This window comes from Mytilus trossulus, chromosome 7, assembly GCF_036588685.1.
Source record: "Mytilus trossulus isolate FHL-02 chromosome 7, PNRI_Mtr1.1.1.hap1, whole genome shotgun sequence".
Classification (NCBI taxonomy): Eukaryota; Metazoa; Mollusca; class Bivalvia; order Mytilida; family Mytilidae; genus Mytilus; species Mytilus trossulus.
In genome coordinates this window covers 25216378-25268834 of record NC_086379.1, presented here as the reverse complement: position 1 = coordinate 25268834, position 52457 = coordinate 25216378, and the positions used below count along the sequence as shown (strand labels likewise).

Genomic DNA, 52457 nt, shown 5'->3' with positions numbered 1-52457 from the left:
ATGCCACGGTCTCTTAATTTCATGAGTCTTTACTGAGACTACTATGTGTTATAGTAGTCTCAGGTCTTTAGGATAAAAAAGATCTTTACAAGTCATTTTTATATCAAATATATTATCACACCTTTTTATGCTCGATTTAAGATCTAAATTTTATTGTTAAAAAAGGCTAGCTGTTGTCAAATAAATTTTGTGAGCAGTTTTAATACCGAGGGTGTGTCTTATTTTGTGAGTTTTCATTGGTTTGGAGTTTTTAGACCCTTCATTGTTGACCAGTGGAAAACTTCCCGCCGAAGTGTTTCAAATAGCACTTTGTCTTCAAACGAACAAGATGGACACATGCAGTTTACAGAAGCAAAAGATTTGATTTGAACTGTTCGTGAAACCACACATACTCAAGGTAGATATTAACCCCTTGGTATTTTCCCAGATTATTTTCATTATTAAAAATATGGATCAAAATACGACTTTTGAAATCTTTTTCGAAAAATTAAGATATGATATAGAAGACTATCTGATGAAATTTAATAAGTTGGCTCGTGTTCATTGATCGTCCTGAATATGCATGAAATATTTGCCACTGGACACCAAGTAACCAACAATCAATCGTGTTCATTGACATCGGAATAAATAAAAAAAATTAAACTAGAGCATGCACTGGTTACTACAAAACAAGTGCCTGAGTCCATCTACCTGAGTCGATGCTGTAGCAAGTATCGTGATGTTTGAAAAGGTTGCACCAACTGAAAATGCAGATGGCATATTTTTGCTCAACTATCGATAGCAAAGATTTGAAAATATTTATTTTACTTTTTCGTATTTTACTGATACATGGAATTATATTTCAAGTTTACAGTTTTCAAGTTTATAGTAGATGCAGTCTATTTGTATTTTATAAAGATGATAAAGCCATAATTCAAAAAGTAGAAGACTTGATTCTCCATTATATTGTCCTTGATCCTCGATTTACTTACAGCCGTTTTGGTGGTAATAAATATTATGTACATGGTTTAATCTCAATTGATTTAACACTTTTTTCACGTTTTTGTTATTGATCTGAGTAAAGTTCAGTTACATAATTTATTTGCAGTATGTCCTTTGTCAGTAGATATTTTTCTGCACAGCCAGTTACTAAAGTGTGAAATGAGTAGATTGTTGTGTAACACCTATATGGTCATGTGATCAAAAGGTTAGAATTTGAACCGATATATGGTCGTGTGATCAATAGGTTAGAATTAGAAGCCAAATCAGTTTAAATTGATTTTTACTTGGACAAAGACCTAGGTATTTTTATGCCCCACCTACGATGGTCCACTGAATATAGAAAATGAAAGTGCAAAGTTCAGGTTAAAGTTTTTGGTCAAGGTAGTTTTTGATGAAGTTAAAGTCACATCTACTTGAAACTATGATATGATCTTATTAATTTTAATTTCAAATTAAAGTTTTGACCCCAATTACACGGTCCACTGAACATGGAAAATTATAGTGTGAGTGGGGCATCCGTGTACTATGGACACATTCTTGTTTCATTAGAATATTAGGGGACATGAAATATGTTTGAAAGAATTTTAAGGCAATTAATTGATTCAATGTGATCTGTGTTGGATTTTAGATTTTAAAAGTTCCAGAAATTACTTTTGGAGAATTGAATGATTTCACTAATTTTTCATGTTGCATGTGAAATTACAATATGATGACTTTACCCCATTTCTTTAAGTTTATTGATTTATTAGAGTTGTTATGTTTTCAACCTTTTACTCTTGTATAAACATCATCGAACTGTAACTATAAGTTCTGTAACCATGGTAAAATTCATGATTGATTGTGGGTGCATAACCCCCTGTGGCAAATATATCATGCATTTCAAGTTGAAAGATCCATGTAACTTGACCAGGTATTGCTTCCAAATAGTATCTACCTACAACAACAGGAATAGGGGACACATTCATGTATATGTCTAGGAGACTGACAGTGTACCAACTGAATTTGTTGGCAATACCTTCTGAATACATTTTTTTATATAAAAGTTAATTACATTTGGTTTTTCAGAGAATTTACAAGACTATTATCCACAAAATGCAACAGTCTTATTTTGATGAATTGTTGAACCAGAGAAATGTGAAGACTTACAGACACCTAGACTGTATAGTCAACATAACAATGATTAGAGAATCAGACTACAGTGAACATTACAATGATTAGAAAATCAGACTAGAGTCAACATTACAATGATTAGAGAATCAGACTATAGTCAACATTACAATGATTAGAAAATCAGCCAGCTGCATTTCATCAATCAGTTTATGATGAAGCTTTACAGCATTGGAAATGATTACTCAGGTATGTATTGGTTAAATTTTTTTGGTTTGTTTTATAGGATAATAGTGGTGTTTAATTTTATCTTTCTTGAAATAAATATATTAGAAATGAGGTGAAATATGGCATTGATTAAAGGAGATGTACCAAGGAAAACATGTGACTGAATAAACATTTTATTAAAAAAGGATGAACAATACAGTTTTGAGTTTCAATCCTTTCATATATTAAAATAAAATGATATTTTGTAGGGACCAAACAACTGAGCAGAAAGAAGAACTGTATGACCTTGAAGAGTAAGCAATGTATTAAGTATATTTGGGGTTACCAAAGAGTATGGTAAGAACCTCATCTTAAATTATACTTGGTGAGTATTCTTATTGTTGGTTAAATATTAAGCATCATTATGGAAAATGGGGGATCAAGGGTATACACCAACAAGACAGTGACCAAAGGAAAATAAATAACCAAAACCATCTAGAGGTTTCAACTATAGTCTGATGTTTATACAATACGTGAACTTGTAAATCATCCAAAGTCTAAAATATTTGTGAATAAAATTAACAGACTGACAAATAACTTACATACACACAAATATCTGACCTAAGCACATGAGCATGTTGCAGGGTGAAATTTTTTTATTAAATAAAGCTTGAGCCTGTTTTGTGCAATGCCTAACCATTTAACGACAAAATTTCATACAGAAAACTTTTCAAATTGAGGGGTTTCAAATTTTAAATAAGCCAATTTATGGTTTAAAAAAATAATGGAAATCTTGACTCCCCAACAAGAGAAAAATGTCACTCTTATCATTGAGGAAAATGGCCACTACCTGAATGGTCTTTAGAATTAATTCAGTTGCTCTGGTCATTTTTCAAAATTTAACAATGTAATTAAATATGGAGTTGTTTGATCAATGGGAGATAACTCTGACCACATGGAATAATTCTGAAAACTTAAAGAGGGGTCCTGATCCCGAAATTCCGGGCTTAAAAACACAAAATCCTGAGCTCACGAAATTTAAATAAATTTAGATCCTGACATCAAGAAATTAAAAAAAAACCAACTTTATCCTGAAGGGGTAAATCCCTAAATCCTGTGCTTTAAAATACCAGATTCCTGAGTCCCAATATAGGTCCTATCCCCCTCACATATATAATTGATAACTAAGATAAAAGAAATACAGAAATTGTTTTGCCTTTTGCCATGCTTACAATCAACAAAAGATTTTTTTCTTCATTTTTCAAAATAAATTCCAAGACTAAGATGTAGGATGCCATTCTTCTAACAAAATACCACAGCATGGAGACCCTAATCAGCACACTAAAATGTCCAAACGTGTGTCCTACATCTTGAAATAAATATAATTTTATAAATGTTCAAGTATCTTCAAAAACATTTTTTACTCATTTCTACTCTGTTGAGACAATTTCACTAGCACTGCACTTTGACTTTGACTAAGACAAACACAATGTTGATTGAAGTTGAATGGTACTAGTGACAACTTTGTTGGAGACATGGAAAGCATTTCGTCATTGTTGGTAGTTTTATGGGCTTTCACCTCTTGAGTCACAAAGAACCTTATGTACGTTAGTTCCATTGAAATGTTATATGCATTGTCAATGCTAAACATTTGATTGACTTTGACTGATTTTTTTTTTAGTTTCGTCAGAGTGTAAATGAGTTTGAACAAAAGGCAATATAACCTTTTTTTAGTGATAAGAAGATTTGACTTTCATTTTTGATCAAGTTTTCACCAAATTTATTGTTGATAGCAAGGCTTATGGTTTGCACAATAGAATATGCCTTTTACACAATGAGCTCAGTGGTGAATCCAGGGGGGGGGGGTCTGGAATTTGAAACCCCCCTTTTTTTGGGCCCATCAATGCATTTGAATGGGAGCATATAGTTGGACACCCCCCTTTTAATCTGGGTTGGGAACCCCCCTTTTTTGGGGCCTATCAATGCATTTGAATGGGAGCATATAGTTTGACTCCCCTTTACTCTGGGTTGGGAACCCCCCTTTTTAAAATGGCTGGATCCTCCCCTGGAGCTTGTCACTTTCACTCAAAAAACATTAAAAAAACCATCAAATTCCTAAGCTTAGGTAGGAGCTTCAAATTGTTATAAAAATTACTTAATTATCATTATCTTGTGTATTTTAGCCACCTTCTGCTTAAAAAAAATACATTTAGATAATTTATCACTTAAAGAGGCATTTGCAATGATTTAGATAAACAATAACAGCACTTTAGTTTTTTTATAAATATTAATAAAAGTGGAATAATGAAGAAATGACTTGTAATTATTAACAGTCATTTTTATAGTTAAATTGGTAAAAATGATCTGAAAAGCATTGCTGATTTCATATTTTTTTCCAAAACCACAATTCAACCTCATTTTGGTCTGCATGCATACAACATTTAATAAGAACCATTGTAGTAGATGGTTGCTCAGCTTGGTCAGATAATAAAAAGAACAGAATGTCAAAATAAAACGGTTTTGCCAACAAAAAATATTATTTCAGTGGTAAAACTCAAATGTTTTTGCTTCAATTTTTTACTCACTTGAGTGCAATTATTTGCAAAGTACAAATCTTATACAAAAGAATTATGTCTGAGACAACAACCCAACCAAAGAGCAAAAAACAGCCGAATTAACTAATGACTCTTCAACTCAGCAAGAAAATCCAGCATCTGGAGGCAGGCTTCAGCTGACCCCTACACAAAAATGTTCACTAGGTCAGTGAAAGTGGATGTCATACTAAACTCAAACATATATTAAAATGAACTGAAATTAAAAAACCTACGAGACTAACAAGGTCCAGAGGCTTCTAACAAGGGACAGGTGCAAAAATGCAGTGGGTTAAACATGTTTTGAGAGATCTCAACCCACACTTATACCTCTATGAGCCAATGTAGAAAAAACAAACACAGCAATTTGCACCGTAAAACTCATTAAAAAGAAGTCTGTGTCCAACTTCAGAAAAGGTAACAAAAGAAACAGACTAATAATTTGTGTATTTTTACAACATTTACAAAGCTAAATTTTGTGGGAAAATAAAGTAAAAGTTAAATTAAAAAAGAAATATTTAATTTTGAAATTTACTTCAAAGGAAAGAAAATAAAGTTTAATTGATTTTATTCTTATATGTGTAATGTTGTATATGTATTTATATTTCATTTCAGAGTTCAACAACAGATCATTAATTCTATAATTTTGATTTTTGCAGATTGCAGCAGTGGGATGTTACAGTCATAGACGTTGGATAGACTCCGTTGTACTAGGCCAGGGAGGGTAGCGCAGAGTTTCCGCAGCACTATACAATAGTAGCAAGATCACTCTACCATGAGCTTGTTAAAGGGCCTGTTTGATGAAAGTGACACCAACGTTCTCCACAACACTACAGATTTGTTTTTGCAGATGCAGCTGAGAGGATGTTTCAGTCATGGACTCATTTGATGGAAGTGGCACCAACATTCTCAAACACTAATAATTTACAAATTTGTTTTTGTTGTAGATGCAACCTCAGTCATACACCCTAGAGTTTGGCTATGTTGTGACAGAAGAAGAGTGGCATATAGACTTCTGTATGTCCATTTTTATGGAAGTGACAAATTACTAATCTTTCTTCTTATATCCATTTCAGAGTTCTTACAAAGATGCATAGGTATAAAATATTTATTATTTTTTGTCTTTTGGTGTATTTTTGTCAATGAGTTAAAACCCAAAGAACAGTACATCGATCAGAAGTAACAAGTTTGACTAGTGTAATTTGAGAGAGAACACTCTGGAACACAAAAAATATCCTACCTCATAAAAATTTAACACGACATCTTATTTTCACCTTTTTTCATTGAAGCAGCACACAGTGTAGTCAAGAATGTATGCATGTCCTTGAACTTCTAGAAATACAATACCTCTAATAGTTAAAACAGTCTGGTATAATGGTCAACAAGAGCTACATAAAAAAAAGGAAGATACCAAAGTTAAATTAAAAAAATATGTATTTAATTTTTGAAATTTACCTCAAAGAAAATAAAATAAAGTTTAATTGATTTTTTTCTTATATGTGTAATGTTGTATATGTATTTTTATTTCATTCCAGAGTTCAACAACAGATTATTAATTCTATTATTTTGTTTTTCGCAGATTGCAGCAGTGGGATGTTACAGTCATAGACGTTGGATAGACTCCGTTGTACTAGGCCAGGGAGGGTAGCACAGAGTTTCCGCAGCACTATACAATAGTAACAAGATCACTCTACCATGAGCTTGTTAAAGGGCCCGTTTGATGAAAGTGACACCAACGTTCTCCACAACACTACAGATTTGTTTTTGCAGATGCAGCTGAGAGGATGTTTCAGTCATGGACTCATTTGATGGAAGTGACACCAACATTCTCAAACACTAATAATTTACAAATTTGTTTTTGTTGTAGATGCAACCTCAGTCATACACCCTAGAGTTTGGCTATGTTGTGACAGAAGAAGAGTGGCATGTAGATTTCTTTTATGGAAGTGCAAATAACTAATCTTTCTTCTTCATATCTATTTCAGAGTTCTTACGAAGATGTATAGGTATGCAGTATTTATTATTTTTGTCTCTGTGTATTTTTGTCAATGAGGTAAAACCACAGAACAAATCAATCAGAAGTATTAACTGGTGTAATTTGAGAACACCCTGGAACACGAGAAATATCCTACCTCACAAAATTTAACATGAGACATCTTGTTTTCACCTTTTTTCAAGGAAGCAGCACACACAGTGTAATTATGAAGGTATCCATGTCCTGGAACATCTGGGAATAGCATATCTCTAATAGTATTTTTACTACTATCCTCAAAATTCAAACAAAACAGTCAGATATTTTGATCAACAAGAGGTACAATCTCAAACCATGTGGTGAAAAAAGACAACACATAACCAAAAAAAGTGACGGAAAATTGTCTACACTGACAACAAAATATTATACAGCAACAACCCATTCAAAGACCTGAGAGATTCTCAAGCACCAATTCAACCAAAGACCAGGGATGATCTCCAGCACTGAGCACCAACCAAAACAAAGAACAGACATGAACTAGGGCAAAAAGCACCAACCCAACCAAAGACCTAAGAGGTTTTCAGGCACCATGCAACCAACTAAACTAAATAGCCAGGGATGATCTCAGACACCATGCACCAACCTTTCCAAAGATCAGGGATGCTTTCAGGCACAACAACCTTACCAAAGACCAGGAATGATCTGACAACAAGCACCAACCAAAAAAAAAAAAAGGGTGATCTCAGACACCACAGAATGTTAGCAAGTATTTGATATGTTAACTTATCTACTACTTGTGTAAGTAAAATGTTTTTTTTTCATTCTGTGCTGCATTTATTCTATCAAAAATTGTCAAAATGCAACATGAAATTTTTATGTGTTTTTCATCTCTTTCTTCAAAATGTTTTACATATTGAAATTTTTTGAAAATTCCATTGGACTATCAAAAATAATTAGTAAATAATTTCTTGAATAATTTTTTTTTTATTGGAAATGTTAATTTACTTTAATCAACGAATATGAAAATAAATGTTCAAACCTTTTTCATGCATAACCAAATTAATAAATGTGTTAAATAAAAGATTACAAATAAAAAATTTCTATATTTTTTTTTAGAAAATTAAGATATGCTTCTAAGAGTTTTTACAATTGAACTGTTCCAGAATATAATAATGTATTGTTTTTTACAGAAAATATAAGGTAAAATGACAAATTATGATTCGGGTTTACATGAAAACACTGATATCTTGAATGACAGTAGCATAGGTGGATCCAGGGAGCCTTGCCCCCCCTTTTGTGGGTAAAGGAGTAAGTTCGGTAAAAGCCATATTTGGCCCCAATTATAAAGTTCATAGTAACAAGACAATAACTGTTTCAAGTTGCCTTAAAGACATGTTAGAAAGTTACTGTCCCTTTGGTGTCTTTCGTCCCCCTTCTTTTACACAGAACTGTTTTTGTCAAAGTTTACTTCTAACACGTTAATTTTTACATCCCAAAAGGTCAAAATAAGGGATTTTGGTGAAATTTGTCAAAATAAGCCAGATTGCAACCAAATGAAGGACCAGGAAACATAGAGCGCAGGCGTCGACAAGCTTAAGATTCAAATAAGACGTGTGAAATGTCTTCACAAACATTATTTTAAAATATCTTTGTTGTCGACGTATGCGCTCTATATTTCCTGTCCAATAATCTATGGAAATTTACCCATTTTCATTGATTTTTTCGTGAAAATCAATACGAGTTCAACTTGTGACGTCATAATGAAACGCAGAAACGTAAAATTTCCGCCAAAATGGTGTATATCCTAGCTAGTCAATGGATTAGCTGTAATTTATCGTGATATTGGTCGATTAATCTGAATTTGAAATTTACGCTAAAAAGGGGGTCATTTTAGGACCTTATCGAACATACTCCTTTTGGTTGATTATATAAGGAATCACTGTAGTATGACTAGAGGGGGCCCCCTCATGAAAAGTTCTGGATTCTGCCACTGAGCAGCGAAATAAAAATTCACTAAATTAGAAGGGGAGGCAAGTTGTATAAAATAAGGGTATCAATACGATATGGTATTTCAACAAATGATGCAATTTTGCTCTAAATTTGTGAAGTTAAATTCAGGTACACTATGCCAAGATCAAATTCATGTATATTTTACCCTTGGGAAGTGGTAAAAAACTGCTTGAAAATTAAGATATGTCTGCAAAGTATTTAGTAATTGGGGAAAATATGGTTTGGTTCAGATTAATTGAATAAGATTTTGAATTTCTGAAATTAGTTAAAAAAAAATATTTATGATTATCCCAAACATTCACCATCAACGATTCTGGAAGATTATGTCGAGCAATTTTTTTTTGTTGTAAAAGTTTTCATCCAATAATTTATAACTGGAGCCAAATAATAATTTGATTAATTAAAGCCATGGACACCTTCTCATAATTTAAAAATATTGAGATAAATATGCCGATATAAATACAAGTGGTATACTTATTTGATTCTTGTCGGTGGATTCTGGAATAATTTTCATTTCATATTTAAAAATTACCAAAAAGTTTTTTTTGAGAACATATTCAGCTTGAATACATAAATGACAGAGATTTTTATTAAGCATTTCATGTGAACAACCAAGTTAGAAATTTGACCGAAAAAAACTCAAAAAAAGATTCAGGCATACAAATTATAATATACATTAAAAACTGGATATTAAATGATAAAACCGTGGAAGAAGATTGATTTAATTTGATTACAACACTATTTAACCATTGAACAAGATTTTCTTCTGAAATGCAGCAAAATGGTTTGCCCATCAATTTCAATAGTTAAATTGATATATATAGGAAGATGTGGTATGAGTGCCAATGTGACAAATCTCCATACTTATATATGCAACAACATTTGAAGCTAAAAAAGAGGTTGGAGATTAACCCAGAGTGGAACGCCCATTTATTTAATTTCTTTATCAAATTGATCAATGCAGAAAGGGTGATAGTTGAAATAACTTAGGATGAGGTTTATTAGGTTGTAAAACAGTTTAAGGTCCTTGGATGAAATGATCAACAGATATTTATAAAACATTTTTAAACATTGTCTTGTTTGCATTGTTAGTGCTTTCGGGTGGTTGAAATTTTCAAAACAATTCATGCAGTTTTTGGTGATGCACTCGTTTAAATGATAAAACTGAAATTTCAGTTTTGTAATTTAACAACTTCCCTAAATATTTTACTGTTTTCAATACATCTTGATTGTCAAATTGGAGAATAACAGTACATTTGTACTTGAAACTAAATTAAAGTTTGTCATCTGCATTTAAAGTTTCATAGCTGAACATTAATGTTCATCTTGATTATTTTTTTGAAGACTAAGCAAATATCAAATGACCATTTCAGAAATACATTGAGCTCAGAGCGCTGCGTTTCTTATCTATTACTAACATAGTTTCTCTTTGGAGTAGCTTGCAGTTGCTAGGGTCTGGTTGTTTCTTTTGTTTTTTCATTGGTTCTTTGAATGGTGTCATGGTTTTCAAGTGTTCAGGATATGGTGTTCTGCTTTTGAGGGAATCTTTATATGTAATTCTGAAATGAAAATATTTGATATTTGTTTGGTAATTTAAGTATTAAAAAAATTATAATTTTGAGCTTAAATCTGTAAAAAAGTTTTATAATTTTCGAAACAATGTCAAAAACAAAGGTCTTTAATCAAATTCTAAATTATATTTGACATATTATGATGTATTGGAAACCAAAATATTAAAAATATATTTGTATCTTAGATTGAATTCAAATACCTTATTGTGAAAAATTACCCAAAATGTTATATACTTAAGCGTCATCAAAATTGTTTCAGGGTATCTGTTTCTTAAAAGCACTGATTGCTAACAAGATAATGGTGAAGTAAAAGTAACATTTCAAAATTATAATCTACCTTTTAAATTAAATTCACTTAATGCTTTGACCAAGTGGGAAGAACAAGTATTTAAATCATTTCAAATACCCCCCTTAAACCTTCATTCTTATTTATCTGAAACTATCATCATTTCCCAGAGTTATTTAGATAAAAATCCCTAGTATTAAACAGAAGTATCTAATTATTTTGCTTCAAATATATCATTCTTGGGTTCATTTTTAACTCTAACCCCCAATAATATGCTTTCATTCAGACATTTTACAAATTCTCCATACAAATCCCCCAAAAAATAATTTTGTGAAAACCTAAAATTTGTCATTCACATGAATAATAATAATAAAAAAAACTGTCAATAATAAGGAATCCACAGTATTCACATTTTGCTTGAAAAATATTTGTAATCAAGTTTCATCAATTAGCCTCGAATGTTGTATTTAAGCGAAATAGTTGTTTGTTTCTTTGCTTTGTCTTTACACAGCTGAAAACTTTTACTTTTAAGCAAGGGAGATAACTTGTTTCAAATTTAATTTAATTAAGAAATTTCTAAAAATGACATTTGTCCATTCGGCATCATATTTTTCTAAAATCAGTGTAATTCTTAAAAATGTTTGGTATAACTATTTGGTTTATAATTATCAGTACATAATTAACAACTATTTTTAATTTTAACTTTTTCGTCACATTTAACAATTACTCATCATGACAAGATTTTGACATTTCTTTTCGAAATTCCCCTTATATTTCTTTTAAAAATTGCATACAATATTCACTTTAAACATATTATAATTGTTAATGTTTGTGTCATTTTGGTCTTTAGTGGATAGTGGATAGTTGTCTCATTGGCAATCATACCTCATCTTCTTTTTTATAACTAAGCAGGTTCAAATTAGATCATGTACCATACTTTAGGGGCAGTGGTAGATTCAGAGGGTGGAAGTTCTGGAGAGGTTGGATCCTCCTTTTGTCGAGCCTTTGACTTAAGTTGAAAAAGTGACACATAGCGATCCTACATTCCGTCATTGGCATCGTCCACAAATATTCACTCTGTGGTTAACGTTTTTAAAATTTTAATAGCTTTCTTAAACTATCCTGGATTTATACCAAACTTGGACAGAAGTTTGTAAATGATCATAAGATAGTATTCAGAAGTAAATATTGTAAAAATAGAATTCCATTTCTTCGTATTTTACTTGTAACTGGACTTAGTTTTTCTCCTGGGAAATATTACATTCACCATGTGGTTAAAGTTTTAAAAACTTTGATAACTTTCTTAAACTCTCCTGGATTTGTACCAAGCTTGGACCAAAGCTTGTTTATGATGATAAGATAGTACATGTACCCAGAAGTAAATTTTGTAAAAATAAAATTCCATTTTTCTGTATTTTTCACTTATAACTGACTTAGTTTTTCTTCAAGTTAACATAACATTCAGTCTGCTGTTAAAGTTTTTAAAATATTTATTAAATTCATAAACTATTCTGGATTTTTACCAAACTTTGACAGAACTAGGACATGCTTCTTTTAATCAAAAGATAATAAAAAAAATTAAGGGATTGCTAAAGTGAATTTGATAAGATAGCCATATTTTGGATCCTATGGCACCTTCATCAGGATTGAAACTATAGGGAACTGCAGAATCCTGTAATGATAATTTGCATTTCACAATGTCACCATCAGGATAAATTATAAATAGGAGAGTGAAGGTAGATGCGAAAATAAACGTAGATCAAGAATGTTAAATAAAATATGTTTTTGTATATTTGGACGACATTTGACTTGCAATTATGTACCATTTACTAGGCTGGATATAGTACAGACTTGCATACCGTACCATTTCCACACTGGAAGCAGTACGTTTGTCTGAGCGAAGCCAATTGGAAGCATGTACCTCTTAGTGAAGCTAATTGGGAGCACATACCCTCTGTCTTGTAGCGAAGCTGATTTGAAGCAGTACATATGTACCTCTGTCTGCTAAAGCTAATTAGAAGCAGTACCCCTGGCAGCGCGGTCCCAATTAGAGGCATGTAACTCTGAGGGAAGCCAATTGGAAGCATGTACCTCTGCAAAATTTGATTAAACACTATTCAACAAATTTTATTTAACATTCTTTTTAAACCATTAATACTTTTTGTCGAGCCTTCAACTTTAATTGAAAAAAACATGAGACTTAGCCATCCTACATTCTGTCAGCAGCGTCATCATTGGCGATCACAAAACTTCACTCTTTAGTTTAAGTTTTTTGAAATTTTTATAACTTTCTAAAACTATTCTGGATTTCTAAAACTTCCACCGAAGCTTGTATATGATCATAAGATAGTACCCAGAAGTAAATTTTGTAAATGAAACATAAATTTTTCCATATTCTACTTATAAATGCCAAGATACAATACATTCACTAAAGTTTTACAAATTTTAATAACTTTCTTCAAATATTCTGGATTTGTAACAAACTTAGACAGAAGCTTGTTTATGATCAAAAGCTAGTATCTAGACAAAAAATAGTTAAAACTTATTTCCTGTTTTTCCGTATTTTGCTTATTAATGGACTTAGTTAACCTTATATTTTGAAGTTAAAGTTTTTAAAACAATTATTAGATTCATAAACTATTCTGGATTTTTACCAAACTTGGACAGAAGCTTCTTACAATCAAATGATAGTCTGAGAGGAATATTTTTATTGATATTCCCCCCCCCCCCCCCCCCCCTCATTTTTGTTGAGCCTGGGATTAACAGCAAAAGTAAGCGAGACACTGGGATCTGCAGAACCTGTACAAATTTTTTGGTTGCAATTAAATGAGAACAGAACCTAGTTTGAACCCTGCCTTTTATCCTGGGTGGGAGCCCCATCTCTTTAAAAATGGCTGGAACCACCCCTGGGGGAGAATAATTTCTTTTTTATCATTTGAAGATGGAAAAAACTATTTACGTTATTACATGGGATTTGTTTCCAAATGGCAGAAAAGAGGTGTTTCCTGTCTTGTGTATTGACAGGAGCTAGTTCTGACTGTTATCCTCCATTTAAGGAACCAGTCATTCCCAAAGTTTACCTTGTGTCAGTCCATCTCTATTAATGTCAAGATATCAGTGATTTCTCTTCTCTTAAGTTTTTTGGAAGCATTCTTATGAAAAACAAATTTTGACATCACCGATTAATATGGTTCATGTATCAAACTTAATTTGGGAACAAAAATGTTACTTTTGAATTGTAAACTTTGAAACTATTTCCTTCAACTATTCTAGTTTAATGATTTTATTACATGGAATTTGAATTTGGACAATTATTTTTTAATTTAAAGAAACAGGATTTTTTGAGTTTACAATATTTCATCCTAAATTTTATCCTAAATGTAAAGATTTCTTACAACATACCACTATTTTGTATTATATTTGTATTTTATATTATCAGCGTTTCTTTTACCATTGAAACTTCAAAGGAAGATTGCACTCACGTTGAAGTTGTGTTATTCCTAGTATGAAACTGGTTGAGAAATTTCCCCCCCATTTTCCCGAAATTTGTGAAATTTTATTAAAATTTACAGACAGTACTCGTTTGTGTAATCAACTCCTGCAGTTATGATTTTTTTTTCTATTCTTGAATTAGGAGATTTTTATTTAAACCTTTGTAAGAATGTAACAATTTTTGTTTGAACTCACATGATGAGCATGCAAATTGATTAAGGTTAATCGTCATCACAAATGTTTGACCTTTTATATTTCCATATATTTAAATTTCAGTAAAGACCATTCTCCTTTGTTGATGGAAAATATGAACTTGCACAACTGAGCTACTTCAGGCTATGATCAATTTTTGTAGAATTATTTTCATACTTATGATGTGTGTGAAGAGAAACTTAAAACAAGGGAAATTTTATTAAACTATGCTCCAAAATATTAAAAAAATGTTTGTGATTTATAGGTGTTAGCCAATAAATATTCTGTTCTTTTTTTATAACCTCTTTTTTTAGGTATTTACATATCAGATGTCTGCTAACTAATATAAGAGCAATAATTTGAGCTATGGAAAGAGAAATTGTGGGTATTTAAAAAAAAACATTTGGTCAATTTTCAAAATTCAAGTTACATGTATAAAAGCACATCTGATATTTTTACTGTTTTATGTATGAGTTCAAACAACTATTTTTTATATTGAGAATTACTTCCATGCTGCCATGAATGTAAAAAGAAAATATTGTGAGATGCTTTGGAACATTCTTTGGACAATTGTATATTGGATTATATACAACGGAAAGGACATTGGAATATTAAAATGGATTCAGTGAACTGGTTATCACAAAGAATTATGTTGAAAAGCATGAAAAGTAGCCATGGCAGCAGCTCCAAGGAAGATGGTTACATAAATCTTCAACCAAGTCTGAGGCTTCACCAAGAAAATAAGAAGGCAAGTTTAATTAAGCCAAACATTTTCTATACAATCAGTAATTTGATAAAAATTGTATATTAAGGGCATATGATAGAGTTGATGTTGTTAATGTAAAATGTTATTTTTGCCATTCAATGGGAGATAACTCATAATTTACCTTTATAAACAATGGAATATATTTAAATTATTATTTTTGTGGAGTTGAAAATTCAATCAATAAACTTAAGACTTACTGTTTTTGATTTTAATCTTTTATCTTGATTTTACAGTTATTTATGTTATAGTAAGAAATTGGAATAATGTTTGGTAAATGTCAGGGAAATTGAAATATAAAGTATATAAATTGTAAATTTTCATATATTTCAGGTTTTTTTTGTGAGATTTTTTCATGGTGTGGGAATAAGACTTGGAGGTCTAATACAGCTAGTATATAGGTAGGTGCCAGTATACAGTTTCGAATAAAATAAATGTTTTATAAATATTCTTTTTAAATTTTATGTGGTTCAGGCTTGAAAGTTTCTAAGAGTTTGGTTTCTAGTTTACGCATTTTTTTTTTATCAGTACAAACATAACGTAATTTTGAATATCGAACCTAATTATTTAGTTTGTTGGATTGCTATCTAGTTAATATATGTTCTCAGCCTCTATTACACATATATAACCTATTTTTTTATAATTTCATATGGTAACAGTGATCTTTTGAAACCATTCTGGTAAGACTTGACACTTTATATTTCAGATTAGCATCAGCTTGTCTGTAAGGATTGAGGCTGAGAATGGCCATTGGAGCTGACTAATATGGTAAGAACCAATACATAAATTAATGAGTCATTTAGCCAAGAACATGTAAATACCCTAGAATGTTATGCAAAGAAGTATTATATTTTAATTATGCAGATCTTGAGACGTAGTAAACTTTAATTTTTCTTGAACTATAACTGTGATATAATCTAAAGGGAGGTATCAAGATAAATAAAGGAAATAAAAAAATTATTCAGTTACTTAGAAAATCTTACTATCTGTAAGTTTTCTAAAATTGTTCCCGTATATACATTGTATAATGAATGGGATGTGGACCATCATGTGGTATGATTACCACTGAAACAACTATCTCCCAGAGACCAAATGATATGTAAGCAACAAATGGTCACTATGGCCTTCAACAATGAGCCAAACATATACCTTACAGTTAACTTTAAAAGTTAGAAACATGGCAAAATGTGAAACAATTCAAACAAGAAAACCAACAGCTTGATTTATAATGAAACCATGAAATAATAACAATTATCGCTATTTTGTGCATTTTTCCTTTGATCTTTTTTGTGATAATTTTCATATCATGCTTCTCGCTTGAGATGGAAAAATTATCGCTAGAAACTAAGGAGACCACGTGGCGTTGCTAACAAAATTGACATTGAAATTGACAAGGTCGTCATAGGTAAAATAGCGATAAACAGATTATCATTGGTCATCTCAACGATAATCTATAAATACGTCGAACAACAACCAACTACTTGTCATCCCTTGTTTGCTACTGAAGACTGGTTGTTTGTAAATTCAGTCTACAGAATCACTTCAAAGCAAAGTAAAAGCAATGTTCTATTGTTCTATGCATCATAAGTGCATTTATTAACTAGTTACTTATTCCTTTGCATTGAATATTGTTCTGAAAGATATTAGAATGTATATTTCTTTTTCAGGTGACTTCAACTGTGGCTGCAGGAAATTATTGTGCAATACAACTGAAACCAAAAAGAATGTAATTCAGACTATTTTTGTGTATGTTTTAAAAAATGTTCATATTTTTTTACCAAAAAAAAAATTTAAAAATTGTAAAGATTCTCCATTTTCAACAAAGCTGGAAGTTGTTGGCTAAATTGATACTTCATAATTTTCCGATTTTACTTTTAGACCTACTCTTGATATCTTAATTATGGTCAATGTGTTATCAAACATTTCCAGAAGGTTAAAAATGGAGAATCTAAAAAAAAAAAAGAAAAATAATGTTATTTTGTTAAAATGTACATTTTGGTTTTCTGATTTGTTGGATGTATCTCTTTTTTTCTTCATTAGTTTGTTATTTTTTGCAGTGTTTTTAGCTATAAAAAAGATTATTTCACAAGAAGCATAGAAAAAAACACATCTTGGTGAGAAAATATTAATTCAGATTTTTAGTGTTAAATGCCACAATAAGCAAGATTTGTTATATATCTTGGTGTCCATTTTTTCAATTGGTTGAGAAAATCGGAGTAATGGAAGTGAACCACCTAGGTGAACAATGATGTACTAAATATTTTTGTTAATTATTTAAATAATTTATATCAAATTATTTATTATTTATTATAGCTATACCATCTTGTATTTTTGTTAGATATAGCAATGATGTGGAGTCTAAACAGGTGAAATTTTTGGCAAAGGGAGGTAATAAATTATTCCCCTGTTTAACTCCTCATTCTTTTAAATTTATTATTTTACTTAAATATTCATATGTATAAGTTTTTTGTTTAATATCAGATGTAAACTAGCTAACAATGACTATTATTCAGAGTTCTGTAAATAAAAAAAAATGTAAACAGAGCTCCAGATAATAGATTTAAGGGTGGGAGAAATTATGGGACACTATCGGTAGAATTGATTTGGTGAAATTTTCAAGATACATGATTAATTGAGAGTGCATCTGATATTTTTTTTATTTATTTCTATAAATAATGGACCAAAAACGAAAAGATTGCAATTAAGATAATGATGACAGCCAGGAGAGCAGCTCTAAGGAAGATGGTCAATAAAATTTTCAACCAAGTCTGAGGCTTTACCATGAAATTGAGAAGGCAAGTTTATAAGTCAAACAATTTCTATACATTTTCTAGAAATATTTGTTAAATGTACATATTCATCCTTATTTTCTGCATGAAAAACATCTTTCAATAATTTATTTACCAGTTTAATATTTTGGGATACCATTGTCAAGGGGTACAATCAAAATCACGTGATGGATATACACACACCGGAAGTAACAGTCGAGCAGACCGCTTGAAAGGTAAGTTGTCGTATTTACTTGTTTATATCAATGAAATTTAATAAATAAGGTAGTGCACGGAATGTCGGATACTATCTAGTTTTGAAATACACAATTATCATTGCTGGAAATCGTGCAGTTAATGCTAACACTTCGACACAAAAATTCGTTGAAAATTTGGAACTGTGTCGAAGTGTTTTCAATAACTGCACGCTTTCTAGCAAAAACAATTGTGTATTTTAAAACTACATACTATCCGACATTCAGTGTGCCAACTTATTAATCAAAATTTAATTGATATAAACAAGAAAATGCAACTACTAACCTTTCAAGCGGCGAGTTCGACTGTCACTTCCGGTGTGTGTATATCCATCATGTAATTTTGATTGTACCCCTTGATTGTACATTAACAAGAATTTCTATTACAATTGCAGGAGTAAATTCTAAGATAGGAATTAACTTTCAAGGGGAGACTAGCACAATTAACAGCAAGATTTGTTCATTCAATGGGAGACAACTCATTTTCATTATTCAAATTAGTTGAGTGCAGAATTCAAATCATAAACCTTGACTACTTTTGTTTGTTTTTCAATCTTTACAAAATATGTGGATTTTATACTATTGGTACTTGAAGTAAGAAATCAGAAAAATGTGTAAATCAATCTTTAGGTTGACATAGAAATTGGTTTGTAAAATTAATAAATGTGTTAATTTCTTTTTAGGTACTTTGTGGCATGTTTTCATGGTGTGGGAATAAGACTTGGTGGTCAAATACAGCTAATATGTAGGTAGGTACCAGTATTGTTAATCCTGTTTAAAAAAAAAAATCTATAAATAAGATTATTTTAAAATGAATACTGACTTTTTTAAGGTTAAAGGTTTATAAGAGTTTGGTCAACAGTATATACTCTTTATTTTATCAGTATCATATGACAATGGTCTCTTGGCAAAGTATGGCCTTATAATAGATTTTAAATTTCAACTTTTATCATAGAATATCAAAGGGGCCCCAATTTGGATCTTAAATGGATATATTTCAAGAAACTTAATGTGACTTAAAATAAATCGCTTCTTTATAATACATTGTAGTCTCCATAATTAGCTATATTGGGAGATATTATCAAAATGCTATAATTTTGTGAATTTTCTTACCTAAAAGCTTAAAGAATACCTTTGATCCAAAATGTTTCGTAACTTATAGGAACCAAGGGTAATACATGTATTTAAATAAAAAGACGTAAACTATTACTGGATATGCTAAAAACTGTTCTGAATTGTGAAAAATTGGACCTTAATTGGCGCTTTTGTGAATACACCAGAATTGCATAATCATGATGTCATAACTTAATAGTTTATAGTGTCAGGTGCCAAAATGAAGTGTTTATTTTGTATCAATAATGATACCAGAACAATATATATGTTAAATTTGTAGTATTTGGGCTTGATTTAAAAAAAATAAAAAATCTTAGGGCCAACTTAACCCTTTTAAGCCTACTCCTTTTAGGATTGAATTGTGTTGTTGGATTGATGTCTAACCAATGTTCTCAAAACCTATCGCATATATAAACCATTTTATATATCATAGATACAGTATTTCAGAAGTTATCCTTTAAAACAATTTTGTATTTTATATTTCAGGTTAGCACCACAGCTTGTCTGCAAGGATTGAAGCTGGGAAACGGCCATTGGAGCTGAATTTTATGGTAAGAAACTAAAATATTGATTAATGAACTTTTAAATTCACCATGTATTTTTTTATGAACACGTGTATTTTGAAATATTTTCCAAATTAATAGTTTTAATTATACTGGTAATCTGGATTGGATATTTAAGAATAAAGAGATGTTATAAGATTGCCAACTACTCAACTATCAATAAGAGAAGCAAATTACAATCACTGTAGGACCTTCAGCAATGAGCAAAACCTATATGAATGTAAATAATGCAACTGGTTGAATATCACAATAGGAACTTATATTTATAAATCTAATCTCTAATGCAAAACTTTGAGGCCAGATTTTTCTGAAATCTTGGGATTATTTATCTTGCATATTTGTCCATTTGTTGAAAAATCACAAGAATAGCATGCAATAATTTCTGGTTTTACAGTACCAGTTTTAAAGGCCCTGCCCGAACATAACAAAATGTGAAACAGTTTCAAACTAGAAAACCAATGCATTAATTCATACAACTAATAAAGGAAAATAAACATGATGCACATCAACCATTGATTTTATCATCCTTTTTTGCTAATAATTGTATAAATCGGTATATTGGTTTGATCTTGTTTTGACAAATATGTTTAAGAATGTTTATTTCTATTTCAGGAAGCTGTGGTTGCAGCAATGATTATGTGATAAAACTGAAGAATGTTATTCAAATTTTTTTTGTATATATTTCAAAAAATGTAATTTTTTATAAAAAAAAAAAAAAAAAAAAAAAAAAAAGGTGTAAAGATTCTCCATTTTCAATTAGATTGGAAGCTTGTATTTACAATTGTTAGATCTTCTTCGTTATTCCCCCACCCCCTGTATCTCTATTTCATTTTTACTTTGAAAATCAAATGGAACAGACAAATTTTACTTGTCAACTTAATAATGGTCTGTCTAGTCAAAAGGCCTCCAGTTGGTTTAGAATGGAGAATCTAAAAAAAAATATGTAAAGTGTTTTTTTTTAGTTTCCTGAATTTTTATATACATTTTGTTATTGCTCCCTTTCAATTTTTATAAATTCCAGATTTTAAGTTTTGGATTTATGGGGCTTTATTCATAAAAAAGGGGGATTTTTCACACCTGGACAATAACTCAAAAAGGCTTTCACCAATGTCCATGAAACTTTGGTGAATTGTTTATATCTATTGACATAAGCTCCCTTTCCCTTATTAATTTTAGATTTTACGTTTTCTTAAGTAATGAATTTTTATACTTAAAAAAGGGGGATTTTATGCAGTTTTGGTGAAACTTAAAAGAGCAACGGCCGTATCATGTGCTAAAGCGCATCCCTTTATTGAAATGTGTTGTAGTTTTTACATATTATTATTTCTTTATTTTAGTTATACAAATTTTGTATTGTTAAATATTTAAAGGGTGTGGAGTCTCAACAGTGTGAAATTTTCAGGACAAAAGGGAGGTAATTCCTTTGTTATACTCATTATATTTGAAATTTCCTGTGTTTATATGGAATATAACTTTTTTAATTAAAATATTCACTTTTGTACACATTTTCTTTAAATATCAGATGTATACTTGCTAAAATTACATTTATTTAGAGTTCTGTAAATAAAAAAAAATGTAAGCAGAGCTCTAGCTATAGATAATAGATTTGGAGGGTGGGAGAAATTGTGGGTAACTACAATTGTTTAGGTGAAATTTCAAAAGACTTAAAAAGTGCATCTGATATTTATTTTTACATAATGTTATTTCTGAAAGCAAATGGACAATAAGATGAGGACATAAACCACCTTCCAGGTTAGGATAGCAGCTCTTAAGGAAGATGGTCAATTAAATCTTCAACCCAGTCTGAGGCCTTACCATGAAAAATATGTGGTGAGTTGAAATATTCCACAAAACTAATGATCATATTATTATAGGAATTTTAAATTATTTGTTTATAATGGGTTTGATTTTGAGGACATCTACATCAATGCTGAACAATTTTATAACACATTAAAAAGAAGATGTGGTATGATTGCCATTGAGACAACTATCCACAAAAGACCAAAATGACACAGACATTAACAAATATAGGTCACTGTACAGCCTTCAACAATGAGCAAAGCCCATACTGCATAGTCAACTATAAAAGGTTCTGATAAGACAATGTAAAACAATTCAAACAAGAAAACTAACGGCCTTATTTATGTAAAAAAAATGAACGAAAAACAAATATGTAACACATAAACAAACGACAACCACTGAATTACAGGCTCCTGACTTGGGACAAGCATGTACATAAATAATGTGGCGGGGTTAAACATGTTAGCAGGATCCCAACCCTCCCCCCTAACCTGGGACAGTGGTATAACAGTACATGTACAACATAAGAACGAACTATAAAAATCAGTTGAAAAAGGCTCAACTCATCAGATGCACAAAAATACAAATGGATGTGAACAACAACTTGTATTCAATTGAATTGTTTTGTACCTTAGGTATCAAGTTAACATACAGAAAATGATAGTATAAGACAAATTCATAAGAAATGTGACAAGGCATAATTTTGTTACACTTTTTAAAAAAATCTTATGTACAATTTAATCTTAAAAACATTTTTTTTCCAGGTTGTTGAAATTACAATGTTTTCATGGTGTGGGGAGTAAGACTTGAATATCTGATATTGTTAACATGATGGTAGGTATACAAGCTTTTAGTTTTTTTCATAATTTAATAGTAATTGATATCAATTGTTTTTTTAAAGGTTTGAAATACTATACTATATGATAAAGTACAAGTTTATTTTTGTATTGCAAACTTAATAGAATTGAAAATAGCAATCGAGAATGAGTTGGAGAGATAAAAAAAACATACAAAGAGCAGAAAACATAACCATTAGTTTGATTTTGAATACCAATTATTTTCTCACAGAATTTTGTATGTTATTCGAGAACTTTTAATCAATTATTATGATCTATATATATTTTTTAAAGTTGCGAATAACTGACCTTGAACTTTGTTTTACAGGTTAGCATCACAAGTTTCCTTTGGGTAACTTGCTTGAGGAGTAAAGAGAGCTGTTTAAGGTGAGAATTTAAATTTTAATTATACATGTATCTATGCCCCTAGATATCTATGTATCCATTTTTACTGATTTTTTGTCCCTTTCCTGAACAAGAAATATGAAGGGGATATAACCCGATATCAAGTAAAAAAATAGCTTTTATAAAAAGATGCATAATAACTGCCTTTCATTCAGTGGTTCATATATTCGTTTCAACTTTCAAAAGAATTTTATTCCTACATTTTTAACATAAATTTTGTGTGGAGTAAGTGTCAACTAAACAACAAATAACATACTGTATTCAATTATTTTAACTTTTTGTTTAGTGAATTTATCAGCAGCTTCTGCATTCATCATGTTGAGTATTTCAAATAATTACTCATGGAAAATTGATGTTAAGGTGGTACCCAACACTTTCACTAAAATTAATTTGGCTCGTTTATATTTTTATAAAATTTTGACAAAGTATTACTTTTGACCCTTTGACAAAAATATAAAAATTTCAAAAACGTTGAACGAACTATTTTATCAGATAAATTACACTGATTATATAGCAGTTTTACAAACACTACTTTTGATCATTAAAAAGCTTAATCCTCCCTAAATAACACAACGTAATTAAAACGTTTAGCTGATTTTACAGAGTTATCTCCCTGTAGTGTAAGGTACCACCTTAAGTCTCAGAAAAGTTTGGAAAGTTTATTTTTGTCTTCAGGAGCCTGTTTCTGGGGTTGTATGTTGATGTGTTACATATTTGTTTTTTGTTCATTTTTTGTACATAAATGAGGCCATTAGTTATCTTGATTGAATTGTTTTATAGATGTCATTTTGGGAATCTTTTATAGTTGACTTGATAATGGTTTATGGGCATTGCTCATTGTCGACGGTCATACAGTCTATAGTTGTTTTAAATTTCTGTATCATTTGGTCTCTTGTGGAGAGTTGTCTCATTGGCAATCATACCACATCTTCTATTTTTTATATTTCACATTCAGTGATATCAGGTTCTTTTTTTATTTGAAAAATTGCACATTAAATGTTATTATATTCCAGAATAATAATTAATTCGAAATCAAACAATAATTAAAACTTGACTTTATTTCTTTTCAGTTGAAAGAGTCACCTTTGCTGCCTTGTGTGGTACAATCTTCAGACAATATCCTGCAAACCGTGGCTGAACTGTTACTATCTTTTTTAGTAGAATCCTTAGACAGTAATCTTGTGGCAGAATGAGTTGTAAACAAATTGTTTTTATTCCTGTATTGAGTTTCAAATTGGATATTTTTTTATTTATATTATTTGTATTCCATTTGCATTCAATTATTGTTTTTTAATTGATGAATCATTAAAACTTAAATTTTGCGGGGTCCTTAAGGACTTTCTTAGAGGGGGCCAGCGCAATTGATTAAACAAAATTTTTCCCGCAACAGGGAGAGGAGACATCCCCATAAATATGCCTTTGAAATGGGGTGTTAAAGAAGATTTGTATTGTTTGTTTGTTTGTCCATCATCAGCTCTCATCCACAGCTTGGTAGATTTTCATTGAAACTTTCAGCTGATTTTCTGTACTAAAGGCAGTATGTGTTTTAATTTATTATAATGAAATTTTGGGTTTTCCCAACCTTTTTGAAGTGAAAACAATGGAACACAGTGTTGGCAGATACTGAAGATTATTTGAAAGTTTAGAGAAAGTCCCATTTAATCTTGATAATTGTGGGTTAAAGTTGTAGATGGATAAACAAACATATCATACACTTACTCACTTTACCTATTTGCGAATCCAGAACTTAACATAAAGGGGCCCAACACCAGTCATTTCCTGTACAATCAACCAAATTTTTCCTCCGAAAGGGGTTTGGGGGGGGGGGGATATTTAATAAAGATTAATATGCTTAGAAATTTGGTGTGAGTAAATAAACTTTACTTTTTATTTTAAAACAGCATGTGATTAAAAATATGAAATGAATTGTTAAACATATCCTTGGTGATCTAATAATTTTTTGCACAGATCAAGATATTTAGTCAGTGGTGGATCCAGAAATTTTCCAGGAATATGGGGGGCACTGACTGCTTCAGCAGGGCCCTGCTCCAGTCATGTTTTAGTGATTCCCTAAATATTAAACCAAATTTTTCCCACTGAAGGGGGCCCTCTGAAAAATCCTCTTAATCCACGTCTCTGCTATTTTGTTTTTTTATAACCCAGTAAATAAGTTGAGTTTGTTCTCAAAAAATAATTTGATTCATGTATTTTTTATTGTAGCATAAACATAGCTTTAATTTCCTTTGTTTAAGAATTGTAATGTTTTTTTAATGTCATTTTTAAAAGTTGGCACTAATTGAGGATTCTGTTGTTTATGGAATTCTTTTATAAGTTTGGTAAGCAATAAAAAGGGTTTTTTTATTAAACAAAGAATAATTACTCTGTTTACAGAATTTAATACATGTATCAAAAATTAGACATGATTTAATTTAATTCATAATGCTTATTTAATTGGAAATTACATTAGGATTATCTCCCCCTAATTAGTATTCAAAACAATATTATAAAAACAACCCGGAAAATAAATAGAATCCTCAGTAATGTCAACATTTATTTTGTATAAATGTAATATTATGCTAATGATACAAAACCCATGATGCAGATCCTTTTCCTCCTTTTTATTGTAGAGATAATTTACAGACGTGTCCAAAATCATATCCCTAGAATCAATTTGTTTTTTGATATTCGTACACACCTAACAAAAGCAGATTGTGTTTGGTTTCATTTGGATATTTTGTATCATTGTGATATATCATAATAATTATAATTGGTAAATAAAATGTATTTGAAAAAACAGCCTCATTTCATTTGAATTTGGATAAGTAAAGGGGGAAGAGATTTCTGTGGTCCACGGTATGACACACATGCAGATGATTTATATTTCCATTAGGTGTTTCATTATACATTTTACCCTATATTTCAGGTTCAATAACCAGGGTGTTTTTATGCCCCATCTATGATAGTAGAGGGGCATTATGTTTTCTGGTCTGTTCGTCCGTTTGTCGTTCCGTTCGTCCGTCTGTCCCGCTTCAGGTTAAAGTTTTTGGTCAAGGTAGGTTTTTTTTAAGCTGAAGTGCAATCAACATGAAATTTAGTATACATGTATGTTCCTTATGATATGATCTTTCTAATTTTACAGCCAAATTAGACTTTTGACCCCAATTTCACGGTCCAATTATAATAGAAAAGGAAAGTGCAAGTTTCAGGTTAAAGTTTTTAGTCGAGGTAGTTTTTGATGAAGTTGAAGTCCAATCAACTTGAAACTTAGTACACACATTCCCTATGGTATGATCTTTCTAATTTTAATGCCAAAGAAGACTTTTTACCCAATTTCATGTTCCATTGAACATGTAAAATGATAATGCGAGTGGGGGCATCCATGTTGGGTACTTTGAACACATTCTTGTTATGACATGAATTTGACATTTTTTAGGCAGCAACCATTTGATTTTCGGGAGGGGGGGAGGGGGGCTGGGGCTATGTTTTTTTTTGGAAAAAAGTTTGTTTCCAGGTTTTGGTGAAAAAATAATTTGTTTTGGACCATGAGAAAAAAAAAATTTTGGTTTCACCCTCAGCTGCCACTATGTAATGCTAAATTTGAAAGAAAAAAAATGTTTTTGGTTTGTCGCTAAAAAAATATATTGTTCTTCGCCAAAGGCGAAAAAAAAAGTTTGCACAGAAAAAAAAAAACATAGCCCCCCCCCCCCCCGAAAATCAAATGGTTGCAACCTTATGTGTAATATGGCTGACTATATATTTGGTATATTATAAAATTATAAAAAAGGTATAATGTCCTTCATACAAAGATTACATCAGTGGTCTTGTGTTATTGCGTTGGTCTCAAGTTGGACCCCCTGGCATGTTAAAACCAATGATTTAAAAAATGGCATTTGCTGCTGCTCTATTTGTGGATTGCACAAAGTAGGCTTAATATTCACGAACCTGTCCTGAATATGCATTTAATTGCCACAGGACTTTAAACAGCAATTCATTATTACCATCCTGAGGGAATGCCTAGCCTAAACAAGTCATGGTTCAGTGATTAATGTTCAGTTTTGTGATTATGTATTTGTTTCTCTGAAACAAGGTAATTCTTCATGTTTATTTATGTTTTAATGGATGGAATGATTATATGGTGCACATGTCTGTCTAACAAGGTTCTTCTGACCTTGACCTTATTTTCATGGATATTTGTTCATATTTAAATTTTGTGATAAGGATTATTTCTTGGATACTATAAGTAAAAGTTATAAGAGATATTAAAAAAAGGGTCAACTATATTTGGTATACAGAATGATTATATAAAGGTAAACATGTTTGTCTGATGAGGTACATCTGACCATGAACTTATTTTCATGTTTTTATAGCGCCTGCAACTTTAGTGGCAAAAGCAAGACTATCTAAGCCATCCTACATTTCTTTTGTAGTCTTCTACAAATATTCACTCAGTTTTTGAAATTTTAATAACTCTGTACTAAACATGAACAGAAGTTTGTTTACAATCAAGCTAATATTCAGATGGAAATTTTGTAAAAATTTATTTCCTGTTTTTTTGTATATTACTTACAAGTGGTCTTAATTTTGCTAGCCTTCAACATTTTTCGAAATGTGAAACAAAGCAATCCTACATTCCGTCGTCGTCCCCACAAATATTCACTCTGTGGTTAAAGTTTTTGAAATTTTAATAACTTTCTTAAACTATCCTGGATTTGTACCAAACTTTTACAGAAGCTTAAAGCTTTTACAAAAATCTTCTCCTCTGAAACTACTGGGCTAAATTAAACTAAACTTGGCCACAATCATCATTGACAGTGGCGTAGCCAGGGTTGTAATGATTTGGATGTTTCGCCGAGTGGAGCGAGGCGAAAAAAATTTGGACCTTTTTATGCAGAAAATTATTTTTTATTTAAGCACATGTACTCCTCCCAGAATCCGACACTAGTTACATTTTTGTGTAAATTCAAAATACCCACCTTTTCATATATTTATATTTTCAACTGAATTTTATTGTTTCCTCGAAAGTACCTTCATTTAATTCATGAATATTGCATTTAAAAGTTTCCCACCTAATTTTATATTTGACATATCAAAAACGGACCCCATTACAGCGGCACTTTTGTATAATTAAGGAACTTCGGAATATAGGAACTGAAGTGACTCTTCTTTCCAGGAATTTGCGTCTACAACCTTAGGTTTTTGATTTTTGATTAGGCAGTGGCTATTTGACCGGCACTGATTAAAGCTGTTCATTGATGTGATTAGTAGAGAATAAAAAGCTTAATATTAATTTAAAAGCATTTTATCACAATATCAAGCATTAAAAATCAAAAATAAAATATTGAAGATGTTCATAAATAAATAATTTATAATATTAGGACATCACATAGAGTATTTGATTTTACTGGTATATCAGAAACCCAGTCATCGGTGTGTTCTATCATATGTACACCAAAAAAGAGTGAGGAAAAATTCTCAAAGCACAAAATACAGGGAGACAAAAATTCTGTTACAGCAAATGGCTAGTCTTGCATCCGAAGTTACTGGTGGCGAATATCAAGAGATTGGATGTTATTCAGAGCATTACAAATTTTTGGAGTCATGGGAAGAAGTGTATGGTTCTTGAAGTTCTAGAATCTGATTCTGTGGAAAGTACAAATTCAATTGGCAATGGACATGGACAAACAGACGTGCATGTTAATGAGGATATTGAAGACATCAATGATGATATAAATGTAACAGACAATAAAGAACATGATACGGATGATGAGAACTTTGTTATTTAAATGTATTGATTAAATAAAATAATGATAAAATAATTGATATGTACCAAGGAATATATCATTTGCATGATCAAAATTTAATGAATTTTAATTTATCAAGGCTTAAGGAAAGTTGTCTCATTGGCACTCGCACCACATCTACGTATATCTATTATGAACAAATATTCAAAGCCTAGAAATGAAAATATGTAACGAAAAGAAATATTTTAAGATCTTTCTCTTATATATTCAAATAATTCTCAACAAATTAATTGTGACTTTTTGTCCTTTGATTTTTGTCCTATCAAATTTGTGACAATTAAGTTCATGTCCTATGCCTCTGTGTATCTACCACCACTCTGTGTATCTACCACCACTTTGTATATCTTTCATCACTCTGTACACATATCACCACTATGTTTATCTACCATCAGTCTTTTTCCGACGGTTGTTCCGCAAATCGAGGTCCAAAGCTGACGTCACAATAAAATAATATTTCAAATCGGCGGCCAATTCAATCACCCTCTAATTGAGGTCCAATTTTTGGCTCCTTGGCTCCTCTAATCGACGTCCAATTTTTTAGCTTCTCTAATAGTTGTCCGTTTTAATGGACCTATGGAAATATCCAAACGCCGAGACATTTTTTGCCATAATGCCGTATTGTGCATTAAATATACTTTAAAAAATGAACAAAACTGTGGAAATTGGGACAAAAAAGTTTATAACAGAACTGAAACTTGGATTGTCGGAGAAGAATAAAGATAAAAAAGAAGTAAAGACAGTTCTCGATCAATATTTTTACAACCTAAACATAGTGTATGTAACAAATAAAATATATTGTTTTTTTCTCTTTTAATGTTTAACCGATGATACAGGTTGCAATATCCATTTGTATGTAATTTAAAAGCTTATTAAAACAATGAAACGTGTAGAGATTGCTAATCAGACAACTATACACCAGAATTCAAATAAGGTGTATGTAAGCAATTATATAGTCCTTTACCTTTTACAGCTTGTTGTTCGGTGTGAGCCACGGATCCGTATTAAAGACCGTATTTTGACCTATTAGTGGGTTTCTTTTATAAACTGAGACTTGGATGAAGAATTGTCTCATTGGCACTCAAACCACATTTTCTTATATCCATAGGGAACTTAACGTCCTTCAACAAGGAATCATTGAGCAATTAAAGGTCACGACATGTAACATATAAAATAATTATTATACAACTAAAAAATAACTTCAAAACAAAACAATCTGAACAACAAATATTCAAGACATAAATTAACGACAACCACTATACTACAGGCACATAAAATATTTGACTGGGTTTAACATGTTTGTGAGCGCTTAAGGGCATACGATACAGTTACAGGGAAGGTAATGACGTTGCTAACGTAATTTGTTATTTTCGCGACGTCAAACTGTGACATATCGGGAAAAGATGCATTTTTCGACTGATTTTTATCATTCAAACTGATTTAATTTGAAAACGAGTTCATGGACCCCTATTTTTCAAAACGGCATTTTGTTTTATTTTGCAGGGAGATTATGTGACCTAAATTTTATAAAACTGTAAATAAAGGATTTTTTTTAATTTTGATAAACATGCAGTAAAAAATGACGTTTTTTCCTCAATTCATGAACATTTGATAAATATGAGTTATTTCTGAATAAAAAAATGCATATTATTTTAGGATATTTATAAAATACAGAAATTACCGATTATTTAACAAAAAACAATTTGTGTTTATCTTTTATAACAAATAAGTTATGTCTTTCTTTCGAAAAAGTAATTACGGCCAAAAATCTGAATTTCGAGCAAATATACAAAATTTCGACCTCATTTTACTCAAAAAGTAGCACATGAAGGTATATTTTTTATTACATATTTGATTTAATCAAGTAAAAAATAGCCTATATGCAAATTTTCATGAACTTGTAAATACAGGATCAAAACTGTATCGTATGCCCTTAATCTTCCTATAATCTGAGACAGTGGTGTAACAGCACAACATAAAAACATAATGCCAATTTATTTTGTATATTTTTCACTCCAGGTGTAAAACAATAAATTGTTGACAAACTTCTTACAGAGCTAGTCCAAATTATAATACTCTAACAGTTGGCATTTATACTTCTTTATTTCGTCTACTGTTGAAGACTGAGTGTTGCCCTATATATATATTTCGTTTAGTTTTCTTTGTCGTTGTGTTCTGATTTAAGTATACTCGCATGCCATTTATCAATATGCATTTACATGTATAAGTGTAAGTGCAGCAATTTGTTATTCTATTATTCATTGATATTGGACATCGGTAAGAGAAGACTACTATAGATACTATAAAGGTAATCGGACGTCGTTTTGGCAATACATGACGGAACATTGTCATTGGGCGTGGATTTGATTATCTCAGATGGTGCCATTAAAACAAAATACATATATGGTTTGGCGATATCTGGCCACAGCTTTTATTCATAATATGATAGATTCATATAATATATAATATATATACATGTAGATAGATATGTTGTAGATAGATACTAAGATATGTTGTAGATAGATAGATAGACCATAGACCATGTATATGTAGATAGATCTATGGTCGGTTACCCGAAGATAATATGGCAACCAGGTAGATAGATAGATATATGTGAAGATAGATATATATGAAATGCACCGTGGGATACACTGGTGCTTAAAATTTAGAAAACACCGTGGGATACACAAGTGTAGTCTGTATTATCCAAAAACCTAAAATTTCATAGTTAACATTAAGATTCTATGCAGCGAATTCTGCCATTTACGGGAATATATTTATGATGCTCAAAGTTCAAAAATAAAAGTCACTTTTCTCAACAGCAAACGAGTTAACATCATCAGTCAAATCTGTATCACCACTATCACCGACAAAACCTGAAAAATAAATACAAAAGAGCAGTATCTTGTTCTATAAAAAGGAGTGGGAGGGCGGGTTTTCAAGTTTACCGCTTACAAAATTTAAACATCTTGCTTGCTGCGATGAAATTCTAAAAAGGAATAAATGACGTCACAGAATATAACGTCACTCATGTTGGGTAAATCTAAAACATGAAACACAATCCGTGAGTGGCCCCGGCGATAACTGAATTTAAATCTATTAACTTAAATTCCATTATCTCAGATGGTGCCATTAAAACAAAATACATATATGGTTTGGCGATATCTGGCCACAGCTTTTATTCATAATATGATAGATTCATATAATATATAATATATATACATGTAGATAGATATGTTGTAGATAGATACTAAGATATGTTGTAGATAGATAGATAGACCATAGACCATGTATATGTAGATAGATCTATGGTCGGTTACCCGAAGATAATATGGCAACCAGGTAGATAGATAGATATATGTGAAGATAGATATATATGAAATGCACCGTGGGATACACTGGTGCTTAAAATTTAGAAAACACCGTGGGATACACAAGTGTAGTCTGTATTATCCAAAAACCTAAAATTTCATAGTTAACATTAAGATTCTATGCAGCGAATTCTGCCACATTGACGGAGGAAAACAGAGACTCTGTCAACCGCCATAAAAAGGGCGGTTCGCTGCAAAGCTGTGAACCAGATATAAGATAACTCAGTTAGGTAGATATCTTTATTTAACGTACAACTTGGTACATATATATATTAAATAATCTAGATAGATAGATAGATATTATTTAACGTACAACTTGGTACATATATAGATAGATAGATATTTTACTGAACGTACAACTTGGTCCATATATAAGATAATGTCTAGATAGATAAATAGATATTTTAATTTAACGTACAACTTGGTACATATATATATTAAATAATCTAGATAGATTGATGGATATTATTTAACGTACAACTTGGTACATATATGGATAAATAAATATTTTACTGAACGTACAACTTGGTCCATATATATGATATTGTCTAGATAGATAAATAGATATTGTTATTTAACGTACAACTTGGTACGTATATATATTAAATAATCTAGATAGATAGATAGATATTATTTAACGTACAACTTGGTACATATATAGCTGGATAAATATTTTACTGAACGTACAACTTGGTCCATATATATGATGTCTAGATAGATAAATAGATTTTTTTTATTTAAAGTACAACTGTTACATAATATATGTTAAATAATCTAGATAAGTTTTGTGAACAACTGTTCAAAACATATTTACCTAGGCTACACAGATAAAAATACTTACCAAAACTACAGCAAACCATAAAATAGTTGATTGTATTTGTATATCATAAAATATAGTATATTATAGTATATCAACCAATAATATAAAGATGTTTAAGAATTCATTTCATAAGCAGGTTAAGAGTGCCAAGTGAAAAACATCCAGTGAAAAACATCCAGTGAAAAAGTTCTGATCTGATCGAATCATGATATTTTATGTAGCAACCCAACAGCTTATTATAAAGGCAATAAATAGTTGTAAATTTTATAGCAGCACCAGTCCAGTTTGCATTGGTCTAAATTGCGACCATCCTTACTTAAGAATGATGAATTTCACACTCCATCTGGTCATGTTCTACATCTCATTGACAAAGACCCACTCTAGAACTACCTGTGTCAATACCACTACAAGTTTATTAAAATTATGTTGGATCCTTACAGTTTCATTATACATGTATATTCTGAGTTAACGTTTAACATGCGACAAATATGCCCCCACAAAAAACATTTCATGCCTAGACCTAAGTCAACCCCATCTGGAGGATATCAGTCTGCTACAAAAACATACTTACTATTGAGGATTCTACTATTAAAACATCAAACATTAAAAATCTCCTACAACTCTGTATTGCAAATAGCTACAGGAAGTATAGCTACATAGTAATATGATAACAATTTAAAGCATAATAAATCAAGAAAAATAATAATTCTTCTGGAAAACCCTGTATTAAGTGTCAGTATTGGATCTCCAACCCAATTATTGATTTTATAATCCTTCAAAATCAATGAAAGGACCGCTTTATTACATTAAAGGACAAGGTGATTGAACTTGGATATCACAAGCCACAAGGCATAGATTAAACAAGGTACACCTGGTTAAAGTTACCTGTTAGGACATCCAAAAGTTATAAAGGATGACCTGTGTTACACAAAAAACAAAAAAAACAAACAAGTGCTTAACAACATCTACATATAGATAATTAAAAGCATAACAATTCAAAACTTCCAAGCATTATGCTAAAGTTACTGAAATTCAACCTGTACTATAATTTCCATTATAAAAAACAACCGTAATTTGGAATCAACTGTTGCCCAGCAACCAGTAGGGCCAATCATTTATGCCAAGAAAAGTTCCTCATAAAGCACCAGCCTAAAATAACAAACAGCACCTAAACATACAGGTACGATACTCATAAATTGGGCAACTTCTAGAATCCCCCAGGATGAAGATTACAATACATTCTATACTAGTATATATATAAATTAAGCTGTTGACACCTAAATACTCAAGATTTTTAGCAGTGGAGCAGACTGCAAGACAAGCTGTAAATAATTACTTAGTTTGTTCTAGATTTGCTAATATTACATGTACATACATGTATATATTTAACTGCGACTGACAATTTAAAAAGTAAAAAAAAAACAAAACTTGTCAAGATTAAAAGTTGATTACAAGATAACACCTTTGGACCCCTTTTTCCCTTAATATATATGTATATATATAAAAACAAGAGTGAACACACTGAAATGTTTTGCCTTCTTTACTAATCCTTGATACTATCTTGATAGACCTAAATATAAAGCTTTATTACAACTGTCACATAAACTCAACATTAACCAAGAAAAGGAAATATTGATCAATCAACCATGAAAATGATGTCAAGGTCAGATGAACCATGCCAGGCAGACATGTACAGCTAACAAATCTTCAATACAACAAATATAGTTGACTTATTGCTTATAAATAAAGAAAAACAAACCAAAACACACAAACACTTAAAACTTAGCAATGGACCGTGAAAATGAGGTCTAAGTCAAATAAAACCAGCGTAAACGACACGAGGATTATTAAATATGTCCATACACCAAATATAGTTGACCTAATGCACAAGGTATTAGAAAAATAGACCAAAACTAAAAAACTTAACTTTGACCACTGAACCATTAAAAATAAGGTCAAGGTCAGATGACACCTGTCAGCTAGACACGTACACCTTGCAATCATTCCATACACCAATTATAGTAGACCTATTGCATATAGTATATGTAAAACAGACCAAAACACAAAAACTTAACTATAACCACTGAACCAAGAAAATGAGGTCAAGGTCAGATGACACCTGTCAGCTAGACATGTACACCTTACAATCATTCCATACACCAATTATAGTAGACTTATTGCATATAGTATGATAAAAACAGACCAAAAAACAAAAACTTAACTATAACCACTGAACCAAGAAAATGAGGTCAAGGTCAGATGACACCTGCCAGTTGGACATGTACACCTTACAGTCCTTCCATACACTGAATATACTAGACCTATTGCTTATAGTATCTGAGATATGGACTTGAACACCAAAACTTAACCTTGTTCACTGATCCATGAAATGATGATTGATTGATTGTTAGTTTCTTAATGTCCAGTGGCAAATATTTCATGCATATTCAGGACGATCCATGAAATGAGGTCGAGGTCAAGTGAAAACTGTCTGACAGACATGAGGACCTGCAAGGTACGCATATACCAAATATGGTTATCCAATTACTTATTATAAGAGAGAATTTAACATTACAAAAATTTTTTTATTTTTTTTATTTATCAGGTTATTAAACAAGATAAATATTAATCTTATAATGTTATATAAATCGATAGCGTCCTCCATTCAAAAAGTGATAAATACCAAACAACATTTAAAAGTTTCAATGTAATATATTATATAACAATTATATCGAATGTAACCTCATATTTACAAAAGTTTTTATTTAAAGCACATGATGTGGCATCCCATCATTGTATGGCCATAAAAATTTGTAAACGTAACACATTCAGCAATTTTAAGTTTAGAAACTGAGATATAAACGTTACACAAATCTTTTCAATCCTACCCATAAGAAAAGAAAAAGTTGTCTTAATCTATATAAATAAGTTTGTTAATGTTATATGTTGGAATCACATGTACATTTTGTACATGAGTTGGTTTAACTTAAAAGTAATATACTGCTTTTAACTAAAAAATCTGACGATTACCTGAAAAAATTTTCAACTGAATCATACCAATGCGAAGCTCTAGGGGTAGCATAAATAACGTCGATGACGATCCAATGTATAAATGTATGTGACCAAAGCAGTTGAGTTAGTGGCGTGATGAGTCGTGAATCCAGTCCAGTCTGGTAACCCATTTTTAAAAAACTGGTGTGGCCTTGTTGTCCAGTCTCTGGTCCAGTTACAATCCTTGGCCGTGTTCGTGGCCGAGCAAGGTCTCTACTTGATCTACCCAACTTGTGCTACAACTCAACAAAAAGTAAATATTAGTTTCCTCATGCTACATAGCATTGACAGACAAACCCCAATAACTGTACAAAGAAACAATAACAATTTAAAAAAATTATGTATACTCATACATGTGGTTGTGTCAATAGCTAATAGTTACAATAATTTAAAATTAATTCAAAATTAGTATATATACAGATTTATATAAACTAAAATCCATATTCAGTTGATAGTAACATAGTGTAATATTAGTATATAATTGAGTTATTACGGATTCGTTATTTATACAACGTCAACAATAATTCAAGCTGTGGCCTGTTGACATATGGCTAAATTCTTGATCTAACTGAACTATTCATACCATATCGACCTAGTCTAGTCTAGAGAGTAGTAGTAACTATAAAATGTATACATTTGTACATGTCACTGTGATGAATGACTCTTGACAATTTTTAGTAAACAAATGTGTAGGTACACGCAAAATGTACAGCCGGATATATACAGATGTTAATATTTGCTTAAATCCACCAGCAAGCTAACATTTAGCAATGATTTCTTTTGGCTACTGCTTCTTAACTCCGGGTATGGTCTCTGTTCAAGATTTCCAAGATTTTTGTTTATTTGTATCGAAAGTTGAACTTCCGGTTATGAACCTGGGTCCTTCGCCCCAAAGAGTACGTCCCTTTTACGTTCATATCCTTTCATGGAATATTTTCTGTATATGTGCTATGAAAGATCTAGATACACAATTACCGATGTATACCCTCTTAAGGCAAATTTACTTCTAATTCGGAAGTTTCGGGAGTTCATTAGATAAAACCTGCCCCACAACACATAATCATTAAAGACACGTTACTAACCTGCATGATCTGTTACAACGCAAAATACCATTTGTTAGGCTTACCCATAGGCACTTTACGATCTGTCAATACTCAATTTCAATAGTATAAGATATGAGATCAAAGTAATATATATAAAAAAAAATTAAATTAAAAACACTCGTGCATCTAATTTTATGTCGAAATATACAATGTCAGTCAATGACGCCTGGTAAACATTATTATAAATTAAATCTGCAAATCTTAGGACAATGTTGCATCTAATTACTCACACTTGTAAAAATTAAATAATTATAAAAAATGAAAACGAATAATCCATTCATGAGACCAATGAATTTGTCATTCGGTCTTTCCATGTGCTCTCCACGTGGCGTAGTCCAAATAATTATGACGTCTTGAAAGGCTATTATATTTTTTTTCTTTGACGCCTTACATCGTCGAAGTAAGGCGTCAAAGAAAAAAAATATAATAGCCTTTCAAGACGTCATAATTATTTGGACTATAGTCGCCGTCACGTAAAATTGGCACCATGATTTTTGTCAAAATTTTCTTAAATATCAATCGCGTTTACTCGAGATCATGTTTTTCAATTTGCGGAATAAAAATCTAATCCAAATATATACTACTGCCCTACCTTTTATTGTGTTTGCACTGTATAATCCTGACCTTCACATTTTTCAAGATTGTTTTCATTGTAAAACCGCCATCTTGGTTTCTATGAGGATCCCTTACTACATAACATTCGTTACTCTCTGGTAATATCATTGTCATTGATGATACGATTTCCCGCGCTTTTTTCATAAAGATGACGCACAGCTCCGAGAGACACAAGAACATTGAGAGCACGTGGACTCCACGGCAACACTTCCGGTAATAACAATGTCGGATTCCACCATACAAAATAATCCTGGATTTTGTGAAGGTCAGGATTATACAGTGCAAACACAATAAAAGGTAGGACAGTAGTATATATTTGGATTGGATTTTTATTCCGCTAATTGAAAAACATGATCTCGAGTAAACGCGGTCGATATTTAAGAAAATTTTGACAAAAATCATGGTGCCAATTTTACGTGACGGCGACTATACACGTGGCGATGCCATATGGTTAAAAATTGACGATCGATAAACAAATTCTTTCTAAGATTACTTTTTTTTTTTAAATCACATTAGAAGCATAAGTCAGGTTATAACCATACAAATTCTTACACGGTTTACATTACCATTTTAATTTTCAAGTTTACCGCTTACAAAATTTAAACATCTTGCTTGCTGCGATGAAATTCTAAAAAGGAATAAATGACGTCACAGAATATAACGTCACTCATGTTGGGTAAATCTAAAACATGAAACACAATCCGTGAGTGGCCCCGGCGATAACTGAATTTAAATCTATTAACTTAAATTCCAGTATCAAACAATTGGACGTCGAATTAAGAATTTAATCACAGCTCTGTATATCTACAATCACTCTGTATACTGTATCTATCACCACGCTATACCCCGTGACACCCCTAATTATTTTTCTATAGAGGCTATGAAAACAATCCCCCTTTTTCAATTTTTTTTTTAAACATAGTGCCACTCGATACCTTGCGCAAAAGATGCACCTGTTTCTCCTCTACAAGACCTATATAGTTATACCCGGTGACTCCCCTCATTATTTTTTCTTAGAAGCCATCAAATAGGCCAATCCCACTTTTTTCCGTTTTTTTTCTTCAAATTTTTAGCCTTATAGTTTCAGGTTTTTTAACATAGCGCCACTCTATTTCTTGCGCAAAAGGTGTTGTTCAATAGTCTAATATGAAGTTGGGCTTCTATTGGAAGTATTCCGTTTATAGGATGATGATTGTTACATCTGCTACATAAGTTGTTGATGAAAGTATAAGCCTAGAGGTAGTTTTTTTCTAGAATTTTTCGATTAATTCTAGCATGGAAGTCAATATAATACTTCCATGATTCTAGTGAACTTGTTTTTGGTAGTGTTAGCTCTTATCCATAGATAAGTACTAGAGATACGTAACACGAATGATTGAATAACACATGAAATGACCAAATGACACATGCAATTTTAATCTTAGTTTAAACAGTATTTATTAATGATTTTTTTTACAAGATTAAGTATAACAATGTTATATGAAGTTTTAATCTTAATTAGCATATATTGGTGACTTTTAAACACTGATTTATAAATAGTATTCAGTGGCGGATGCAGGTATTTTCGAAAGGGGGGTGCTAGCCCAGGGCAAAGGGGGGGGGGGTGCAGGGGGGTGCAAACATATGTCCCGATTCAAATGCATTGATCGGCCAAAATAAAGGGGGGGTGCGGACCCCCGGAACCCCCCCTCTGGATCCGCCACTGGTATTACATTAAAAGTGTTTAAAAATGATTTATTAAAGCAGGAAAGTTCATAAAATGTTATTATAATTTTGTGGATACATCTGTTCCTTATTGCATATATACGATTGCCCAATGTGTTCAATCTGGACTACCAAAGTTGGGGTCTCATTTGTATAAAAAATTAAAATAAGGTATTCTCATTTAGCCAACTTTTTATTTTTGTTAATTATTGGGTTGTTTGTTTAGTGATAGTAAGGTGTCTTTCTAAAATTTGACAGTAAATTTGTTCCTGTATGTTTTTATACTATTTAAAAAAATATATATAAATAGGCGATAGTAATGAGTTCAGTTTAACAAAATTTGTATCATACTACAAATTTGAAATTTTGTCATACAAAATTATCTATCAGCGGACAAAAGTCACTTTTGTCATGACAAAATTCATTTTTGTTACCTAATTTGAAAATTGAGCGACAAAAGTCAATTTTGTATTTAAATTAGTTTAGTTTGGTTTCTGTAAACTAATTTGCATACAAAATCGACTTTTGTTACACAAAATTGACTTTTGTTACACAAAATTGACTTTTGTTACACAAAATTGACTTTTGTTACACAAAATTGACTTTTGTTACACAAAATTGACTTTTGTGAGACAAAATAGACAAAATTGTCTTTTGTCTCAACAAAATTGACAAAATTGAATTTTGTCTCAACAAAATTGAATTTTGTCTCAACAAAATTAACAAAATTGAATTTTGTCTCAACAAAATTGACAAAATTGAATTTTGTCTCAACAAAATTAACAAAATTAAATTTTGTCTCAACAAAATTAACAAAATTAAATTTTGTCTCAACAAAATTAACAAAATTGAATTTTGTCTCAACAAAATTGATTTTTGTCAGCCAAATTTTTCTTTTAAACTGATGACATGAGAAGGAAATACTCCAAGGATTCGAGTTTATTTGCACAAATCTAACACAAGGTTTGCGATAAAGGTCATTTATTCAGAAACCATAAAAACATAATACAACTGAATGTTATGAACAATTATGTAATAAACCAAAACTGAATAAATGACAATAATTTGCAAAGGTGGGGAATAAATACCGCCACCCTCAATAACTAAATTACAAAATATATAAACAAATAAATATAGTACAATAAAAGATTGAAATCATCAGCATATGAAATTCAAAATTTTTAATTTAAAAAATAATACCTATGAATGTAAATCTGTTAAAGAATCAAGGGAGTAGGTGGGTGGGAAATTAAAAATCTTCACTTTTCTTGAGAAAACTAAAATGGCGTCCTCTAGCATTCAGTGCAATTGCGAGAATGCTGGCTAATCTTAACACATATGAAGAGATAACATGCGCCTAATCCTCATTGGTCAATTAAATATCGTTAAACAATCATACTAGTAATTAATCTTGACCCTGATCGTGAGATAACCCCACTGATCTGTGCCTGTAATCAAAAACTTACAGACAACCCCATGCAAATTAACAGTTTCATATTACTCTTGATAAGAATAATTTCCTGACAAAAATGTTTTTATGTCCCATAAAATGATTGTTTTGTCTCACGAAAGTCAATTTTGTCTCACGAAAGTAAATTTTGTCATCACAAAAATGAATTTTGTCGTCACAAAATTGACTTTTGTCTCAACAAAATTGACAAAATTGACTTTTGTCTCAACAAAATTAACAAAATTGACTTTTGTCTCAACAAAATTTACAAAATTGACTTTAGTCTCAACAAAATTAACAAAAATGACTTTTGTCTCAACAAAAATGACAAAATTGAATTTTGTCTCAACAAAAATGACAAAATTGAATTTTGTCTCAACAAAAATGACAAAATTGAATTTTGTCTCACAAAAGTCAATTTTGTCTCACAAAAGTCAATTTTGTCTCACAAAAGTTAATTTTGTTTCACAAAAGTCAATTTTGTCTCACAAAATTGAATTTTACCGTACACAATTGACTTTTGTGATTTAATTTCCATATCAGGTAACAAAAGTAAATTTTGTATGCAAATATGTTTATATTTGCATACCTTTAAGACAAAATTGACTTTTGTCATGACAAATATGAATTTTGTCTACAAAAATGAAATTTGTCATGACAAAAATGAATTTTGTCTACACAAATGAATTTTGTCATCACAAAATTGAAGTTCTCACAAAACAAGTCTGTAGCACATAGTTTTGTAAGACAAAAATGATTTTGGTATGACAGAATTGAATTTTGTACAAAACCACAAGAGTCCCATTCGGCGCCCCGTAGCACGTGTCGTTAAATAACAAACCAATAAACAATATAATGAAGTTGTAAGGTAATAAATATTTCAGGTATTGGGCAGTTGCCATCATCATGATTAGATTATCTAATTGACAAAAAAACAATTTTCTTCCAATGTGTCGTGACTTTCTATTGGCTCCTTTTTTCAGTTAATCAAATTTCTCAGAATTTTCAGATAATCCCGGATTTTCTCAGATAATCCCGGTTTATCTCAGATAAACTAAGATTATCTCAGCTTAATTCAAATTCGAAAAAAATCTAGTTTATCTGAGAAAATATAGAAAATCCATTATCTGGAGAAAATCCCGGTTTATCTGAAAATTCTGAGATAAACCGGCATTATCTGGAAAAAATCGAGATAATCCCGGTTTATCTGAGCTTAATGTAAAAAAATGATATAATCGTACTTTATCTGAGAAAATCCTGGTTTATCTGAGATCATTTAGGATTATCTATAAAAGTGGTTCAGGCGTGCCATATAGGGGTGTTATTTTATAAAACAAATTGTAACTTGTGATATGCTTTTGGCCATGGTTGTACATTATCTTACAATAAAAAAAACAGTGGAAGGATCTGCACCCTGGGTTTGATATCATTAGCAACAAACATACTATCCACACTGATCTGCGTCCACACTTGTATCATTCGCAAAAAAACATAACAATAATACAAAATAAAAAACAGCACTGAGGATTCTTCTTAATTTCCATGAATACTAGTTCTCACACTGGTTGTTTTAGAAAATCGTGTCTGTTTTGAGACACATGTGTGAAATTATGTTATGATTGGTTTCTAAAGAGACTATATTTTGCTGAGTATATAACCTTGAGTCTTGAACTTAATGATAAAAATGCTAGAAATAAAAAAAAATATTAGAATTCCATAAAAAATAGAATCCTCAGTTTGTCTAAAATTTTAAAAAGGGTGTTCAAAAACATTATAATAAATAACAATAGTAAACGCTACAATATAATAGTATAAAATTTTACATAAAATTATTTAATTTTTTCATGATGAGGTTGTCTCTCACATAGCTATAGTGGGTCTCATTTGGGTCTAAGCGTGACGCGGGATTGCCGATTTTTTGTAAGCGAGACACGTAAAGTCAAATTATTGTGCAGTGATAACGGGAAATGATGTCTTGCGGGACACGGGAAATTACAAAAAAAATGAGTATTGCTTACACATAATATAGTATAAGCGGGATACGGGAATCTGAAAAGACAGTAAGCGGGATCCGAGTTCAGAACCCCCAATGAGACCCCCCAAACATATTTTTGGAATAACAGATAACAAAGAATGAATTTGCCCTATAACAGCACAACAGTTATACCCCTTGTCCCCCCTCTTTTATTGTACCACGGGTTCTAGATAAGTTCGGTTACTAGTAAGTCGGTTGTCAGTGGCGGATCTAAAAAATTTCATAAGTTGGGGCCCACTGACTGACCTAAGAGGGGGCCTGCTCTAGTCACGCTTCAGTGATTCCCTATATAAGCAACTATTTTTTTTCCCTAAAAGGGGGGGGGCGGGCCCCCTAGCCCCCCCCCCCCCCCCTAAATCCGCCTCTGGTTGTACTTTGCCGGTGAAATAACCTTGTGCTTGATTATAATACACGAAAGGAAAAGGTACTGTTTTATATTTTCAAAGCAAAGTAAATAATTATTTATCTTGTGTAAAGTTCCTTATCCCCAAATTAAGGTAAATATGAAGAAAACAAATCTTAACGCGTATAACATCCATTTGATATGCATGATGACAAAAGAAAGTTTTTTAGTTACCAAGAATGCGTTGACATTTTGAATAATAACAATACTATATTTTGTGAGCACTTTTCATTGATAGTCTTAATTCGGTCACTAGGCATATTTTGAATTAGGCGTCAAAGGTTAAGAAATGTTACCATGCACATATAAATGTATGACGTAGTTTATTAACTTGTCATGATTGTCCTTGTACTGAAGAACATATACTTCTGTGGCACTAAAATCTCAGGCCTTGTTTGGTTGATAATGTGACCTATTTTGTATTACTACAGAAACTTTATTGTAATGATGTTTCCCATACTAGTTGTAATTTTTGTCGAGTGCTTAACATCCTCAGTATCAGGGACATGTTGTGTACCTCCTGTTTTTCAAACAGAAATGGATGTTACCGGTGGCTTGATTAATTTACAGACAAACCACAAAGAGTTCTTTGACGTAATTATTACATTTTTTATCTTCAACTTTAAAACTTACAAAAACTAGGTTATTTGTTAATTTATTACAAAATCCACTCTCTATAAAAAGGCATACAGACACATACGTTAGTTCCTATAAATATGATTTACGAACAGATATTTTAGAATACACAAATAAGAATATGCCGACTGCCAATGAGACAATTCTCCTACAGAGATCAAAGGATGTAAAAGGTTTTCCCGTTTGAATGGTTTTACACTTGTAATTTTGGGGCCCTTTATATATATAGCTTGTTGTTCGGTGAGAGCCTAGGCTCCGCGTTGAAGGCCGTAAATTGACTAATAATGGTTTACTTTTATAAATTGTTATTTGGATGGAGAGTTGTCTCATTGGAACTCACACCACATCTTCCTATATCTATAGCCAGTTGATTTGTTCAGAGACATAGATATAATGTAGAAAATGACGTCATGGCTTTGCTCTTAGCATTGAAATGCGAACGCTCCGGAATTGTATGTTATGCATTGGTAAACAATTGAATATCCCTATTCTCGTTTAATCTATGAATAGAAATATACCCGAAAAGAGATTTAACGTCATGCTAAAAACATTTGATTCGCAATCATGACGGTAAACTAAATGTAATAATAAGAAGATGTGGCATAATTGCTAATGAGACCACTCTCCACAATAGACAAAATGACACAGAAATAAACAACAATAGGACAAGACTATTATTTCCTGTTTGGGAACCTTTATAGCTTGATGTTCGATGTGAGCTAAGGCTCCGTGTTGAATACCATAATTTGACCTTTAATGGTTTACTTTTACAAATTGGGACTTGGATGGAGAGTTGTGTCATTGACACTCTTACCACATCGTACTGGGTATCACGTATTTCCAGATCTGAACTTCTAAATTGTTATCCGGCGGCCTAATTGATCGTTGCGCAATCAGTTGTGCATCTTCTGTTAATGATTGGACAATATTATATACAAATAGACTAGCCTAATGTTCTAGAAGTTTTCGAGATGTTAATAAAAGGTAAAAGGATACCATAGGCTAAATAACTAGCTTTACAAAACTATAAGCTCAAAAAGACAATACCAATATAGCCATAAGATGAAAAACAAAGGTACAACAGTCCATAACACGCCATATAGAACACGACTGATTAGGTAACATGAACCAAATGATATAAAAGCAAAGTCGTGCTATCAAAAGTATACATAAGTATTTCCTTGAGTCATGCTGCAGTATGAATGCATGAACGGACTGTACTATCATGTATGAACTCTAAGATCCTGCTAGAACTTGAACACGCTTTAGATTTTTTATACGCATAATTTGTCCCATTTGGATGCCCTAGTCTGGATAATATCTAGGCCCTACAATATTATTTTTTTTCAGAGAAGAGTCCATTTGTACTTTGATTATCACAGAAAAATGACGCGAACTGATACGATTGTAACCTTGAGTGAGAATATGACCTTCACACACACTGAGATTGTGGATTATCACCATGTAAGGACATGACCTTTACAACGTTTGTGGATAAAACATCGTATAAGATAGTACAAATTTAAAGTTCATTAAGTTTAGCTATTCTGAAGCTCAATAAAGAAAAGGCCTAAGTTTTTTTCTTTCTTAAAGGAGTAGGTTCAGTAAGACTCCTATTTGGCCCCAAAATATAGCAGTTTTACAAAATTGTGAGCATGTAATCTTTTGGCTGTTTATTGGGAAGTATAATGGTACTGCTTCATAAATATGGGCTATTTTTTTACAATACAATGCACATATATATCGGGTACTAGCATCATGAAGTCATGCTAAATTACTGAAATCTTCACTATTTTAGCATTTCGGTTAAATTTTAGATGGTTTCCGTCTTAATTGAAGGTGTCGTGTTCATTCATAATATTGAAATGTTAGATGTATTTGATGGTAATACATAACATATATAAAGGTTGGCGATGAACACGGATGCGTCCAATTTCATTTTTGAAAAAAAGCATCTGAAAAGTGACGGTTTTTTTGCATATTTGATAGATGTTTCATATTTAAGCTTGAATCAGAGCGTTTTTAATGACTAAATCAGTTAAAATCTTGTACAAAAACTAACCGAATCAATTGAAATAGACACTTAAGTGTTTTTAAAAAAAGTGTCGAAAGTCTTTCGTTATATGAATCTGACAAATTTGAGGCCAAAATCGGCCCTTACCGGACCTACTCCTTTGAATATTTGTTATATGTCAAACATTTTTCATGTAAATTTCGAATTAAGTCTTTTTAAAGTTGAATATCGAAAAATTAAGAACAATTAGTTTTTTATACCCACGACGACACGAACAAAGAGTATATTTTACCTAGTTTTTGGAACCGCAAACAAAGAGCACATGTCACTATGTACCATCTAAACAATTAAAAGAAATGTTAAAGAGCCCCCTTTAAAATATGTTGTTATGGTACTTGCACGTGCTCACTTTTCACACAAACATACAAAAAAAAAGGATAATTTGGTAAACAAAATTGGGAATTTGCAAAATTCATTAATTTGTCTCATATAAAATAAAAATGGTGAAATGAGAGTACATTGCAGCCCCGAGGGAGCGACGGTCTACTTAGTGGAACTAGTCAACACACTGTCGTTTATATGTTTTATTTAAGAATAACAAAAAGAGTTTGCGATAGAATGCACATCTCCTTTAAACTTATTTTATGTACAGTACTGGTCGTTATCTTCATTATCAATCATCGAATTTATATACCAATACATGTATGTAATACGAGTAATGACATATTTTCAGGGTAAAACTTATAAAATAGATCTAGGACGATGTTCTGTAGAGAAACTGACGGTACCAATACAAGATCAATGTATACCAAGTAAGTATAAACTACATGTAAATTACAGATAAGTACTGAAATCCTTCATTAGGAAAAAACTCAAAGATGAAAAACTACTGAGAGCAGTACTAGAAATTTCGAAGAATGTATAGAAGTAATATATCACCGAGTAGTACAAGTATCCACAGTAAGTATTAGTAGAATAAGTAGTAGTTGTACAAGTAGCCACATTAAGTATTAGTAGAATAAGTAGTAGTTGTACAAGTAGCCACATTAAGTATTAGTAGAATAAGTAGTAGTTGTACAAGTAGCAACAGTAAGTATTAGTAGAATAAGTAGTAGTTGTACAAGTAGCCACAGTTAGTATTAGTAGTATAAGTTGTAGTAGCACAAGTAGCCACAGTTAGTATAAGTATAATAAGTAGTAGTTGTACAAGTAGCCACAGTTAGTATAAGTATAATAAGTAGTAGTTGTACAAGTAGCCACAGTAAGTATTAGTAGAATAAGTTGTAGTAGCACAAGTAGCCACAGTTAGTATTAGTATAATAAGTAGTAGTTGTACAAGTAGCCACAGTAAGTATTAGTAGAATAAGTTGTAGTAGCACAAGTAGCCACAGTTAGTATTAGTATAATAAGTAGTAGTTGTACAAGTAGCCACAGTTAGTATTAGTAGAATAAGTTGTAGTAGCACAAGTAGCCACAGTTAGTATTAGTATAATAAGTAGTAGTTGTACAAGTAGCCACAGTTAGTATTAGTAGAATAAGTTGTAGTAGCACAAGTAGCCACAGTTAGTATTAGTATAATAAGTAGTAGTTGTACAAGTAGCCACAGTTAGTATTAGTAGAATAAGTTGTAGTAGCAGAAGTAGCCACAGTTAGTATTAGTATAATAAGTAGTAGTTGTAAAAGTAGCCACAGTTAGTATTAGTAGTATAAGTAGTAGTAGTACAAGTAGCCACAGTTAGTATTAGTAGAATAAGTTGTAGTAGTACAAGTAGCCACAGTTAGTATTAGTAGAATAAGTTGTAGTAGCACAAGTAGCCACAGTTAGTATTAGTAGAATAAGTTGTAGTAGTACAAGTAGCCACAGTTAGTATTAGTAGTATAAGTAGTAGTAGTACAAGTAGCCACAGTTAGTATTAGTAGAATAAGTTGTAGTAGCACAAGTAGCCACAGTTAGTATTAGTAGAATAAGTTGTAGTAGTACAAGTAGCCACAGTTAGTATTAGTAGTATAAGTAGTAGTAGTACAAGTAGCCACAGTTAGTATTAGTAGAATAAGTTGTAGTAGTACAAGTAGCCACAGTTAGTATTAGTAGAATAAGTTGTAGTAGCACAAGTAGCCACAGTTAGTATTAGTAGAATAAGTTGTAGTAGTACAAGTAGCCACAGTAAGTATTAGTAGAATAAGTTGTAGTAGCACAAGTAGCCACAGTTAGTATTAGTAGTATAAGTAGTAGTAGTACAAGTAGCCACAGTTAGTATTAGTAGAATAAGTTGTAGTAGTACAATTAGCCACAGTTAGTATTAGTAGAATAAGTTGCAATTGTAGTAGTAAAAGTTTCAGTCAACATAGCTTTTGTTGTTGTAGTGGAATATCAAGAACGACCACTGAAGTACATGATAAGGTCTACCTTGACATAACTGTAAGACATGACTCAAGTTTATGGTTTAAGATACTAAAGCAGTGTGTCATGTTGAATCGAAATAATTCCTTTGTTATTGATAACTGGTTTACAGCAAATATAGCATCGCTTCTTTACGTATACCAAATAACAACTAATAAACTAATAAAATTTCATGAAAATAACTGAATAGTAGCAATGCAAACTTTATTTAGATATTTGTATATAATATTGTCCAATTATTAACAGATGATGCACAACTGATTGCGCAACGATCAATTGGACCGCCGGATAACAATTTAGAAGTTCAGATCTGGAAATATGTAATACCCAGTACCAATGTGACAGTTGTTCGCTCTGTAACTACACCAGATTGCTGGCCGGTTTCACAGATTGAGTATGGAACATTCGAAGGAGGTACAGCAAATATTTCAATTTGTATTACATTCATACCAGTTATCTAGTCCAGAAGACAACTGTCTTACAATTTTCTCCTCCATATAATAATGTTATCATGCCGCATGTTTGCGCCCGTCCTATGTCAGGAGCCTCGGGCAATTGTTAGTCTTGTATGATTTTAAATTTTAGTTCATTTGTATGTTTTGGAGTTTAGTATAACATCCATTATTACTAACCTAGTAAACCTATTTGTATAGAGGCCAGTTGAAACACGCTTCCGGTTGTTGGATTTTTTCGCTGTGTTGAAGACCCATTGCTGGCTGTTTTCTGCTGTTTGATAGGGTTGTTTATCTCTTTGACACATTCCCCTTTTCAATTCTCTATTTTAACTTTACAGTATGTCTTAATAATGATAATACTGTGCGTAATCGTTAAAATATTTAACAATACATAGTTGATTGAGTCCATAGTAATGCAACAACAAATTTTTCCTATGTTGCAGTCACGGAAAATAAGGATGCAGATTTCGGTATTTTTGTTATTTTACTTTTTACTTTTTATTTGTTGTTTCTTTTTTATATGGCATATTTCTAAGCAGTTACTTTATACATATTTATATCTAATGTCTGCTACATTCGATGATTCATTTTACTTTTAAGGTTACACTGCTATGTCATATACTACAGCAGATATCAGTATACACCCATACTCTGAGTCAGTGATGACACGACCAAAACATTGTCATTAGTAAGTAACAGTTAAACTATTTTTTTAAATTTTCTCTTAAACTTCTTATATTCAGAAACAGCCAATTTTAAGAAATGGCACATATGAAAAAAGTCTCAATTTGCATTATCATAAGCTACAATTATAACAGATATGTTATGTGTATTAATTTATTTTCGTGGTCACGGTACTGATTTTCTTTTGATAGAGGAAAACTTGCATTTTCGTGGATATCTAATTTCGTGGTTTTGGCAAATGTATGTGTACGACTTAGTATGTCGTTAAAAATTTAAATTCGCGGTTCCCTTGTTCCCATGAAATCCACGAAAATTGGTATTCAACGAATATTGACGAATCAACACAGTACTATAAGAATATAACAAGAGTGCACACGCTTAAATGTCTCGCCTTCTTTACTAACCATTGATATTATGTTGATAGTCCTAAATATAAAGCTTTCTTACAACTGTCACATAAACTTAACATTAACCAAGAACCTAAACATTGACCAATGAACCGTCATGAAAATGAGGTCAAGGTTAGATGAACAGGCAAACATGTACAGCTCACAATTTTTCCATACAATAAATATAGATGACCTATAGCTTATAGTTTAAGAAGAACAGACCAAAACACAAAAACTTAATACTGAGCAATGAACCGTGAAAATTAGGTCAAGGTCAAATAAAATCTGCGCGACTGACATATAGATCATAATATGGTATAAGAAAAAAAGACAAAAACTTAAAAACTTTGACCAGTGAACAATGAAAATGAGTTCAAGGTCAGATGACACCTGTAAGTTGGACATGTACACCTTACAGTCTTTCCATACACCAAATATACTAGACCTATTGCTTATAGTATCTGAGATATCGACTTACCATCAAAACTTAACCTTGTTCACTGGTCCATATAATGAGGTCGAGGTCAAGTGATAACTGTCTGACAGGCATGAGGACCTTGCAAGGTACGCACATACCAAATATATAGTTATTCTAATACTTATAATAAGAGAATTTAACATTACAAAAAATCTTAACTTTTTTTTCAAGTAGTCACTGAACCATGAAAATAATTTTAAGGACATTAGACATGTGACTGACGGAAACTTCGTTACATGTGGCATCTGTATACAAAGTATGAAGCATTCAGGTCTTCCACGTTCTAAAATGTAAAGCGCTTAAGAAGTAAGCGAACGCCGCCGGCGCCGAATCACTAACCCTATGTCGAGCTTTCTGCGAAAAAAACTCAGATGTCGGTATATTTGCTATTTTACTTTTCGTTGTCACCACAGTGTAAATAAATTCAATTTTTGTAAATTTATTTTCAGATACGTACATGATGACCAGAAACTGCTATATAGGGCTTAGTTATTTATAAAATATAAATTATGTTGTGAAAATCGTTGAGATTATTTCATAATATAAAGTCGTCATCGCAATATGAGGGCGATTATACCCAAATGGTAAAAAATAGCAAGTAGAAAATTATTGAAGAGAAATGCAATTTGTAAACAAAAATCCTTTTCTTTTCAATTATGGGGAAATACACATTTTTTGTGTTTTGTAAATTATAGAAAAGAACATGCACTTATGTTTTGATCATAAATCCTAAAAATCACTTCATTTGAACTCTGTTGGATATTTGTCTCATTGGCAATCATACCAGATAACCAGTAGGCACACCCGGTTGTCCTACTGAAACCATATACAGTAATATTTGACTGTGATCAATGCTAAAGAATTGTTGTGTTTGTACTTATGTTGAATTGCCTCTGATGATAATGTGACGTCAGATATTATCTGATGAATTTGTTATTGTACATATTTGAATAAAATTGCATGGAATGAAACGTATTATATCTACAGTGACCGCTTACAATTTATCAAAGAAATTCAAAATAAGTTGAATTATGAGAATTTCAGCCGGCAAGACATTTAATCATGTGTACTTCTGTTGTTATTGATATCGACCAAAAGGACATACAAAAAAATAGCCAAATCCATCTTAGGTCAACTTTGCCAGAATAAGTTGAAACCTTATTTTTTCTTTACTTTGAAATTGATAAACGGTCAATTTTGGAAATGATAGTTATAAATCATATAAGTATAAAAGTTCCAACTACTGTGATGACTATACCCTATAGGACTGGTAGACCACCGGCAGAGGTGTATCAAACTATAGAAAATTCCGTATAAATATAATAAACACTCATTGATTCATAACGAAGGAATTAAAAGAAAAATAGTATAGATACGTGTTAGAAATTTCTATCAAATACAAATAAATAAACTCATCAAAGATACTAGGATTGAAATTTGAATTGATTTTCCTCTAAGTTCAGTATTTTTGGGATTTTACTTTTTTTTTGTATTTTCCCCAGACGCACGTTTCGTCTACAAAAGAATCATCAGTGGTGCTCGAATAAAAATATGTTAAAAAGGCTAAATAAAGTACGAAGTTGGAGAGCATTAAGGACCAAAATTAACTAAAAGTGTTGCCAAATATAGATAAGGTTATCTATTCCGGAGATAGAAAAATCTTAGTATTTAAAAAAAATAATGTTTTGTAAACAGTTAACTTATAATTATTATGACTATATCAATGATAAATCATTTCACCACAGACGTGCTAACTACTGGGCTGGTGATATCATTGGGAGGTGTAGTTGGGAAAAAACAAAATGTTCAAATAATATTAGTCAATGGTATGTAAAAGCATATTATATGACTAGGAAACATGTGTTTTTTGGTTTTTTTTGCACTTAAAATGTTTCTGTTGTTTCTTTGTTTTTTTCTTATAGCTGATGTGGTTTTGGTTTGTAACCCGGATTTTGTTTTCTCTCAATCGATTTATGACTTTTGAACAGCGGTATCCTACTGTTGCCTTTATTTGAGTTAATTTGGTAACACCATAAGTATGTAAAGGCAAATTATATGAACAGAACACACCACAAGTTAATATGCGTTTATTTTAAATATGCTATGTTTAATTGTTCAGCTCTCTGAACAATTCTGTGG

The 52457-nt window shown here is 31.4% G+C and overlaps 1 protein-coding gene and 4 long non-coding RNA genes across 8 annotated transcripts; 4 read left to right on the top strand and 1 right to left on the bottom strand.

Moving 5' to 3' along the window:
• The first annotated feature begins 236 nt into the window (after nucleotides 1-236).
• On the top strand, nucleotides 237-7034 carry LOC134724824 (uncharacterized). 4 transcript variants are annotated; one of them, XR_010108494.1, is made up of 5 exons: nucleotides 237-397; nucleotides 2047-2337; nucleotides 2565-2680; nucleotides 5546-5983; nucleotides 6872-7034. It is a non-coding gene; the product is annotated as an uncharacterized LOC134724824 (long non-coding RNA). The 4 variants fall into 4 exon arrangements; XR_010108491.1 differs by having other exon boundaries at nucleotides 6466-7034; XR_010108493.1 differs by having other exon boundaries at nucleotides 249-397; nucleotides 5963-5983.
• Nucleotides 7035-15500: 8466 nt separating this feature from the next.
• LOC134724823 (uncharacterized) lies at nucleotides 15501-17962 on the top strand. The gene is made up of 3 exons (XR_010108490.1): nucleotides 15501-15573; nucleotides 15879-15940; nucleotides 16840-17962. It is a non-coding gene; the product is annotated as an uncharacterized LOC134724823 (long non-coding RNA).
• Nucleotides 17963-18883: 921 nt separating this feature from the next.
• LOC134724822 (uncharacterized) lies at nucleotides 18884-25650 on the top strand. The gene is made up of 6 exons (XR_010108489.1): nucleotides 18884-18943; nucleotides 19794-19858; nucleotides 20483-21700; nucleotides 22435-22504; nucleotides 22835-22893; nucleotides 23982-25650. It is a non-coding gene; the product is annotated as an uncharacterized LOC134724822 (long non-coding RNA).
• Nucleotides 25651-34530: 8880 nt separating this feature from the next.
• On the bottom strand, nucleotides 34531-37379 carry LOC134724821 (uncharacterized). Its single transcript, XR_010108488.1, has 2 exons — nucleotides 36535-37379; nucleotides 34531-36187 (listed from the first exon to the last, which is right to left on the bottom strand). It is a non-coding gene; the product is annotated as an uncharacterized LOC134724821 (long non-coding RNA).
• Nucleotides 37380-43657: 6278 nt separating this feature from the next.
• LOC134726927 (uncharacterized) lies at nucleotides 43658-50829 on the top strand. Its single transcript, XM_063591324.1, has 6 exons — nucleotides 43658-43855; nucleotides 45248-45361; nucleotides 46645-46723; nucleotides 48559-48726; nucleotides 49368-49455; nucleotides 50768-50829. Coding segments are annotated over exons 1-6 (600 nt in total). The 5' UTR covers nucleotides 43658-43705; the 3' UTR covers nucleotides 50769-50829.
• Nucleotides 50830-52457: the final 1628 nt, after the last annotated feature.

Bases quoted from the DNA above. Each gene is read 5' to 3' on its own strand.
- LOC134726927 (XM_063591324.1), top strand. From the start codon at position 43,706: ATGATGTTTCCCATACTAGTTGTAATTTTTGTCGAGTGCTTAACATCC. The intron at 46,724-48,558 runs GTAAGTATAAAC...AATTATTAACAG, and splicing joins ACAAGATCAATGTATACCAA to ATGATGCACAACTGATTGCG. The intron at 48,727-49,367 runs GTACAGCAAATA...TTTACTTTTAAG, and splicing joins GTATGGAACATTCGAAGGAG to GTTACACTGCTATGTCATAT.